Raw genomic sequence first — 71,764 nt, 5'->3', positions numbered from 1 at the left:
GTAGTGAATATGGGGGAGGTATGTATATTTTCTTGTGTTAGTGTTTTTGTTTTCTTCAGATAATACCCAGGAATGGAACTGTTGGATTGTATAGTAGTTCTACTTTTATTTTTTAAGGAACCTCCATGCTGTTTTCTACAGTGGCAGTACCAGTTTACGTTCCCACCAGAAGTGCACAGGGGACCCCTTTTCTCTATACTCTCACCAATACTTGTTATTTGTAGTCTTTTTGATAATAGCCATTCTAACAGGTATGAGTGATACCTCACTGTGCTTTTTTTAAAAGATTTATTTATTTATTTTAGAGAGAGCAAGCAAGCATGGGGAGAGGGGGAGGGAGAGGGGGAGGGAGAGGGAGAGAATCTCAAGCAGATTGCCTTCTGTGTGCAGGGTCTGACAGGGGGCTCAATCCCATGACCTTGAGATCATGACCTGAGCTGAAATCAAGAGTCCCAACACTTAACTGAGCCACCTGGGTGCTCCCCTAATGTGCTTTTAATTTGCATCCCCTAGTGATTAATGATGTTAACATCTCTTCATATACCTATTGGCCTTAGTGTGTGTTTGGGAAAATGTCTAATCTGCTCATTTTTGAATTGGACTGTTTGGGTTTCATTTTTGTTTTGCTGTTCAGTTGTAGGCATTCTTTATATATTTTGTATATTAGCCCTTTATCAGACACATGATTTGCAAATATTTTCTTCCATTCAGTAGGTTGCCTTTTCAATTTGTTGATAGCTCCCTTTGCTGTGTAGAAGCTTTTTAATTTGAGGTAATTCCACTTGTTTATTTTTGCTTTTGTTGTTTTTGCTTTTGATGTCAGATTCAAAAAATCTTTGCCAAGACCTGTATCAAGGAGTTTACTATCTATGTTTTCTTCTAGGAATTTTATGGTTTTAAGTTTTTAATCCATTTTGAGTTTATTTTTGTGTATAGTGTAAGATAATGGTCCAGTTTCATTCTTTTGCATATAGGCTGTCTAGTTTTTCCAGCATCATTTATTGAAGAGACTGTCCTTTCCCCATTTTATATTCTTGGCTCCTTTTTCATAAATTAATTGGCCTTATATGTATGGGTTTATTTCTGGGCCTTCTGTTGATCTTTGTTTCTTTTTATTCCAATACAATACTGTTTTAATTACTGTATCTTTGTAATAAAATTTGAAATCAGGGAGCGTGATGCCTTCAGCTTTGTTCTCTCTCAAGAATCAGTCGGGGCTTTTATGCTTCCATTTAAATTTTAGAATTGTTTGTTCTATTTCCATGAAAAATGCCATTGGGATTATGAGAGGGATTGCATTGAATCTATGTATTGCTTTGGGTAGTATGGACAGTTTAACAGTATTAATTTTTCCAATCCATGAGTGCAGAGTATCTTTCCATTTATTTGTGTCTTCAATTTTTTCATTAATGTCATGGTTTTCAACATACAGGCCTTTTACCTCCTTGATTAAATTTATTCCTAGGTATTTTATTCTTTTTTGATACTTTTGTAAATTGGACTTTTTTTAAAAATTCTTTTTTGAGATTGATTTATTTATTTTAGAGAGCACGAGTTGGGGGGGGGAGAGGGAGAGAGAGTCTCAAGCAGGCTCCACACTGAGCATGGAGTCTGACACGGCACTCGATCCCACAACCCCAAGATGGTTCTTCCTTTTTTTTTTTTTTAATTTTGTAATAGTTCATTCTTCATGTATTCAATAGCTTTTTGTGTATTGATCTTTGTATCCTGCAACTTTTATGGCTTTAGGGTCTTCTATATATATCATAATGCCATCTGTAAATAGTGACAGCTTTACTTCTTCCTTTCCAATTTGGATGCCTTTATTTGTCCTGCCTAATGGCTCTGCTAGGATTTCCAATGCTGTGTTGAGTAAAAGACCAGAGCTACTGGTCTTTTTCCTGGTTTTAGAGGAAGAGCTTTTGGCTTTTCACCCTTGAGTATGTTAGCTGTGGGCTTGTCATATATGGCCTTTACTGTGTTGAGGTATGTTCCCTCTATACCCACACTGTTGAGAGTTTTTATCATAAATGGATGTTGAATTTTGTCATATGCTCTTTCTGCATCTGTTGAGATCATCATCTGATTTTTATCCTTTATTTTGTTAATGTGGTATATCTCATTGACTAATATGCAGCTGTTGAGCCATCTTGCATCCCTGTAATAAATCCCACTTGATCATGGTGTATGATCCATTTAATGTATTGTTGAATTCAGTTTGCTGATATTTTGTTGAGGATTTTTGTATTTATGTTCATAAGGGGTATTGACCTATAATTTTCTTTTCTTGTGGCATCTTTATCTGGTTTTGCTATCAGAGTAATGTTTGCTCTCAGGGTAATGTAAAATGAGTTTGGAAGAGTTTTCTTCTCTTGTGTTTTTGAAAGAGCTTGAGAAAGACTCATATTAATTCTTCTTCGAATGGTTGGTAGAACATAACAACAAGAACCCATCATAAAAGGAAGAAGGCCTATCAGTATGCTGCCTTCTAAAAGACTCATTTTCCAAAATAGATATGTCAGGCCACAGAGCAAGTCTTTAATAAATTTAAGAGGATTGAAATCATATCAAGCATCTTTTCCAACTGTAGTAGTATGAAACTAGAAAATTAATTACACAAAGAAGACTGGAAATTCATGAATATGTGGATATTAACCAGTATGCTGCTGAACACCCAGTGGATCAAAGGAGAAATCAAAAAATACCTTGAAACAAATGAAAGTGGAACTATAACAGACAAATTTATGGGATGCAGCAAGAGCAGTTCAAAGAGGGAAGTTTGTGGCAATAATTGCCTACCTCAAGAAACAAGAGAAGTCTAAAACAACCTAACTTTATACCTGAAGGAACTGAAAAAACAACAAATGAAGCCCAAAGTTAGTACAAGGAAGGAAATAACAAAAGATTAGAGTAGAAATTAATAAAATGGAGACTAAAAAGACAATAGAAAAGATTAAGGAAACTAAGAACTGGTTCTTTGAAAAGATAAAATTGACAGACCTTTATCTAGACTCACCAAGACAAAGGGGGAGAGGAGTCAAATAAAATCAGAAATGAAAGAGGAAATATTACAACTGATAGCACAGAAATACAAAGGATTAGAAGAGATTTTCTTGTTAGGATTGGAAGAGATAGAATAAAGTTACTTGCCAACAAGTTGGACAACTAGAAGAAATGGATAAATTCCTAGAAATACACAACCTACCAAGACTGCATCATGATGAAGCAGAAAATTTGAACAGATGAACTTACTAGTAAGGAGGTTGAATCAGTAATCAAAAAACTCCCAACAAACAAAAGTCCAGGATCAGACTGCTCCACTGGTGAATTCTAAACATTCAAAGCATTAATAGTTGCTCTTTTTCACCAGTTACTCACATCGTGCGTGGCACATTCATTCATTTAGTCTTCATTTATTCAGCAAATATTTGTTGAACATACTTTATGTCAGGCAGTTTATTTTTTAAAGATTAATTTTTTATTAGAGAGCACAAGTGGGGGGGGAGGGGCAGAGGGAAAGAATCTCAAGCAGACTCCGCACTGACCCCACAGAACCTGAAGCAGGGCTCTACTTGGAGCTGGATTTCACTACACTGAGATCATGACCTGGGCCAAAATCAAGAGTTGGACACTTAACCTACCTAACCACCCAGGGACCCCTGTCAGGCAGTTTAGAATGAGTTGGTCTAAATTTTTTCTTCTCAATAAGTTTTTATAATATCAAAGTGGCTTATAAAGATTATAATTTCAAGGGTCAACGTATAAATATATTTTCTTTGACCAATCTTATATAATCCCTATAGTTGATGTTGTGGCTGAGGTTCACAGAAGTGTATGTATGTGTGTAAATAGTAACTGAATACATTAATGGAATTATGTAATACTATCTTGAATAATTATATTTTTTAAAGTTTGTAAGTATATGAATAGAAACACCTGATTATAGCAAGCCATGCTTTTAAAAAGCAGCGTTTTATTATGATTTTATTTCTGAACTCCCTAAAAATATTTAAGAAAAAAATTTAAAATATTTAAGTTAAACATTTAAAATGAATTTTGTCTTCATTTCAGTTTATTCAGTGGATTTTTTTAGTAGTTGGAAAAAGCTGTGGTAGTTCCCAACTGTGTTAGAAACAGTTGTCAAGTGTGGTTCTTTACAACGTGAGACTGGGAGCTGTTTCTAAACACACAGTTACTAGCACAGATTTGCTTAAGTTTCCATTCTGATCTGTGGCTATGGGTAAGTAATGTGGAATATGTATAATATTTGTGGGGGAAAAAAACTACTGTAAGTTAAATTCCATAAACTCTAACTTCAGATTACTGCATAACCTAAAGGACTTTGAACCCCAGCCAAGCAGTAGTATAGTTTTTTGTAAGCCTTTAAGATAGTTAAGTATATAATAATTAAGGTATTCTTTTGGCTTCAGAATGTATGGACTTAAGTCTCTTCTTTTTTTGAGATGAATCCTAATATAAATTTTCAGTCATATTTAATATCAAAGATTATTTTTTAGTTAAAGAAGTATGCTTATTTTCCAGACAGCTTTACTTAAACCTTAGCTCCTATTAATAGCAAATACTCTGGTATATTTGTATAGGGTTTACAGTAAAATCTAAAAATTACAAAATTAAATTTAATGTGTATGTGTATAGCATCCCTTTAAGTTGCATGGTACTAACTTTTTATCTTTTAGAGCACTGAAAAAGGTTTTTGTTGTTGTTGTTTTAAGATTTTATTTTTTAGTAACTCTGCACCCAACATGGGGCTCAGACTCACAACCCTGAGATCAAGAGTTGCATGGTCTACCCACTGAGCCAGCCAGGTGCCCTAGAGCACGATAAGGTCTTAATAAAAGTGTGTGTGTGTCACTGATTTCTTAAAATATAGCTACTAGAATATTAAAAATTAATTTAAAAATTACGTATGTGGGGGTACCTGGCTGGCTCAGTTGGAAGAGCATGTGAGATAGATATAGATATATAGATAGATACAGGTATCTATCTATATATGTGTATTTCAAAGAACATTTCATTTTTTTATTTTTTTCCAAGATTTTATTTTAAGGGCGCCCAGGTGGCTCATTCGTTAGGCGTCTGCCTTCGGCTCAGGTCACGATCCCAGCGTTCTGGGATCGAGCCCCGCATCGGGCTCCCTGCTCCCCTGGAAGCCTGCTTCTCCCTCTGCCACTCCCCCTGCTTGTGTTTCCTCTCTTGCTGGCTGTCTCTCTGTCAAATAAATAAATAAAATCTTTTTTAAAAATTTTTATTTTAAAATCTTTATTTTGATAAAGATTTTAAAAATAAGAGAAAGCAGAAGCAGGGGTAGGGGCAGAGGGAGAAGCAGGCTCTCTGCTCAGCAAGGAGCCTGATGTGGGACAGGTTGCCAGGACCCTGAGATCATGACCTGAGCCAAAGGCAGACACTTAATGGACTGAGCCACCCAGGTGTCCTGAAGAGCATGTGACTCTTGATCTTAGGGTCATGAGTTTGAGCCCTACATTGGGTGGAGAGATTACTAAAAAAATAGGTAACTTTTCAAAATTATGTATATGGATCACATTCTGTTTCTACTTAGACATCGCTGGCTGAGTATTTCCTAACTGAAAATAATGTTTTCTATAAGTTGTGGTTGAAATTGAGCATTTTTGGTATTGAGAATTATTTTTTTATTAGTCTTAGATTACAGCTTGAAATCTAAATACGGGCATTCTAATATTAGGTGTAAAGGTGAAGCTATAAAGTTAAAAAATTTTTTAACAGAATGTTATTTTGAGGGCTTGTTTTTAGACTTTGTTGTTGGAACAAAGCCATAACTAATATTTTATGATTTCTTGATTCTTGGATTGGAGCTTGTTTGGCAGTTACTATTAACCATTCATTTTATTCATTGTCTCATTTGTTTCTTTAACAAAACTTTTTTTGTTTGCTTCATATGTGCCAAATATATCTTGGGAAATGCTTCTCTGTAATTTTAGGAGGGAACAAAAAAAATAGATGTGATTATAAATGAGTTCATGGAGTTGGAGGTAGAAAGAAACAAAGCAGTTCCTGTCCACGTTTTTGTTTTCTGTAAAGTAGTATGTAAGATCATCATAGTTTTACCACTAGTGATGGTTTCTAGGAAAAATTCCTTGAATTGAATAAAACTAGTGTTCTCCGTAGATGTGAATCAGCATTTATTGAGTACTTACTGAACAACAAAGTAGACACTGAGGAAGGATATAAACAAGAGGCCTTGGGGCGCCTGAGTGGCTCAGTCGGTTAAGCTTCCAACTCTTGATTTTGGCTCAGGTCATGATATCAGGGTCCTGGGATTGAGCCCTGTGCCAGACTCCGTGTTCAGTGGGGAGTCTGCTTGAGATTCTCTCCTTCTCCCTCTGCCCCTCCCTTGCTCGCTGTCTCTCTCTCAAATAAATACATCTTTAAAAAAAAGAGAGAGAGGCCTTGCCCTCAAGAGGTTATGTTTTTGTTAGGAAAATATGGCATAAACCAAAAAAGTAAATAACAATAAGGCAGCTATGACATATATGGTACTTATACAATACTACAGATTCTTACACAATTCTACAGGAATTCAAAAAATGAAGAGAACACTAATGATTAGAGTTTGTTTTTTAATCCATTCCCTTTGGTTCTTATTGTAATAGTGGCCAAGTGATCTTTTCAGAATGACCCGTTTTTAAATACCTTCTAGCACTGTAAGTTAGAACAGTCTGTGGTAACTTATTATGAGAACTATATTAGAAATTTAGCACAGATTCTTTACCTCAGCACAAGTAAGAATTTAATACAGTTCTTCTAGAACTGAGCTTTGAATGCTTTAGAACAGGACAGTGTTTACAAGTGGAAGTTGAGGTTAAGATGGCATTACACAATTCAAATTATGTAGCTTCGTGCATTTGTTTGGTGTGAACTTCAGGTTGCAGCTGAGTTAACCAACACCTTTTCTTTCCGTTAGTACCTCTGAATTCCTTACTTTTCAGTCTTTAATATTTGTTGTGTTGATGGTGAGAAGGAAGGGATTCCAGGGTGGGTGGGTGAGGTAGGTATCTGTAATAATAAGATCTATAGATTTTAAATAGGAGTGGGAGTGGGATGAGAGAGAAGGTTGTATAGGATGAAAAGTTTTGAGAATGTACTTTTGAATGTTATAGAAACTGCTATCAGCATTATAAACCAAGCTGATAAAGGCGTCATCCCCACATGCATACACTCTACAAACATACAGAAATGTAACACAAAACAGGAGCAAAGCTGTAAATGCATAGCTAAGCTCTAAAGAAGGGAAGAAGAGAAGGAAACCAGAAATGAGAGAAGTCAAATCAAAGTAGTAAGTGGGAGTTGGTGCTGCTGTATAAAATAGCACAGGGACCTTTTGGTCCTGGGATATATCTCCTAAGGGATCTGGGGTGGAATTTTAGTGCGTATATGGGGATGGGAGATACGTGGCCTTGGACCTTTTCAAAATAGAACTAAGACCCAGGCATACGGCCTAGAACTTTGAAACAGCTTCCCTAATTGTGCAAAAATTTTAAAAAGTGAAAAAAGTGACCAGTGATAATACAAAAAAGAATATAAAGTAAGCATGTGTAAAATTTTAAAAGGATTAAAAAGAGGGAGATGAGGCATGATGATGTAATAGGCATATTTTAAAAAGAAACAATAAGACTTGAAAAGAATCAACTTTCAGAAATTAAAAAAATATAAAAATGGAGGGGCACCTGGCTCGCTCGCTCAGTTGCTAGAGCATGCAGCTCTTGATCTCAGGTGTGAGTTCAAGCCCCAAGTTGGGTGTAGAGATTACTTAAAAATAAAATCTTTTTTAAAAATTGCATATATGTGTGTGTATATATATAAATGTGTGTGTGTATATAAAAATTGGCTTGAGATGGGTTAAATAGCAAATTAGATATCATTGCTTTGGCTGAAAAGGAAAGAAAATCTAGAGGCACCTGGCTGGCTTAGTCAGTGGGTCATGTGACTGTTGATCTCAGGGTTCTAGGTTCGAGCCCCATGTTGGGTGTAGAGATTACTTAGGAATAAAATCTTTTTAATTTTTTTCCTTTTTTTTTTTTTTTTTTAAGATTTTATTTATTTGTCAGAGAGAGCCCAAGGAGGGGGAGTGGCAGGCAGAAGAAGCAGCAGCCTCTCCACTGAACAAGTAGCCCGATGTGGGACTTGGTCCCAGGACCCTGGGATCCTGACCTGAGCCGGAGACAGACACTTAACCAACTGAGCCACCCAGGCGTCCCTAAGATCTTTTATTTTAAAAAAGGAAAGAAAATCTAGCAATAAATGGTTAAGAACTAAATCTAAAACACAATCCAAAAGTAAAAAGTTGAAAGTACAAGGTTGAGAAAATACTAGGCTGACATAAAACACAACAAAAAGCCATTAGGAAAATATTATCAGGCAAAAATAGATTTATTTTATTTTATTTATTTATTTGAGAGATTGAGCAGGAGCAGAGGGGGAGAGAGAATCTCAAGCAGGCTCTACACTGAGTGTGGAGCCCAACTCGGGGCTCAGTTGCACAACTGCTGTATCATGACCTGAGCTGAAACCAAGAGTCAGACACTTAACCAACTGACTGAGCCATCCAGGCGGCCCTCAAGCAAAAATAGGTTTTTAGGCAAAGCATTATTAAGGATAAAGAGAGCCATTGCATAATGATAAAATAATTCACGAGGAGGAAGTAATAATCTTGAACCTGTATGTCCAAATAACATTATCTTAAAGTATACAAAACAAAATTTTACATACTATGAATAAAGGACTGCCTGCAGATACAGTGAGAGATTTTCCCACATTTCATTCAGAAGCTAATAAATCAGATCACCACTACCACCATCCTCAACAAAAGTAGACACATAAATTATGTGAACGACACAGTTAACAAACTTGATATTTTAGATATGTTTAAACTTTAAAAAATAGAACGTAGATGTTCCATTAAAGCACACAGGGAACATTATAGACGTTAACCACATATTAAACTACAAAGGGATGAAACCACAAATAGGCACATCACATTGGCTACAATATGGTTCATAGAAAACTTGCTTGGTTTTCCAAGTTTCATTTGAAAATGATGTTAATAGGGGTGCCTGGGTGGCACAGCGGTTAAGCGCCTGCCTTTGGCTCAGGGCGTGATCCTGGCGTTATGGGATCGAACCCCACATCAGGATCTTCCGCTACGAGCCTGCTTCTTCCTCTCCCATTCCCCCTGCTTGTGTTCCCTCTCTCGCTGGCTGTCTCTATCTCTGTCAAATAAATAAATAAAATCTTTAAAAAAAAAAAAAAAGGAAAGTGATGTTAATAGAATAATATTTAAATGAAATAATAGCGAAAACATTTATTGAACATTCAGATGAGCAAGGCACACTGCTGAATGTTTTGCATGTGTTATTCTATTTAAACCCCTCAGCAGCCTTGTGAATTATTAAGATACTATTATCTTTAATAAATGAGAGGAATTAGGCTTAAAAATGTTAATTTGCCCAAGGTCTGCTATTGGGAAAACCTTTTTTTTTTTAATATTTTACTGCTTTAAAGCCCACCTTTTAAAAAATATCTTTGTTATTGTAAAATACAGCCAGGTAGAGAAACTCATATGAAACAGACATATAGGTTATCAAATTATTCTTAAGGGATTGAGTTATTATTAAAGTTGGTATTTTAATACCAACAGGTCAAGGAATAGAACTTTGCTGGCCACTGCAATATCCTTTTATGTGCCCTGTTCCAGTTATAATCCTTTTCCTTCCCCCACAAAAAGCATTTTTATGATAATTTTTTAACTTTTTCTTTATTAGTTTTAATAACAAAGTGTGCATTCTTAAGCAGTATGCTTTAGATTTGCTTATATCTTCCCCACTGTTTTTCCCATGCAGTATATTTGTTGAGGAAAGTGTTAACAGTTTGACCATTTAGAGTTTCTTACAGATTGATCAGATTCAGATTAGTGTCTTGGCAAAACTTGGTGAGTGCTGTTGTGTTCTTTCAGCAGGAGATCTATTATGTCAGGTTGTTTTTCTTTTTGTGATATTAGGAACTATTGATACTCAGTGGTTAAATCCATTAACTCTTTAGAGATTGTAAATTTTTATTATTTCTTCATTAGTGAAATGTTTCTCTAGAGAAACTTCCTCTCAGCTAATACTTGCTTACCTGGTGGTTCAGTTTATGTAAGAAATGAAGAATAAAAGTTTAATTCCTGTTATTTACCAGTTTTCAAAATGATGACTTGGTTTTCACTAGCATCTTTCAAAATAACTTTTTTTATTTTTATTTTTTTTAAGTGTCATTACTCATGGATTTAAATATATTTTTGTCAGTTCATTCTAGTTATTCTTATGGATGCTCAAGTTGTCCCATCTTTGGCCAGTAGGAGCCTCTTCAAGTTAGCTCCCTGCCATCATGGAGATTACATATTTTAGTAAATATATGTATTTATAAACATACTTATATAGCCTCAAAACACACACATACACTAAACACATTGTTCTGTATGTTTTGGGTTTTTATATTTATTATATATTAGCAATAGTTCTTTATTAGTCTGTATAGAACTGCTTTATATTTTGTAGTGACCACATAATAGTCTATTGTATAGCTGCACCATAGTTTATTTAATAGTTATTGATGAACATTTTGATTGTTACCCTGCAGTGTTACAAACAGTACTACAGTAAATATCTTGGTACATAGTACTTTGCCCACATGTGTGAATATAGTTACAGAATCAATTCCCAGAAATGGAATTGCTAAGTAATAATAGCTGTTGCCAAATTGCTGTCCTTAAAACAATTAGGAACTTTACCCCCCTTATATTATCCTTTGATGATACTAGTATGTGATTGCACTTTCTGATCTTTGATAATCTGCTACAATAAAAAATCTCATTGTAGTTTTTATTACCATTTAAACTTAATTCTGAGTTATCTGTTCATATCCTTGGCCTAATTTTCTATTGAATTGTTCATCTTTTCCATACTGACTTGTAGGCATGCAGATATAGTAAGGAAATTAGCCTTCTGTGACATGTATTGCAAATATTTTTTCCTTATTGTGTTGCTCCTTTCATTATGTTTATCGTGTTCATTTTCTAAGCGGAATTTTAAAACTTGTTATATATTACTCAAATCTATCAGCTCTTTTTTTCTTGACAATTCGTACTTAGAGAAGAGTTAAAAGTATAGTACAAGGAAGGTTTTTTCCCTCTGATTGCCCTACAGAAGTTGCCAGTCTCTTGTCCTGCCACCTTCTAATGCTTTAGTGTGTATTTCCTACAAAGATAGATACTCTCCTAAATCACTGTACTACAGCTGTTAAAATCAGAAAGTTAACACTGACACATTACTGCCTTCTAATCCTTTGACCCCCCCCCATTCAAGTTTCACTAGTTGTCCTAATAGCATCCTTTTAGCAAAAGGATCCAATTCAGGACCATATGTTGCATTTAGTTGCTATATCTTTTTTATGACCTTCATCCTGGGACAATTCCTTAGACTTTGCTTGACTTTCATGACTTTGACAATTTTGAAGATTATTAAATCAAATTAGATTTAGGTTATGTATCTTTATCATAGAAGTGATGCTGGCTTCCATTACTCTATTTAATTATATGATGAATCCCTCTGTTGTATGCAACCAGTCTTCTAGTTCCAACATCCCTTCTTCTGTGTGATGTTCTTCTCTCCCTACTCTTGCTCTGATTCTCCATTTTTAGGCCACCTTCCCACCCACCCACCCTGCAAACTTCCTTCTTACCCTTCTTGAGCTCCAGCACTTTATGCCACAGTTTGAGTCTGTGCACTGTCTGCATAGGTACCCTTTTCATCCTACTTGATATCTGATACTCGACACTGAGCTGTCCCTCTCCATGGACATCCACCTCACCCTGCTTTGATTCTGACATCTCTTGCAAAACTACCCTTCTCACCCCACTTGGACTGTAACCATTGTAGTAGTAAGTCTTCCATTCCCTTCATCAAGTGAACGTGCTCCTCACCTTTTTTTAAATGCTTTCCAAAATTTGTATTATACCTCTTCTCTACTTTAACATTATAAAAAATAATTTTCGTTTTCTTTTAGTGATTTGATTTTTTTGTATTTATAGGTTCTGGAGCACCTGGGTGGTTCAGTCAGTTGAACGGCTGACTTTTGATTTCAGCTCAGGTCATGATCTTGGGGTCCTAGGATCCAGCCGTGGGTCAGGCTCTTTCAGCTAGGAGTCTGCTTCAAGATTCTCTCTTCTCTCCTTCTGCCCCTCCCACTGCTCGCTCGCTCACACTCTCAAATAAATAAATAAATAAATCTTTTAAAATATATGTATGTTCTACTTTGGAATTTATTGTGAAGTAAGAAATGAAGTCCAACATTTCTTTCAGATGTTTATCCGGTTGGCTGGAATTTTATTTATTTGACAGCGAGCGAGCACAAGCAGGGGGAGAAGGAAAGGGAGAAGCAGGCTTGCCCGAGCAGGGAGTGCGATAGACAGCCACGGGGCTTGATCCCAAGACCCTGGGATCATGACCTGAGCTAAAGGTAGCCACTTACCAACTGAGCCACCCAGGCGCCCCCAGTTGGCTAGAATTTTACATAAAAGTTGTATCTAGGGGCATCTAGGTCGTTCATTCAGTTAAGCGTCTGCCTTCGGCTCAGGTCATGATCCCAGGTTCCTAGGATCGAGCCCCGCATCGGGCTCCCAGCAGGGAGCCTGCCTCTCCCTCTGCCTGCCACTCCTCCTGCTCATTCTCTCTCCTATCTCTCCCTCTCTCTCAAGTTAAAAAAAAAAGTTGTATCTACTGCCTCTCCCCCTAAAAAATTTATGAAGAGCTTTTTTTAAAAAATGGGTGTCATTTTTCATGTTGCTTTTGTTTATAACAGATGATGATGTACCTGCAGATATGGTTGCTGAAGAATCAGGTCCTGGTGCACAAAACAGTCCATACCAACTTCGTAGAAAAACACTTTTGCCAAAAAGAACAGCGTGTCCTACAAAGAGCAGTATGGAGGTAAATTAAAAGTAACTGCTTTTCTTTTTGTAACAAAAGAATTGTTTGAAACAGAAAGGGAAATGTCACTATTTTTTTGAAGTAATGATTATGGTTAAAATATTTGCTTAGTTTTCATTTTGTTTTTGAAGGGTGCCTCAACTTCAACTACAGAAAACTTTGGTCATCGTGCAAAACGCGCAAGAGTATCTGGAAAATCACAAGATCTGTCAGGTATTTCCTTTGAGAAAACTAGGATAGAGTTAAATCTTTTTAATTTTTGTTTTATACCAAAAAATTAATAATTAAATATAGTTTAATGGTGCATTTGGGATTGAGAACGTGATATCATAGAATAAGCATGAGAACCCTGACCTCTCTTTTGACTTAAAATGTATTTTTATACAGCAATTAATGTATTTAACCAGTTTCTGAAATGGTGCATAGCAGCTAAAAGAATAGTTAAGTCAGCCAAAAGAAGGTAAATGTGTGTGTCATCTGTCAAAGCAAAATGCTTATAAAATGATGGTCATCAAAAAATCTATTCATTAAATAAAATGAAAATTATGCTCTTTAAATAGTGAGAAACTATCACAACAAATAGATTGTTTATATTCTGTTTGCTAATCTCTTTACAGCAGCACCTGCTGAACAATATCTTCAGGAGAAACTACCAGATGAAGTAGTTCTAAAAATCTTCTCTTACTTGCTGGAACAGGATCTTTGTAGAGCAGCTTGTGTGTGTAAACGCTTCAGTGAGCTTGCTAATGATCCAATTTTGTGGTAAGTTAAAATTTATTTCTTATTATCTTGAGATATATTATTTGCCGCCCCAAATGCTAAAAGATGGTAGGGAAGTTGAAGTGCGAGTTGGTAGTTACAATTAAATAGTTGGAACAAAATTAGAATGCTTATAAATTCCAAATTACCTGTTTATCACAAATGTAGGTTGTTGGTGTGAGCGGTATTTCTAAAATAATAAATGAAGTACTTTCTCTGCTATTTATCAGTTAATAGCAACTGAGTGATTCTGGGAAATGTATTTCATTTAAATTTAAGCTTTTTAGAAACAACTATGTCTAATTTAAAACAGGTAGTTAATTCAATCTGATAGTTTAATGTGAGAGTAGATTTTGATATATCATTTTTGGAAAATAGTTTGACAGTTGTATTCATGAACCTTAAAATATGCATGCCCTTTGACCCATGTAATTCCACTTCTGGAAATTTTGTTTTCTTATGTCCAATTTTTTCATAACAGCACAGTTAATAGTGGGGGGAAATTAGAAATAATCTAAATGTCCAGCAATAAGGTAATCGACGAACAATGTAATGTCTACTTGAAAACTTGGTGATAAAGGCATTTAACAGTGATTTTTACAGAGTTGATAATAACATGGGAAAATGCTATGTTCGCTAAAAAAGTTTTTGAAAAGAGCAGAATACAAAATTTTAGATGCTATATAATCACAACTGTAATAAATGAAACTATCTGTAGATAAAAAGATTGGAAGGAACCCTGCTTTGTACAGGAAGTGATAATAGTTACTATGACTACATTTGTGAGATTTGATGGTTTTTGATAATAGGATGTAAATGATGAACAAGTTAAGTTCGGTGTATTTTATTGAAAGCTATCCTTTTAATAACTATGAGGCTTTTACAGTAAGTGGCCTTTTTTTCCCCTAAACAAATTTTGGAGAATTGACACTTTATATTTTGGGAGGTGGACTGTTTTTTATATGTAGTTACATTGTTTTTAGCCAAAAAGTATTTTACAGTTAAAAATTTTGGTTTTTTTTATATTCTTACATGTTTTTGAAGCATCAGATAATTTTTCTAGTTGTTCAAAGGACTTTTTATGAAGAAATCTTTCATTTCTTTCCTCCTATAGGAAACGATTATACATGGAAGTTTTCGAATATACTCGCCCTATGATGCATCCTGAACCTGGCAAATTCTACCAGATTAATCCAGAAGAATATGAACACCCAAATCCTTGGAAAGAGAGTTTCCAGCAGTTGGTATGAAGTATAAATGGGAAATATTGATTTATATCCATAAATAAAAGTTTCTTTTTAAAAAATTAATTTAAACTCAAGAATAGGTTTCAAACCAATGAATGTATTTATTACTTCACAAAATATTTGTTCAACAATGCTTTTCACTACTGACATATTTATTAATAATTTAAACAGTGGCAGTAAGCATCAGTAGCCTGAGAGCATTATACTTTTTATGGGTCTGTTTGAACCTTTTCTTAAATTGTTAGTGTTCAGTAGTTATTTTAATTTTTATAGGGTTCTTTATGAGTGGTTCTCAACTGGGGGTGATTTTGCTCCACAGGGGACATTTGGCAATGTCTGGAGACATTTTTGGTTGTCACAACTGGAGAAGAGGATTCTACTGGTATCTAGTGGGTAGAGGCCAGGGATGCTGCTAGATATCTTAAAATGATGCACAGGACAGTCCCCCACAACGAAGAATTACTGTCCAAAATATCAGTAGTGCTGAGATTAAACAAGTTTTGTCCTTTCTTACTGGATAATACTGAGTCATAAGCTGTTTCAGATTTTATATTGCACTGTGCAACAGAAAATTAGTTGGAATAATTGATAATTGTTTTCAATATTTAATAAAAATACACGGTATTAATTTAGAATATGTTTACATGAGTAGTCAATGTTTGTTTCTGGTTTTTTGTTTTGTTTTTTGTTGTTTTGTTTTTTGACATTTTAGTATAAAGGTGCACATGTAAAGCCAGGATTTGCTGAACATTTCTACAGTAATCCTGCAAGATATAAAGGAAGAGAAAATATGTTGGTATGTTTGATTTGTATTTTTATAAGACTTAAAATGGTAATCTTTCAGTTCTGTACTGACACTTTTATTTTTTTTCTAGTATTATGATACAATTGAAGATGCCCTTGGTGGGGTACAAGAAGCTCATTTTGATGGACTTATCTTTGTTCATTCTGGAATATACACTGATGAATGGATATATATTGAATCTCCAATCACCATGATTGGTGCAGGTATTCTAAAGGCATTGTCATTAAAAGTTTAATGTATTATTTACATGATGGGTTTTTTAAATGCTAGTGACTTCAAATCCAGGTGAACCTTGATAATAGCTTAACGGTTAAGAAAGAACAGGAATATTGCCTATTGCAATGAAAATGTGAGAGTTCAGAAATTACAGGTGTATCTTTTATTTTATTTTATTTTATTTTTTTTGAGAGAGAGAGAGCGGTGATGGGGGTGGGGGGCAGAGGGGGGAGAGAGAATATGATATAGGGGCTCGATTTCCCAACCCTGAGATCATGACCTGAGCCAAAATCAAGAGTGGGGTGCCTGACTGAGGCACCCAGATGTCCTAATTTCTTTTTTTTTTTTTTTAAGATGTATGTCTTGATGTCCGTACTTTGTCCAACACCTTAGTTATTCATTAAGGAAAAAAAGATATTTGTTACATCTTTTTTTTGAAAGTAAATATGGTTAATGTTTCTGTTGCTGTGCTTTTAATGAAACAGATGTCCTTGGTAAATTTTTTTGTACTATTTCAAAGCTATTTTTATAGTCAAGTTTCTAAGAATAAATGTAATGAAATAGTTGTTGAGCACTGATCAGTCATTTCAAGATTTGTGCTGATTTTTTAAGGACACAGTACATGGACCATTTTAAGATAGCTAAAAATTATTACTTGTTATTGAAATTTGCATTTACTGCCCCTTCTGCTTCCCTCCCCCATTTCCACCACAGAGAAAAGGGGAGGAAGGTATAGAAAATTTTGCCTAGTGATTTGCAGTACCTTTCAAATCAAGGCCAGTATTAGAAATAAGTTTAAATTAGGACATTTCTCACTTTCTCTACCTACTCAACATCCCCTTCTCCTTTCTTCTCCCTGAGCTCTTTTTCTGGTGCTGCTGGAAGTGATTTTTATTCTTGTTTCCATAAGAAACCATTTTTTAATATGTCATTGTATTTGATACTAAATACTATTAGTAGTTAAATATCATTAGCAGTATTGTTATACACTAATTTGAGTACAATGGTACTCAAAGAATATCCACGTTAAATATGACTGCCTATAGTAAAAGCCAGTGAAACATAGTTACCTCATAAAATGAACATTATTCTTACTTAATGCTAATGTTTTTTAAAAGCTCCCTCTGCAGGGGCACCTGGGTGGCACAGCGGTTAAGCGTCTGCCTTCGGCTCAGGGCGTGATCCTGGTGTTATGGGATCGAGCCCCACATCAGGCTCTTCCGTTACGAGCCTGCTTCTTCCTCTCCCACTCCCCCTGCTTGTGTTCCCTCTCTCGTTGGCTGTCTCTATCTCTGTCAAATAAATAAATAAAATCTTTAAAAAAAAAAAAAAAAGCTCCCTCTGCATATTATGCTAAGTGAAATAAGTCAGAGAAAGACAATTACCAAGTGATTTCCACTTATATGTGGAATCTAAAAAACAAAACAATGAAAAAGAAACACTCATAAATACAAAGAACTTATACATGGTTTGCAGAAGGGAGATGGGTAGGCAGGCAAAAAAGGTGAAGGGGATTAAGAAGTGCAGACTTCCAGTTATAAGGTAAATGTCACAAAATGAAAAGTATGGGGAATATAATCAGAAATATTATGATAATGGGGCGCCTGGGTGCTTCAGTCGTTTGGGTGTCTTGACTCCTGACTTTGGTTCAGGTAATGATCCTCACGGTCCTCAGGCACTGTACTCAGCAGGGAGTCTGCTCGAGGATTCTCTCCCCTCTCTGCCCCCCGCCCCCCTGCCCTCGAAGCGCTCTCTCTTTCTCAAGTAAATAAATCTTTAAAAAAAAAAAAAAATCTTTGTGTGCTGACGGAGAATACACTTACCATAGTGAGTATTTTGTAATGTATATAATTGTCAAGTTACTATGTTGTATACCTGAGGCTAATATGTCAACTATACGTCAATTAAAATTTTTCTTGAAAAATGAAAAAAAAATTCCCCTTTAAAAAGGACCCAACCTAAAAACAATAAAGTTTTTTCGTTACTAGTTTTATGGCAGAGTATTTTTACTGATTAAAAAATTGAATTTTATTTGAATTTCCTCTGATAAATAATGTGGTGGTGTTTTTTTTTTTTTTTAATAAAAGTAATATGTTTTAAAATGTCTTCTCCACAGCACCTGGAAAAGTAGCAGACAAAGTTATAATTGAAAACACTAGAGATTCAACCTTCGTCTTTATGGAAGGTTCTGAGGATGCTTATGTTGGATATATGACGATAAGGGTAAGGAATTTTAAGATTTAGAATAAGTATGTTAAAATCTTTAAGGTAGTGGTTCATAGAAAATTTCAAACAAAATTTCTACTTTTCAGTTTAACCCCGATGACAAATCTGCTCAACACCATAATGCACACCACTGCTTAGAGATTACGGTAAACTGTAGCCCTATTATTGATCACTGTATCATCCGAAGTACATGTACAGGTTAGTGTTTCCCTTATGTTTTATTACAAAATAAGTCATTGTGTTGTTGACCAGTAGGTTTTTTAAATAAATAATTTTTCTTACAGTCGGCTCTGCAGTATGTGTTAGTGGTCAAGGAGCATGTCCCACTATCAAGCACTGTAACATCAGCGACTGTGAAAATGTTGGACTTTATATAACAGATCATGCACAGGTATTTCTAACTTTTATGGGTTTTTTTCTTTCTAAAAATTTTAAGTTCTGCTAATACTTATTTCTGATTAATTATTGTAGGGAATATATGAGGATAATGAAATTTCCAATAATGCTTTAGCTGGGATTTGGGTTAAAAATCATGGAAACCCAATCATTAGACGGAATCATATCCATCATGGACGAGATGTTGGTGTGTTCACATTTGATCATGGCATGGTAAGAACATTTATTATTAATAGAAAAACGGACTTCATATCAGTTAAATTTCTTTCTCTCTCTCTTTTTTTTTTTTTTTTTTTTTAAAATTTTTTTTTTTAAGTAATCTCTGAATACCCACTATGGGGCTCAAATTCACAATCCGGAGATCAAGAGTCACATGTTCCACCAACTGAGCCAGCCAGGTGCTCCATATCCGTTAAATTTCAAATAGGTTTCTGCACTTTCTAATCACCAAACTAGGTGAATTGAAGAGTATAGGTTTAAAAGAAATTTCAGCATCATGTTTTAAAATCAATATGCAGTATTCTATAATTCATGAGTCTAATATTATGTGCATGTAGAGAAGATGGAGTCCTTAGGGAATTGATGTAATCTTTGACAGGAGTAAGATCTAATCCAGTAGTTCTCAAATGTAAGTGTGCGTGAAAGTCACCCCGGTTAGGGGTACCTGGGTGGCTCAGTTGGTTAAGCTCAGTTCGGTTCAGGTCATGATCCCGGGGTTTTGGGATTGAGCCCCATGTCAGATTCTCTGCTCATCGGGGAGCCTGTTTCCCCCTCTCCCTGTGCCTGCCGCTGCCCCCGCTTGTGCTCTTTCTCTGTCTCTGTCAAATAAATAAAGGAAATCTTTAGAAGAAGAAAAAAAAAAGCCATCCAGATAGAATAAATATAATGTAATATAATGGGGACCAGGGTATGCATCTTTAATACTCACCGTAAGTGAGTTCAATGCAAGTTATTTGTAGGCTACACTTCGAGAATTAATGGTTTCATTATTAGTTTGACTTCCATTTTATTCCTCTTAATTTTTTTTTTAATTGGCAGAATTTTAATAAGAGATATAATGGTAATAAAATACCAGTTCTAAAACTCTTACACAACAGTTAATTAGGTATCTTTGTAGATGATATTATATTTTAAGTACTGTTGTGTCATTTTACACAAGTTTCTAGTGATGCAACTTTTTGAGATCTTTTAGGCCACTATTTCAAAATAATGCTCTTTGGGGCGCCTGGGTGGCTCAGGCGTTAGGCGTCTGCGTTTGGCTCAGGGTGTGATCCCGGCGTTATGGGATCAAGCCCCACATCAGGCTCCTCGGCTGGGAGCCTTCTTCTTCCTCTCCCACTCCCCCTGCTTGTGTTCCCTCTCTCTGGCTGTCTCTCTCTGTCAAAGAAATAAATAAATAAAATCTTTAAAAATAATAATAATGCTCTTTGATGTCTATTCAGGTGTTCTTCATTTAATGTCTAATTTTCATTGAGGCAATTTTCAAGTCCTGTTACAACATAGGCAACATTTTTTGTTAAGGAGTGAGAGATGGGAGAGGAGGTGATGGCATGGTGGCCAAATGGGATTGTGGTGAAATTGTATTGCTGTTGTATGAATCATGCAACAGAGGATTGTTGGATTCACATATACAAATTGTCAGTGAAGGAAATTTTTTTGTTGTTTGTGCCTAATACCTTAATGTAGAACTCTTTTAAAACTAAACTAGACCACAGGAGGTAATTCTCCTTCTATGAAGTTCTGATTAGACCTAGTTTGAGGCCATCCAGTGCATCATATTCTGGGGTAAGTGCAACCTGAGAAGAACAGTTCATTTAAAGCTTAGGCTTAGGGGTGCCTATGTTTTATTTGGTTAAGCATCCAGCTCTTGGTTTTTGCTTTGGTCATGATCTCAGGGTCATCAAATCGAGCCCCCATCAGGCTCTGCACATAGTACAGAGTCTGGTTAAGATTATCTCTCTTGGGTGGCTCAGTCTGTTAAGCGTCTGTCTTTGGCTCGGGTCATGGTCCTGGGATCCTGGGATCGAGTTCCGCATCAGCCTCCCTGCTCTGCAGGGAGCCTGCTTCTTCCTCTTCCCCTGCCTCTCTCTGTGAATAAATAAATAAAATCTTCAAAAAAAAAAAAAAAAAAAAAAAAAGATTCTCCCTCTCCTTCTGCCACTCCCCACCCCCCACCCCCACTCCTGCGGTCTCTCACTCTAAAAATAAGGAAAACAATGTAGGCTATAGCTTGGACCTATCAATAAGAAAGCACAGTAAGGGGGGAATAATAAATAAATATAATAAAAAGAAAGAGTGGAGATGACCACTTGCCCCTCTCCCGCTGAAGTAAAGAAATTGACATTTCATTGCAGATCGTACTTCTTTTTTCCCAAGGAGTAGGGAAGTGTAGGGAGCATGGGAATTGTAGTCTGGAGGGCAAAGGTATGGAGGATGTCAAAACATAAGAATCTTGAAAATCTCACCTCCCTTAGAGTCCTATATTAGCTGTAGTTCCTAAATGCATCTCTTATTTTGTAATGGCACTATACTATGCTAGTATTTCTTTGCCTGAGTTGCCTTTAGACTTTGCCCCAGAGTTATATGCAATTCCAGTATCATATTTTTGCATGCCTCTGGTCTCACTGACAAGAGACATTTGAGGTACCAAGTTAATTTTAACTTGAGTAAGCTTCCTTATTTTTGAAAGACCTATGCTGATGGTCACTACTAAAGTTCATCATAATAATTTACTCCTCATCATACACTCCTGATACAGTTTATATATACAGATATATATATTTGGGCTTACAAATTTTTTAAGTTGTTTTTAAACAACTCCTAGGCAGTGCTATACATAGATATTCCCATGACAGATTAATAAAGAGATTTGTAAGGTATTACATGTTTGTAAAGGAAGGAAAATTAAAACCTAACATCTTGGGCCTATCCTCTGTTTCAGTATTGAGACACAATCCTTTAAAATCCCTTGATAGAATGTTTTTCCATTTTAGATATTCTTTTGGCTTGTATTTGTCTTCTTTGTGTTGACAGCCCATGATTGATAGGATAACATCACTGAAGATAGTCTTTTTAAAATTCAACTTTGTTTTCTGTAGACCTTCAAAGAACATCAGAATAAACGTTTAAAACTAGTTTCTGTACTGTCCACTTTCTTTAAATATACATGTCTTCTCTGAATTTTTGCTCCTTTTTCTTTGTTGACATACTTTAAATTTCTATATTCATAAGAATGAATCGTAAAAGATGTTGTACTCTTTTTTATTTTAAAGAATTGTTTATGTAAAAATACTACACAAGTATAAAGGACACCTCTAGGATTTCAGGGTATGACTCTAGCATTTGTCATTGTTAGCTTCATGTTTAAATTTTGAAGTACGAACTTCCCCTGTGAAAAATGAGGAAATAAGCACTTTATATTTCAGCCTATCTCCTTCCCATCCTTTATATTCTTGCTTTTCTTATGTAAAGTTTTATAACATTTACATTCCTATAGTTATTGGTCAGTATTTATTCTATATTTGTTTACCTTTAGTCCTTTTATAACAGTTTCTCTGTTGCTGATTTTTTTTTATTTTGATTCATTCTTTGTATGGCTGAATTTTCTTATCTAGCCATTATTTGTTTGTTTTTAAAAGAAGGGTTTACTGGTATTGTAGCTTGAATTCTTGCCACTTGAGAATGCCTATCCCTTACTTTTCAACTTGGCTAAGTATACATGGTTTTGATTACACTTTTTCCCCTCCAAATTTTATAGTCATTTTTATATTTCTAGCGTTAAATGTGGCTGACAAGTCTGAGATCATTTTGGTTTTTGTCTGAGACTATCCTGGGTTTTTTTTTTTCTTGTGATGATTTGCTTTTCTGCTTTCAGTATCCATAATGTAGGTTTTTGTTGTTGATGTGTTGTTTTGCTGGTTTTCTCTTCCATGTGTTCCTTTCTTTAGAAACTTGGCTGTGTATTGCTTTGTTCTTTAAGTTTTATGTGATTTCCTCAAATCTGTGCCCCTTGCTGTGTCTCAATAGTTTTGTTTTTTTAATCTCTAATTTTAATGTGTTTTGTTTTATGGAATTTTTCTAACATCCAGAAAAAAGAGAATAGTAGTATAATGAATGAATCCCTGTGTACCCATTCTCCAACAGCTATCAATTCATGGCCAGTTCTGTTTCATCTATACTTATTCACTCTTTACTGTCTTTTGTACTCGTTAGATTATTTTGAAGCGAATCCTGGACATCATCATCTCATCTGCAAATAGTTCAGCATGCATCGTTAAAAGATGGGGATTCTTTCTTTTTCTTTCTTTCACACAACCACAGTGCCAGTCTCATTCCTAAAAATAATTTTCCTATCAGTGTTCACAGGTTCCCAGTTATCTTTGTTTAATATTAAATCCATTGCAGAGTGTTAATTTTTGTAAAATATAATTAGAATGCCATAGCAATGCCAGACTGCTATAAAATTTTGGAGACATTTATTCTAAATTTATGAATTTAACACATGACAGATTGACAGATGACAGATTATCTGTCATGAAATCTGGCTGTCCTCTCTCTCCTTTCATTTTCCTTTACTTTGGATAGTCTCCCTTAGATAGGAAGCGTAAGTTTTAGATGATAGATATTGCACATTAGTGTGTATTCTTGCTCACAGTTACTTCTTGTGCCTGAGTTATTTCTATGAAAATAATAACATGGGAATATTTCTTTTCCGTATTCTATTCATGCCACTAGATCCGATCACCTTAGAAGATCATTAGCTAGGCTTATGAGAACCTTCAGTTACGGGGGGGAAACTGCCTTGCTGAAGGTTTAAGATAACATTTGTTAGGTTTCAGCACCCTACTCTTCCTATCCAGATTCCACAGTATTTGGCAGGTGTTTCATAGATAATAAGTTTGGGGTTGTGGAAGTTTATTTTAATGAAGATAGCCTTTTTTTCCCTCTATTTTTCATTCTTTTATTTGGAGAGTTTTAAGAGAAACTCTTAAATGCCTTTTACTTTGTCATATTTAATAAAGACTTTTGCACATCCAAAAAAAATTTAAATGAAAAAGTGCTTCGCCTTTTATTTTGATATCAGTGTTGAGTTTTTAACCTTATGGGCGCTTGGGTGGCTCAGTCAGTTAAGCGTCTCCTTTTGCTTGGGTCATGATCTTGGGATCCTGGGACTGAGTCCCGATTGGGGCTCCCTGTTGAGTGGGGGAGCCTGCTTCTCTCACTCCCTCTGCCCCTCCTCCCCACTTGTGCTCTTTCTCCCTCAAATAAATAAATAAAATCTTTTTTAAAAAAGTTTTTAACCTTAAATGATAATTTTCAAAAATTTGAGGTAATGTGTACAGCAAGGATTTAGAAACACTTGTTCTGAGAAGCTAACAAGTGCTTATTTTAAAGATTTATTTATTTGAGGGAGAGCTTGTGTGCGTGTGAAGGAGGGGGGCAGAGGAAGAGAGAATCTTGAAGCAGACTCCCTGCTGAGCACCAAGCCACCTAGGCATCCCAAGCCCTTATTTTAAATATAGAAGAAGCTCTTAACAATTTGGTATCTTTTGATAGGGACACATGATTTTTCTGGGGTCATCCAATAAAATGTCCCTACTTTTGGGGCACCTGGGTGGCTCAGTCAAAGTGTCTGCCTTTGGCTCAGGTCATGATCTCAGGGTCCTGGGATCGAGCCGGGCTTTGGGCTCCCTGCAGAGCAGGGAGCCTGCTTCTCCCTCTCCCTCTGTCCCTCCCCCCACTCTTGTGTGCACTCTTTCTCTCTCTCTCTCTCTCACAAATATATAAAATCTTAAAAAAAAAAAAAAAGCCCCTGCTTTTGGAGTTTTGTTTATATATGTTGGAATTTTCGTGGTTTGCATCTTACAAGGCAAAGTAGAATTCTGTCTGTATATGCTTTTACATTTCTGTATTATTATGACATTTTACACTAAAGGCATCTCTTAAAACAGATGCATCCTATTAAAACATGTTTTAAAGCAAAATTACATTAACTGAACCCCTTTAAGCCCATAACAAGAGATGGCTTTCCTTGTAAAATTATAAAACTGTTCTGTCTGAATGTGGTAAAATGACAGTTGTAGCAGTGTAGAGGCTTCTGGTTGTAAAGGCATGGAGAGTGGGACACCGGCTGGTTCATTCAGTGGAGCATGTGACCCTTGATCTCGTGATCATGAGTTCGAGCCCCATGGTGGGAGTAGAGTTTACTTTTTTTAAAAAAAGAGCATGAAGAAAAAAATGGTTTTTACTGCTTTCTTTTCTTCAATGTTATCTTAAAAGATGCAGGTTACAAACTTTATCTTTGATGGAATTAAGGAACATTTTTAAATTACAACATGGTAACTGACTAGGTGCCAGTGAAGCCAACCATTACAGATTAGAGCAGATTATAAAATCTTGTGTTCATGAAGATAAACTGGTAAACCTAATGTGAGTATAAATATATTGAGGTTTTTAAACAACTGGTAACGAGTTTAGGATAGAATTATCGCTAGAGGCATAAGCAAAGGAGAAAAATAACATAATTACCAACTTTAATAAAAAGTTGTACAGCAAAGAATATGTAGTTATACTTTATGACTCAGCTCTTGAAAAGCGCACTAATCTAACCAAAATTGTGATATCACTGCATTGGAAGGGTATAGTGTGAATGTATGATGGGAGATAGAAAGAGCTAAATTCGTATCTGCCAAAGTAGGAAGTCAGTAGACTACCTTAAACTGCAAACTCAAGATACAGCAATACAAGTCTTTACTTAAAAATAGAGAGCTAGATAAAAAGAATCAATTAAAAGAATTGAAGGCGGGGACCTCTGGATAAGGGAAAATGAGAGGAGGCTGCTGTTTGCCTTAGTAAACTTGTGGATCTTGTTGACTCTCTTAACTGTACAAAATCAAAACCTAAAGAAAATAGAGCATCCCTGCATTTGAATCATGTTTAGTCAGTACATAGCAAAGTATACTTGCAGTACTGTGTGTTTAGTTTAGTCAAGACATGACAGTGGCCTGTTATGAAATCTTTATGGAAACCCAATAAGCAGTGTATCTTTTCTTGCCACATTCTGAACAAATTATGAAATAAAGCCACGAAGTAGCATGAAATAATTTTATTGCCCTTAAAAGGTTAAATTGGAGAATACACCTTCAAACAAGAACCAAATGGGTCTGCTTTGCTGCACCCCAAAATTAAATAAGCTTATGCACTTAGTCACAAGATTTGTTTGTGGAGTAGTAGCAGAAGGTATGCTCCCTTAGGGCAGCTCACTTCCCTGAGGTTAAGGGCGAAGCCTTATTGGTCATACCCAGTTTATTCATTCCCAAGTTTACCAACCAGGTATGTCATGCAGCTCCCAGCAGAGAGAATGTAGGAGCCTAACTGAGCTCCTTTCTCAATAATGAAAACATCAGAAATGTGGAATTTTTCCAGTCTAACATTAAGTTCTTTTAGCCTAAACACTTTTTAAATTTTTGTTTCTTTGATTCTCAGTTTTGCTATAATAGTCTGCATATATACCCAGTGTACATTCATTTTTATTTGGTATAAAATCAAAGAAATTTTATTATATTTAAAGAAGGTATTTTTTTATGTAATGCCCCCAATTAAAAAGTATTTAATCCAAATATGAAGAAGTTATAGATAATTTGTACTTTATTTGTGGAAAATGAAACCTGAAACTACTTCTGAATATTATTCTCAGAGGTCTATTTTCTTAAAAAGTTTAAATATGTAGTAGAGTATTCAGAATTACATCTGTTTTGTTTTTTTTTTTTTAAGATTTATTTATTCGACAGAGATAGCGACAGCAGCAAGAGAGGGAACACAGGCAGGGGGAGTGGGAGAGGAAGAAGCAGGCCCATAGCGGAGGAGCCTGATGTGGGGCTCGATCCCATAACGCCGGGATCACGCCCTGAGCCGAAGGCAGACGCCCAACCACTGTGCCACCCAGGCGCCCCCAGAATTACATCTGTTTTTAACCTCCGCTAGATTTTGCAAAAAGTAGTGAGTTAGTTCCTGCTTGAGTGCTTGCTATATGTGAAGTCCTGTATAAATGCAACAGAAGATAGTATAGTCATTTCTATGCAGGAGCTTATGGTTAGGGAGGAATGGATAAGACTATTTAACAGGAATAGTACAAAGCAGTACATAGAGGTACCATAAGAAAGTACTTAAGGGGAATTTAAAGGAAGGAGAGCATACTTAGTTTTGTTTTGTTTTGTGTTAAAGATTTTATTTATTTATTTGACAGAGAGACAGCCAGTGAGAGAGGGAACACAAGCAGGGGGAGTAGGAGAGGAAGAAGCAGGCTCCCAGCGGAGGAGCCTGACATGGGGCTTGATCCCAGAACGCCAGGATCATTCCCTGAGCCAAAGGCAGACGCTTAACGACTGAACCACCCAGGCGCCCCACATACTTAGTTTTTTGAAGGGAGATAGACCAGGAGTTGAAATGGCTTTTAGGAGTGCCATCTTAGGAATATCTTACTTTTTTCTCTTAATATTTAGTCTTGATTGGAGGTGCCTGAGTGGCTCAGTCGGCTAAGTGTCCGCCTTTGGCTCAGGTCATGATACCAGCGTCCTGGGATTGAGCCCCTCACTGGGCTCCCTACTCCGCGGGGAACCTGCTTCTCCCTCTCCCTCTGTTGGTTGCTCACCCTGCTTGTGCCCCCTCTTGCTAGCTCTCACGCTCTGTCAAATAAATAAATAAAATCTTAAAAAATATTTAGTCTTGATTGAATCTTAGAATTTAGGATATCAGTATTACAGTAACTTGTGTTCTCATTACAAAATAAGTCTGTCCATTACAGAAAATTTTAAGAAATTCGGAGAAATCCTAAGGGTACAAAGGCCATCTATAATATTTCTCAGATAATCACACCCTCATACTTTTGTTTTATTGTTCAAGTTGTATTTTCTTGAAATGAAATTGAAATCATACTTAATGTATACTGTCTTGAAGTATGTACTGTCCTTTTATCTAACATGATAGCATGTAGAGCATGAATGTAAGTTAGCCTGTTCCCCATTATTGAACTAAGATGAACATTATTTTGCATGTCTTTTTCTGTAGTCTCTGATTATGTCCTTAGGTCACCTTTTTAGAATTTGTTTTCTTGGGACATTTTTAAATCTCCAAGGGTTTGTTTTCTTTAATACTCAAGAAATCTTTGTTAAAGGATATGTGTATTTATTGGGTAATAGTATTTATTTGCATTTATTGAATAAGTCTTTCCCTATTTTTCTTTCCTGGCTTTGGGTATACTCAGACTAATCAGAGGATTTGTGGTTCTCTGTTTTACCAAAACATTTAAATCTCTTTTATTCCTTGTTTATCATTTGAAATTTAGTGTGTATGTATGTTTTATGCTTACTCTTGAACATTTCTGATGCTTAATTTTGAGGCATACACTAAAAAGGTCATTTTTTAAATGTTATTTCTTTTTGGAAAGCAGCCTTACCTACAGTTTGATTCTGTATTTTTCAGGGTTACTTTGAAAGTTGCAACATACACAGAAACCGAATAGCAGGCTTTGAAGTAAAAGCCTATGCTAACCCCACAGTGGTTCGATGTGAAATTCATCATGGGCAGACTGGAGGAATATATGTGCATGAAAAAGGAAGAGGACAGTTCATAGAGAATAAAATCTATGCAAACAACTTTGCAGGTGTATGGATTACCTCAAATAGTGACCCAACAATAAGGTATTTATATGTAATTATGGATGGAAATTACTTTTTCACTTCTTGTGTTACAAGAAAAGTCAAGCTTTAACTCTTACTTTCTAGTCACCTGACTACTGCAAAATAGATTTTCCTAATAAATGTCTATGCATCTGAGTGAACATAGCTACTGCATTTATTTTTAGGTGTTCTGTTTGTTATCTGAGTCATGCATAAAATTATTTTGTGAACAGTTGCAAATGCCATGATTTTTATTTTAAATTCATCAAACTGCATTATAAATGAGTATGTAGGGCCATGTTCTTCTCTTTGAACCTGAATGACCTTGTCTTCTCTTTTTTTTTTTTTTTTGTCTGAGAGTCTGCAGATAGCATAACTCAGGAAAGTAATTATCTCAAAGATTCTTGGACAGAGAGACCAAAAATAACAAAAAGTCAAAACTTCAAGCCATCACTTTTAATAGTTCCTACCATTCCCTCTGGCTTCAGTAAGGAAACAAACAGATCCAGTCTGAAAGGCGTTGGCTAATAAGACTGTAGAACAGAACTATTATAATGTAATCAGTAACGATGAATTATTTTTAATTGCCAAGTTTTATTTTCCACTGGCTTTATGAAAGTAGATTATGGGATTTCCATCTTGCTTAATATTTAGCAAATGTGTCTAGATCAGCTAAAAAAAAAAAGTTCCAAGTGAGGTGGCTCTTTCAGCTTTAGGTCTTAGAAGGAAAACAAGGGAATTTAGAAATTAGCTAGTCTGAGTTCCTCATTTTACAGATTAGGAAACTATGGCTCCTAGAAGATAAGTAATTTTTAAGGTACCATGAGTATGAGTAGCTCTGCAGTTGATTGTGTTAAACAAAGAAGCTCTTGCTGAATAGATGTTTATTTATTATTTCTCATAATTATAGGGGGAATTCTATATTTAATGGAAATCAAGGGGGAGTTTACATCTTTGGTGATGGACGAGGCCTTATTGAAGGAAATGACATTTATGGTAAGCATGTTTTGTTCTATAAAATTTTGGAGCTTGGCCTATCTTCCTGACATTAGCAAAATGGGCCACTTTGAAACCAAGTAGGAGAACTGATCCAGTTTCTTTAAATTCTCAATAAAGATTATTTGTGATATTTATTTGCTTAACAATCATTGCTCACTTAACATTTACTGAGTACCCACTGTGTACCAAGAACTATACTAGATACCAGTGATGAAAATATAAATAAGACCTTAGTCTCAAGGAGTATCTACAGTTTCCTTAGGTTCACTCCTTTCAGTTTGGTACAGACTATAAAGGGAGGAGTGCCTTGGTGGCTCAGTCGGTTAAGTGTCCACCTTTGGCTCAGGTCATGATCCTGGAGTCCCAGGATCAAGCCTCACAGTGAGCTCCCTGCTCAATGGGGAGTCTGCTTCTCCCTCTTCCTCTGCTTTCCTCCCCCTGCTTGTGCTCTCTCTCGCTCACTGTCAAATAAATAAATAAATAAAATCTTTTAAAAAAAAAAAAAACTATAAAGGGAATGGGGCACCTGGGTGGTGCAGTCTTTAGGCGTCTGCCTTCGGCTCAGGGCGTGATCCCGGCATTCTGGGATCGAGCCCCACATCAGGCTTCTCCGCTGGGAGCCTGCTTCTTCCTCTCCCACTCCCCCTGCTTGTGTTCCCTCTCTCGCTGGCTGTCGCTGTCAAATAAATAAATAAAATCTTTAAAAAAAAAAAAACTATAAAGGGAAAATACTTACTCCTCATTAAAACTTTTTGAGATATTAATTCAGTGGACCATTATTAGATGTGTGTGTGCTAGACACTGTTAAGTTCCTGGGCTTTCTCTTTTGCTAGTACTTACCTGGATAATACTTATATAAACAGAAAGCTTACTTAATTCCAGGTATTATTCTGAACATCTTACCTGAATTGAGTCATATAATATTTACATCAACCTGTGAAGTAGACACTGTTAAATATCCCCACTTACTGATCAGGATACAAAGGTACAATGAGTTTAAATAACTTAAAGTCATACAGGAAGGGAGAATTCCTGGGATTCAAAACTTGGTACCCTGGCTTCAGAGTCTCTGCTCATAACTATTATGCCCATACTGCCTACAGTTTTTCTTTTTATACTCCTAGTTCCCTTAGTTTTGTTTTTTAATGCTCTTAGACCATAAATATCTTTCTGAATATGACATATTTCACAAAATCGTGCTTTTCCTAAAATTCTAAAAATTTTAACTACTATGTAATGTAAAACTCTTGCTGTGTTCCAATGAGGCTCCATATGTTGACATTGTAACTTTTATTTTTAAATAGGCAATGCATTAGCAGGAATTCAGATTAGGACAAACAGTTGTCCAATTGTTCGACATAACAAAATTCATGATGGCCAGCATGGTGGGATTTATGTGGTAAGTTAATGAATATAGTTCTAGAATGTCATGCATCAAAACCAGGGGAGAAAGGGTGGAAGAGGACAGAATTATGTCTAGCCTTAGGTAGGCCATATTCAGCTTACAGAGTATGAATTTATGACTCTTTTTAATATTTATACAATAAGTAAGACTCTTGTTCTCCCTGCCAGTATATGGATGACTTTTATAGTATGTGTGGTGTTCTGTAAAATTCAGTCAACTGACTGAATTTAGGCATAGAGAATATACCTTTTTATTAAAGTCTTTAATCATAATTGGCATTATGGGCTGAATTCAAAACAACGACTGATTGGCTGACTTAGATTTTTACACTGGAGTTTTGCTGGTGTGACTGCACTTAGGAGTCTGAAATTTTCCAAAAGTAGTAAGTAAATCCATAATATCTCTGAAAGTACTAATAATACTAGAATATTTTTGAATATTTTTTGGAAAGTCAATTTTTCATTTGAATTTATATTGAAACATAATTGAGCACCTTACGAAATTTTAAAACCATGTATTGGTCCTATAGCTTCTGTTCCATGGTATAACCAAAACTGTTACACACTGATTCAAGTGAGAAAATGTAGGAAATTTCAGAAAGGTCCTTGTGTAATGCCAGGTGTGACTACAATTTTTATTTTCAGTTCTAGAAATGTCTGTCTTAAATCTTCTGCTCAAACTAAAAATAAATATTTTAGTAACCTGAGACCTTATTTTGAATGATTTCGCCAGTAATTTGAAATAGCTGTTAGCTTACTAACTGAGAGATCTTTAGTTTGTTATATATTTTAGAATGAAGTAAGAAGCTTAGAAGTACAAAACCACATAAAGAACAGTATAAATACTTCTGGAGCTTAAACGCAGGTAGAGGCTACACAAAAACAATGTTACTACCATCTCATCCAGATTAAAAAATAAAAATTTAGGTGTTTTTTTTTTTTTATAACTGTCTTTAAAGGGGGAAACACACTATAAACTACTTGTTTGTAAAATATATATTGTATCAATGTAACTTTTATTTAGCATGAAAAAGGACAAGGCGTAATAGAAGAGAATGAAGTTTATAGTAATACTCTGGCTGGGGTCTGGGTGACAACTGGCAGCACTCCAGTACTGAGAAGAAACAGGATACATAGTGGAAAGCAGGTAAAATTATTTTGGACTCCTATATGGGAAATACATTGTTTTATGAACTTTTTTTTGTCATTTGAAAGCAATTTTTTTTTAATTTTAGGTTGGCGTTTATTTTTATGACAATGGACATGGAGTGCTAGAAGACAATGATATCTATAATCATATGTATTCGGGGGTTCAGATAAGGTAAACATTTTTCACATTTGGCTTTCTTTTGGGAGGGAGTTGGGTGGGAGTATGGTGGGGTATGTAGAACTTTCCTTGTTATTTAATGCTCAATAAAATTTCCTCCTTTTGTGTATATATATATTCATACTCTTAGCACATGCTTGGCTTAAATTGTCAGAAAATAGCTTTTCTTGAACCAGCTGAGGATAGCAGCCAGTGGCACATACGCCTGCCTCAGGAGCATGTTTCCAGTCTTCTGTCATCCACTGTAATAGTCATAGTTGCCAATGTACCCCATCGTACTTGGAAAGTAGAAGGCTATATAAAAACACTTGTGAGCTATACCTGGCATGTTATAGGCACTCAGTATATGGGAGCTTCTGTTTTTACACTATTTCTGTAAAAGTATTAGTTTTTTACATCCCTCTTTCCTGTATTTTAAGTTTTAGAAACTGTAGTAGTACTTATAATTCAGCCCTTCATTTTATATATGAGTATACAATAATAGTAGTCACTTAATCTAACCTCCTCAGTTTAATTTATATATTAGGAGACTCTATAGTAATAATATAATCTATAGCTAAGTGTATTCTGTGGGAATTAGAATTAAGCAAAATTAAACCAGTGTCTTTACCGACAAACAGAGCATCTGGAAAGACTTATTCTTACTGTGATTAATGAATTTTTTTTCCACTATTACCTCATATAACATGGGATATGGGAGTAGAAGCAGTTAAGATGGCATTATTTTCTATTGTATCCATAGGACTGGAAGCAACCCCAAAATTAGACGAAACAAAATCTGGGGAGGACAAAATGGTGGAATTCTTGTTTATAATTCTGGTATGTTTAACCTTTCATCTTTTTCTTATTGCTAATTGCCTTTAGAAATACACTTTCCCAAATAACATAACCTAAATTTTTATACCTGTAGGTCTAGGCTGTATAGAAGACAATGAAATATTTGACAATGCAATGGCTGGAGTCTGGATTAAGACAGATAGTAATCCTACACTAAGAAGAAATAAAATCCATGATGGAAGAGATGGTGGCATCTGTATATTTAATGGGGGTCGAGGTATTGTTGTTAATTTTGCATTAGTAAAAAATCCAGTTTTTCATTATTCTTCCTCCATATCCTTAATGATCAGTGACATTGCCAATTAATATAAGCTTTAAATTAGTGAATCTCAGTCTTTTTCCTTATCAGGTCTTGAGATGGTTTAGGTTAGTGCCTAGAGGTAAAGGAGATAGATGTTCACACAATTTTTCTTTTCTTTTTGTGGCCATCTTCAGTGTGCTAATTGTTAGGCATTGTTAAGGTAGAATTTGTTTACATTTTCTCTCTGGACTTTCTATTATTTAGAATAGTGATATGATTATACTAAATATCAAGGTCCAGTTATAGAACTAGGTTAGAAATTAACTGGCCTGTAAATATATGAAAATGTCTGTAGTAAATAAGTATTGCTTTGTACCTGTTTACAGCTGTGTTTGTTGGAGAGTGGACTTAACGAAGCCAAGGTGTGCCTGGTTTTGTATACATAAAGGTCAACTCATTTTGCATTGAGGCAAAAGTTCCACAGTCCCTGCCCCTTGCAAATGTATGTTGTTCAAAAAGACTAGGGGAGAATGTCAGATGCAAATTTATCACCATTCCTGAAATGTCAGTAACCCAGCACTGTACATATTTTATGTGAAAGGAATAGCTAGTTTTTACTACAACATAATCAACGAAATTTACTACAGCCAAGCAGTGATGCTTCCATTACTGACAGACTCTGAAAGAGCTCATAATCTAGTAATTCAGTAAGGTGACATATCTGATAGGAGTCTTTACAAGATTTAATGAGGAAACACAATACAGTGGATCGTCTTATTTGTAAAGTGTTGAGAAAAGGTTCATGGACTAAAATCACTCGAGCTGCGTCTTGAAAAATGAGTATTCACGGGTAAATGTGGGGTGGGGAGGCCATTCCTGGTGTAGAAAGCATAATTCACACTTTCATTTGTTTTGTACATATTTATTAATCGAACACCTCTGTACCAACAACTGATACAGATGCTAAAGATACAATGATGAATAAAACAGTACTACATCCAGAAAGTTTATAGTCTAATGGCATATTGTAAACAAAAGTCTAAAAGAAACAGTAAGGCACAAAGAGGTACTGAAAGTTGGGGCTAGAGAAGGGGCAAGCCCAGATTCTAAGAGACTTTGTATTCGGAATTCATACTGGATCTTTGCAAAAACAAAGATTAGAGATAGGGACTTGGAGTAGTCTCTTCCAGGGGAAAAGCAATTTAGAGGTCAAAACTGAAATGACACAGGCGGGTCAAATGTCTACAGAAATAATAAACTTTTTGTGTCTTCAGAGAGCAGAGAAATGCTAGTACACAACTAGTAATTCACTATACGTAAGTAGGTTTTATAGGAGTAATACTAGCTAATTCTTTAGTGCAGTGTATGTTTACATGTATTAATTCATTTAATCCTCATTATAACCTTATATGTAGGTGCCATTATGCCCAGTTTAGATAAAGAAACTGAGACAAAGAGTAGGTAAGTAATTTGCTTACTCAGAACTAGGTGGTGGTGGTGGAATCCGTATTTGAAGACCTGAAATCTGATTCCTCAGCTCATTTTTTAATCATGTTTACTCAGAAGAGAGAATAAATTTGATGGAGGGAAACTGAAATCTTCTAGAGGAAGTGACTTAAGGAAGAAAGAAGGCAGGACATTCCAGGATGAGGAAATACAAACCAAAGGCATTAGAGATAAAAATGTATAGCATATTCAGAACATAGGTGATGTAGTTAAGACAATGGACTAGGTTAGGGGAATATCTTAAAAGAAATAGTTTTTAAGCAGAGAAGGGACATGATAGAGTTGTAGGAAACTGGGAAGAATAGCAGGAGAGTAAAGGAAATTATCAAGTAATGATTATAGTGAGAAATAGGTACCAGTCACTGGGAATGCAATGGTGAGTGAACTTGACATGGTTCCTGATAACCATGGAATTTCAAGTTATTGGTTAGAATGGTTACATGCCATTTTAAGCAGTTTCTGGTTAAGTCTTCCCTTAAACTCTGAATTTCAGCTGAAAAATTAGTCCTTTGAGTTTTATACAGTGCAGTTAATAAGAAACTAAAAGAAAACCTAAATAACACCAAAAAGGCTAGTAAAATTTGTTATGTGCATTAGCCTTAATCTGAGGAAATATTTTATTATAGGTCTCCTTGAAGAAAATGATATTTTCAGGAATGCTCAAGCAGGTGTTCTCATCAGCACTAATAGTCATCCAGTCTTAAGGAAAAACAGAATATTTGATGGATTTGCTGCAGGTTTGTATTTTCTTTTGTTACCTGTAGCTTGTTTTCTATAAAGTGTTTGATCTTTAGTATATTAATTCTTTTTGCTTAATAACTGAAGGTGTGCAAAGTGTGTTGCAAGAGTGGCTGAACGCCTGTCAATTACCAATGGCTTATAAGAGCACCTAATCCAAGTTTTGAATTCTTCTAAGCCAAACTACATCTCTCTCTTGCTATTTACTAGTAATTATGAAACCTTAATTGGGGTAGAATGCAGGCTTGTACTACCATTTGGAAAACAAATTCAAGCCCTCTGGCTTCAACCTTTTTTTTTTTCTTCAAGATCTTGGTAAGTGAAATCCAAGTATCGTGCATATGTTTCAACTTTTTGCCAGGGAAGACGACACTTTTTTCTTCATACGTACAACTAGTGGCTACCTAAACATACTTCTGGGCAGGCGTTATCCTCTTTTTCTCGCCAAGAAAATAAGTAGTAAGTTATGAACCATCTGTAGTAGCATTCCTTCTTTTAAAGGATAGTGGACTATTAACAGTGAAAAATGTTATTCTCAGTGACTCAAACGTGTGCATAACGTACAAGTTAAGAAACTGTAACGTGATGATGTATCTACTGTTTGTAAATTTTACTTCAGGTATTGAAATTACAAATCATGCAACTGCAACACTAGAAGGCAATCAGATTTTTAACAACCGGTTTGGAGGCTTATTTTTAGCATCTGGTGTTAATGTGACAATGAAAGGTATGTTGGAGTTTGTTCTGCCTATAAATACACAAGATATGCCATGATAAGATAATGGTATCAGAAGCCATTGCTGTCACTCTATCAAGTTAACTACAACTCAGGGAACTATTTTGAAAGCTTCCACTGCTCTAAACAGTTGGCAGCATCTTACACAAGGAAAATCCATTTCTATTTTAAGCTGATTTTTTTTACTTAATTGGTTAGCCTCCTTTAAATGCCTTAAAAAGGGGACTCTTCTATTAGAATAATCCTATAACCTATATCTTTTATCTGAAGTCTTTGTCCTCTAGAATTTTACTTATTTTTTTCTTTTATTACAGATAACAAAATAATGAACAATCAAGACGCCATAGAAAAGGCTGTTAGTAGAGGCCAATGTTTATATAAAATATCAAGTTATACCAGCTATCCCATGCATGATTTCTACAGGTATATTTCTAAATTACTTGTGAGTCTTGAAAAGGGGGAGATAGTGATTTTCTTTTCTAAACCGGCAAGACATTTTTAGATGTTTCTCTTAAATGTAAGCTAAAGGTAGAGAAAATTGGGTATTTGCCAATGGAAAGAGAATATAATTGAGAATTTTGTATTTGTCCATATTAAGTTCTGTGATCAGTCTACTTGAGGGTTCTGTTTGGGACCATAAATACGGGAAAGTATACTGCGACAACTGCTGCTATCACTGCAAAGGTGGAACATAATGCTTTTGCTTAGGAGTTTCAAAGTAAAGTTCTAATTAAGTGTCCCATATACCCCAGTCACTGAGTGGTTTTTGGCTCCCTTCCCACCCCACCCCCAGGTTAAATTTTTTTTAATTGAAGTTTCAGCTGCCTTTCTACAATTTGCAGATCAGTGGTTTTCCTCAGAAGAGACAGGAGATTGACTTACTACATTAAAGTCCTTTTGCAGAAATTAATCTGGGCTAGAGCCACAAAAATTTTGGTTTTGGTCCTCTTTTAAGCCATAGGTCATAGGGTAAAATGCAGTATTTTGAGGAAATAACATTTCAAGAAAAATAACGTAAGCTTTTGCTTTTTAGATGTCACACTTGTAACACCACAGATCGAAATGCCATATGTGTGAACTGCATTAAGAAGTGCCATCAGGGACATGATGTAGAATTTATTAGACATGATAGGTATGTAGCACACTTGCTTGCTCTATTACCCACTTATTTTCCCCCCTCACTTTCCTAATTTTTGGGTTTTCATTTTGCTTTAGGTTTTTCTGTGACTGTGGTGCTGGAACACTGTCTAATCCTTGTACATTAGCTGGTGAGCCTACACATGATACAGATACACTATATGACTCTGCTCCACCTATAGAATCTAATACATTGCAGCACAACTGAATTCCTTCCCTAAAGAAAAAGTCCTGCCATTCTAACATCATAACTTAAAACATTTTTTTTGGAAGAAGATTTAAAATATTTGCCCATGCTACAGGAAGAGACTGTATTAAAAATGGATACACGAGGTCAGTTGACACTATGAAGCTCAAGCTACCAAAAAGAAAGTGGCAATATATTGACTCAGGATCTCAAAGCTGGGTGTTTTAGCATTACTGTGTAAAGAACTTTTGAAGGGACAGAAGTGAAGAAATAAGCTGCAATTTTGTACAGATACCAACTTCTGAAAAAAAGCTGGTGTTTTTACAACTAGCATTGAATGCAGTCCAATTTGCAGTAGTACTCTTCAATAGACAAGCAGCTTTGTTGCTGCCTTTATGGACATGGGTACCAATTGCTTTTGTAATATGGTAAAAATGTGAGCTAGCACTTCTGCGTTTCTTTTGATTTTTTTTAACATGTATTCAGATTGAGAAATATGATTTTAATGCTTTAATCTCATGTAGTTTGTTTTTAATTTCAAGCAAATCTTCTTGTACTTGAATGTGCCCTGTTTTGTTAGCACACCTAGACTTGCTGTAACTGTACTCATGTCCCAGTATGTACGTTCTTTCTATGAAAGAGAAAACACTAATCTTAAATTATATCCAGCAATGTTTCTGGTATCCTTTAAGAAAAGTTAAGACTTATTATTTCCTTCCCTTCCCTGTGCAGCATTCAAAATCACCCCTAGAAAAAGTGAGTGTTTTAATGAGACTTCCTAGGAAGGGATGCACTGTAAAACAAAAGTATTCTTGTAACTCAGTTTTGTGAAAGGTAAAAACTACTATGTTTTAAAGTACACTTTAGAAAGTCTCTTCAAAACAGTCCTGTATTTGAACTCTGTTCATAGTTTTTTTTTGAACAGTTTAGACAAACTGCTGGAAATTAAAAACAATTTCCTGCATTAAGCTGAGACAAGTATATATACAGCCCTATACAGTTTCATAGCTCCCCCCCCATTTATGTGTATTGGTGACAGTGGGTATAAACAGCCTGAAAGTGTATGCATGTACCATAACATCTAGACTTAATATATTGTGGAGTATTCAATAACCATTATGTAGAAGGTAGATAAGAATTAAAAGGGTTTAATTTCCTAGAAAGAAAATGGAAAAATGGTCATTTTTAAAAAATAAAGTTTATTAGATCATAATGTTGTCTGAATTTACCACCTTTGTCAAAGCCAACTCTCAGAGCTTCCAATGTAGTCTATAATTCCTTAATCAAAGTCAGCAACTTAGGGACAGCTTCAGCATCTAGAGTCGACCTTTCACTAGCCAGGCAAACTTCCCTTAAAATTAAAGAAAAAAAAAGTTTTAGTTCACGTTTTTCCATAGTGTATCAACCATCCCCCTTTACGGTTTTAATAAGGTCAGCTGCATGGCAAAATTATATCCAAGTATAATTACCGAAATAATCGCAGTGATTGAGTCATCTTTTCAAATTCTCTTGCTTTTCTATGTCCCTTTTGAATAACCTCCTCTGGAAGATTGGCAAGCCTTGCTGCATTAAAGCCATAGCTTTTAGGACAAGCTCCCTTAATGAATTTATAGAGGAAGGTAATAGTCTCCTGGCTGGGATCCTCACATTCATTTTCTACCATGCATGCCTAAAAAAGGAAGATACTTTATTATGTTCTGTTCAAGTGCTAGTAGTTGAAGTACCTGACTTGATTCCCTCAAAAATCTAAACTTCTGAATAAGCAATTTATACATACCATGTGGCCCAGGCGAACTGCAACATTTTGAGAATAATCTTCTACTAATGAATGGTAGTGGGTAGAAAACAGTGTACGACACTTTATGTTCTCAGCAAGTTCTTTAACAACCGCATTTGCTATTGCTGTTCCATCAAATGTTGCAGTACCTCTTCCTATATGAAAGTAAAATATGCCTAAGTTATTGACCTACCTTATACCAAAAAGGATATACCTCACAAAGGAATGACAAAAGGAGGAGGATAAAACAGTAACATCAATTAGCACAACCTAATAATAGGCCCTGTTTAGCTAAATAGATCCACTTATCAGCCCTGGGGAGTAGGGTGCATTTCTATTTTTAAAGATTTTATTTTTAATCTCTAGACCCAACATGGGGCTCAAACTTAAAACCCTGAGATCAAGAGTCACACGTTCTACTGGACTGAGCCAGCCAGACGCCCCTGCATTTCTCTTTTTAGAGTACTTTTCAGGTACCAATGATCTTCAGAAATGTCCTATTAGTTTCTCATTGAAGTTTATAACAACTGTATATTAATAGGAAGAAATTTAGAGCCCTGATAATTAACCAAACACCTTTTATCTCCAATTATGAGTCTATGGCACAAAGGTGAGTACATTCAAATTTTAAGAAAGGTCTGACCATCTTCAAGAAAAATTAAAGTTTTAAAAATAACCTTCAAATGGAAATTGTAATGTCTTACCTAATTCATCCACAAGCACCAGAGAATGTGCTGTTGCATGCGTAAGTATACTGGCAGTTTCACTCAACTCCACAAAAAATGTACTTTCACCTAAAAAAAAAAAAACACACACACACACACAGGAGATCTTTTTAAAAATCCTAAAATAGTGCACGTTCATCTTTTTGGTTCGTATCATGAGCTACCCAGTACTAAAGGTTACATCTCACGAAGAGATTATGCAATTCTTAATATTTTCAAATGCCTGAAAGCACTCCACTTCACCTAACACAGGAAAAATCAAACATCTAATTTAAATGGCTCATACAAATTTCAAGGCAGATGTATTTATACAAAATGTAGAAATGAACTGTCCAATAATAAAGCCTTAGGTGAAAAAGAAAACTCACCTGACATTATTCTGTCTGAGGCACCAAGTCTAGTAAATACTCTATCAATTGGTGTGAGCCTACACACTTCAGCAGGTATGTAACAACCTGTCTGAGCCATTACAGCTAACAGGCCAGCCTGTGAAGGAAGGAGGAAAAGGTCTTTACTAACTGGTATCAAAGAAAAACATACAGATAGATATAGATAAGAACAATTATGTAGGAGTCAGGCACTCTTTAAAAAAAAAAAAAAAAAATCATTCACAATCCAAAGTGAAGCCCAGAAAAGCAAGAGGCTTAGGGCCTAACTGGCCTTAAAACCTCAGAGCCTATGAGGTTTTAACCCACTGCATTAGTGATTCTCAACCCTGGCTGACTACCAAGAAGTCCCTTGGGAGCTCTTTAAAATTATGGATGCCTAGAACAAATTCCAGACCAAATGCATCCATTTGGGATGATGGAACCCCCTCTGTACTTTTTTGGTCAAGCTCCCCCAAGTGGTATTAAAAAACAAAAATGGGATTGAAAACCACTGGACTTGACTTTACTGCCTCTAGCTAGTTAGCAAAGTTGATGTACCTAAGTATGAGATCATACAGGAGGAGAGCAGGGGGTCAGCAAACTTTTAGTCAAGGGCCCAATATCTGTCAGGTTTCCTTTCTACAGCCCTTTAAAAAATGTAAATCATGTTTAGCTCAGTGGCTGGCCAACCCGTCATGTATAAAGAGAAAACAGATATATTTATTGTCTTTCCTAAAAGCAGTTTCCAACAGTTTAATTAGAGGTCATGAATTTTATTTGCTCTCCTACCTGAACAAGTCTTTCATGGTTCTTTTACAAGGATTCCCACAAATGAGTCGTGAGTAACAAACCTCCAACATTTTTTCATTATAAATACATCTACCTTCAGAGGAAATCAATCAAGTTGAAGAGTTTGTAAAGAAATAACCTGAAATCTCTCTTGAATTTTTAATGTATGCTCCCCATAACATGAAGCATATATTTGATAAATACAATTCTCAATTTTACAATACAAAGCATTTTCCCTTTGCTTCCTAGTCTGCTGGTGACTGAATTCTATGTAATCTATGTGCTATTTGGAAAAGGGTGGCCTAAATATGTAATATATTCCTGAAGTAGACAAATGACTTTGTGTACCTGTGTACCAAGACCTTAAGGTTCAGTTTACCTGTCTCATGAGCGTAGACTTGCCCCCCATGTTAGGTCCAGTAACAAGCACACAGTAAGCTTTGCCATTTTCCTCTTCCTCTTCCTCACAGCCTATCAGAATGTCATTTGGTATAAAGTCATCTCCAAAAAAAGTCTTCGTAATGCAGGGATGACGTGATCCTCTAAGGTCTAAGAAGGGAGGAGTGCCTTCTTCTGGCAACAGAATTACTGGACGACACATAGGGCCATCACCCCCTCGACTGTAGTTAGCCAGGCACAATAACACATCTGTTAAAGAGAAGGTAAAAGTGAGGCTTCATCATTTTTGAGGCTGCTTGAGAAGCACAAAGATCCAACTAATATAAAAAGTCTTTCAAAAACACTTCAGTGGAGGGTGATATGTTCTGGTTGCTTTTCATACATTTTTTTTCCTAACAGTAGGCACTCTAGAATTACTAAAATGCTTTGTTAATGCATTCATTAACAGAAAATGAGTCACCAGCCTAAATGTTTCATGTGTCTTCATTGTAGCACTTGTAGTGAAATGAGAGATAACTCATTTTCATCTCAACATCTCTCCCTTCAAAGTAAGACTTATTAGTCCCCTAACACCTGGACCAGAGGAATACCAAGGGGAAGCTAAGAGATCCAACAGGGAAATGCTATACTGACCTCTTTTACTTGACCTGGAGCTAACAATTCTTAGAAATGGAATGTTAACACAACACAATGTTAGCACACTGATACAAAAGAATCTTAAGAGGAAAATAAATTCACCAATTTTGAACACCTGTGCTGAGGGAAGATTTAAATTACCCACCAAACCATTCGAAGCTGTATTGGTCTAAGGAATAAATGTGGCACAAACCGAAGGATGCTATTCAATTCTGGACAGCTGTATTCAGATCAAAACAGTTCTGTTACAAATTTGGGTAAACTACAGTTACTGTATTTTTAAAACACGGGGGAAAAAAACAAACAGCAAAGGCTCCAAATAAGTCAGGAATTCAAAGAAAAGGTTAAACTGAAAAGGTTGCCAAATTACAAATATATAAATCAGGGCTCTTAGAAATCAACTATAAGAAAGTGTGGTAATATGGGCTAAGAGAAAAAAGGTTAAAATCCTGAAATATATGCATGTAAAGAGATCAACTGAAAATACAAAAAGAAGTGATGGACCAAAATAGTTTTAATTCAGTCTAACAAAAAAGCTTAAGAAAACAGTATTTAAAAAAAAAAAAAAAAAAAAAAAGGGNCGGGTGCCTGGGTGGCACAGCAGTTAAGCGTCTGCCTTCGGCTCAGGGCATGATCCCGGCGTTATAGGATCGAGCCCCATCAGGCTCTTCCGCTATGAGCCTGCTTCTTCCTCTCCCACTCCCCCTGCTTGTGTTCCCTCTCTCGCTGGCTGTATCTCTATCAAATAAATAAAATCTTTAAAAAAAAAAAAAAACCAGTATCAGATACTAAAGGTACTAAAAATCTGGGATGCCTAGGTGGCTCAGTCAGTTGAGCATCTGGAACATAAGACTTTTGATCTCAGCTCAGGTCTTAATCTCAGGGTTGTGAGTTCAAGGCCCTATTAAAAACAAAACAAAAGCCCCTGCTTTAAAAAAAATAAATAAATAAACTAAAAACCTATCAATCTTTCATTCAATTATTCCAGACTGATTAAGGCCAAAAAGTGAACTTAAATTGCTACAGGGAAACTAGTCATTTTGTCTAGAGAGGAGGCAAGTATACAGTATACACACAACAAAATACCTTGTTACCTGTGTTTAGACATATACCTCAATGGCAGATGTCCAATGGATTAAATCTTAATGCATAACTGGGACACAAGGCATGACTAACCAAAGCCCTAGGAACAAGCTTTTCAAAGTCTTACCCAATACTGCGATGCACTCAACAGCAGACTGCCAGTCCTTGTAATTTTTATCAAAGTTATAGAACAGTCGCCGCATGCAGTCCTTCAATGATGTGTCTCTCCGTTCTTCAGCATTTATCAGATTAGCCAACTTCTTCTCAATAGTTTTGGTCCAGTACCGCTTACAGCCCTTCTTGGTAGATTTCAACTCATATTCTTCGGGCAAATTACGAGTGATAAAATTCTCTGGAATTTCCAACTGATAACGGTTCCTACCGATCCCCCAGTAGACAATGGTCCTACAGCCTATTCGACTACGCTGTTTCTCCAAGTATTCCAGGAGGCTCTGTTCATTTTCTTTTATGTCAGCAAGAGCTTGGTCATAATCAGAGTCAAATCCTGCTTTGGGAGTAATTAGTCCAGTCTTTCGAGCCTTTTCATGATCAAAGGCTGTATCCCATCGGTTCAGCTCTAGAGTCAAATCTGGAAAACGGCCCTCAGGAGTTTTTGTCTGTAGAGTAACAACCTGCTTAAGGATTTTAGACTTAAAGTTGTCAACGACTTCTTCCATAATCTCTATAATTTTACATATTACTTTGAATCCTTCTAGAGCAGAAAGAAAATCAATAATCTTTTTTTTGCTGTATGTAGTTTCTTCATACATGATAGCCCTGCTATCTGGGTGGTTTTGGCTCTTGAGGGGAGACCCAACATTATGAATTTTACTCAGCAGCCTCTCAAGGTCTGGAAGCTTCTTTAGAAGGTCTACCACATCAGAGATTTTGTCAGGCACAACCATTAGATCTTCTATAGCATCTAGACGATCATTGATAGCATAAGGGCTACAGAGTGGGGCACAAAGCCACTGCTTTAGAAGCCGTTTACCAAAGGGAGTATGGCAAGTATCAATCTTTTCTAGCAGGGTCCCTTCAGTAGAACCATTTGTTCCATTCATGAAAATCTCCAAGTTGCTTAATGTCACAGCATCTAGCACCATTCGTTGATTGGCTTTAGCAAAAAAAGCACCAGGTCCTGCAGCACTGACCATGTCAGAATCCAAGGGAATGTATTCTTCAAAATTAGCCATTGATAAAAGCTCTTGATCAATAAGACATTTTTTGAGGTAGAAGACACAACCACCTAGAGCAGACAGGGCCAATTCACTCTTCTCTCCTGGTGTCAACCCAAGAGAATCAGACTCTGAGGTCATACCTTTAAGCACCTGGGGTAACATCACCCCACTGTCCTCATTTAACTTTTCCTTAAAATATCCTTCTTCAAGGAGAGTTCTCAAAGTTTTGGCTGCATCCCAAAACTGGGAGCCTGGTATCAGACCTTCCTGAAGAGAGGAGGATAATGAACCCTTCAGAATCATCTTCGTTTCTGTTGAGAGATTTCCTTTCTCAAATAAGACTTGTACTGGAGGATAGTGTGCCACCAGAGTCCTAAATCTGGAACAATGGCGATCATCTGAAAACTGACCTATGAGAAACTTTCCCAGTGAGGTATCAACAAAGCATACTCCATACACCCGAGTGTGGCCAGAAGAATCCTCCTCTTTTTCTTTGAGGCTAAGGAGATACTTACTGTAGTTCTCAGAGGGGTCACCTTCCAAAACACTGTAGGTCTGTGTACCCTTGGTAATAACTCTACAGATCTCCCTCCTCACCACTCTGTCATACTTAGATATATGTGCCATCTTCCGGCATCGTGCCTCCATCATTTCAGGGGTCTCAGTCTGTTCCACTCGTGCTACTTTATAACCTTTCTGAACCAGAGAATCGGAATATCGGCCAAATGCAATTTCAGGGAAACCAGAATGAGCCCAGTTGCCTTTCATGAATACCAGACCTAGTTTGTTGACTCCAATAAGAGCATCCATGTGGTACAGCTCATAAAACTTCCCCACCTTATAAAATATAACAAGATCAAAGTTCTGAGACTTAATCTGCCACCACTTCCTCATGCCAGGAGTACAGGAGTTAAGGAAATCCTCAGGAACATAGAGTGTGGATGCATCAAAATCAGGGTGATCAGGTCGCCTCCTGTGTAGATCTCTTCTCTTTTCCTCCTTGAGCCACTCTAAAGTTTCATGATACCAGACAGTGGGGCGACTACTATCATCGCATCCTCCACTAATGTGGGCTTGAGATTCAGAATTTTGAGGGGCAGAGAAAGCATTCAAAGCACTCTTGGTTTCTGATGAAATGCCAGTTGATCGTTTGGTGGCCAAGGGCATTTCCTTCCTTGAACTTTTCCTTTTGAGAGAGCCATTTCCAGTCACCATTTTCTTCCGCTTTGAAGCAACTTTGACAGGACTCTCCAGGCCTTCACTGTCACTATCCCCCACCCCACTGCTTAGTTCATCACTACTTCCTTCCTCCTTAGCATCTGGCTTGAATTCCACATCAGAGCCACCAATGTCACTCTCAGAGTCTGATATGACCCTTCGTTTTTTTATTTGGCGGCTACTTCGCCTAGATCCTTGGACCTTAGGCTGTACTTCCTCTTCACTTTCAATTTCATTATCTTCTTCACTCTTATCTGATGAGTAAGTTGCACCTACCTGGCAGGCAAAGAAAGAGTTATTTAAATACAAAACAAAATCTGGAAAGTTACAGTACTACTGTGGAGTTCTCTCTCAATAATGCTGTAATATCCTGTATCAAGAGAAAAATCCAGCTCCAGGAATGAAAAACAGAAAAATATCAATTTCAGTAGCATCACACTATTAAATGATTCTCCCTGATAGTTTTATCCTATACAATAGCGAGGAAGCCATTAGCATGACCACACATCCCAAATACCTACAGGTAATACCCTCATGAACAGTCATCTGTGGAAATAACTTTAAATCTCTGTCATCTTTCTTCCAGGGTCATCTCCCCTCTTCCAGAGGGACACATTATGAAGTTTGCCATTTTATAAATTCTTTAGTTAAGAAAGCAGTGCAGTCTATACGGGTTTCTCGTCCTTGCTCTTCCACAAACCAGCTGGGGCTTCTTGAGCAAGGTACAATTCACTTACCATGGATCTCCCACACATGTGCAGTTATATGAGGCTAAATTATCTCTGTATTACCATCCAATTCTAAACCTTTCATTAATGTTACAACCCCTGGCCCCAACCTCAAAAATAAGATTAAAAACTTTCTTTCATTTCTCTTAAAATACGCATTAGATTAGTTTGCTTATTCCCTATCTGTAATAGAATAAAACATAATATCAGGCTTAGTCATAAATGAATCTCTTAATCACACAGTTAATTTGTTAAATCAGAGAAGAATGATTTAATTCACTTTTCAAATACTGACCATTAACATTTGAAACCCAGGCTGTATTTCAAGGATATTTAACCTTCTTACCTACCCGAAATACAGAAAAAAAAAACAAAAAACAAAAAGTACTGAGAGCATTTGGTAATTAATTTCCAGGGGTTGACCACACACTCATACAGAGGCTTACTGCCAGACATCATGACCAATTTTATCACCATGTCCTTACTGTCCTGTTACTTGTTACCAAAATGGTACTACCTCTTAGCATGTGTCTTCCACCAGGCTTGAAGCTTGAGAACTCAAGCACAATGGCTGCTGAGATTCTAATCTAACTTAGCCTACAGTCCTACAGAAGTGTAAAAGTATGTGTATGAGTATTTGGGGTACCTGGGTGCTTGGTCGGTTAAGCATCCAGACTCTCGATTTGATTTTGGCTCAGATGATGATCTTGGGTTGTGAGATCAAATCCCTCATCAGGCTCCACGCTGAGTGTGGAGCCTGCTTAAGTTTCTCTCTCCCCCCTCTCCTCCTGCCCCCCTCCTCGTGCTCTCTCTCACAAATAAAAAATAAAAGATGTGTATGAGTATTAAAGTGTGTGTATATAATATGCAAATACATATAAATAAAAAAAAGAGAATATCACTTTAATACCCCCCCTTTCCCATCACTTTCCCAAAAGAATTAACAATGGACTGTTTAACAATATCTCACCTCCATCTCTTCTTCTTCCTCTGGTTCTGAGGGCTCATCACACACCGCCAATTTTAGCCTCTCAATCTTGTCTTTTTTCAAGGCTTCATCTGCACGTTGCATTGCTCTGAGTATTTCAGGCTTTGAACTGTAAAAATGACCTCCTTTTTGCACTTCCTTCGATTGTGAACCTAAAAAATTTAGATTTATATTTCTTATTAAGCAATCTTATTCATTTATAAATAAAAACCGTTAGCTAGGTAATGGGCTCAATGTGCAACACCTGTCCTAATGAACAAGAATCAAGGATAGTTTTTAATGTCCTATTACTTCTGACTGATAATAGATCAATAAAGCCTACAAAGAAGGAATTACCAGGGGAAAACTACCAGTGAAACTTAAATTACCTAATTTTACCTCCTTGAAATTGCCTTAACTATTGGGTCACCGAGGACTACTTCATCTCTCTTCTAATGACCTGGGGCTGTGGCCCTAAATAGATAAGGCACATCTCTTCAGGTGAAGCATGAGATGTAAAAGGGGTTTGTTTTGTGACCCTCTGTACAAAAAAATTACTTCAGGAAGGCAGAAACTACGCTGTCAGTTAAATGAAGCTATGACACTAAGTATATCCCCAAGGTTTAAAATAGGGTATATTAAAAACAAACAAAACCCTACCAGTAAGGATACTAACATTTTGCAAGGGTAAAAAAAACCCAGTTCACTTTGAATGGTTGTTTTTTTTAGGTTGAATCAAATTGTTTTGTTTTCAAGTAAAACTCTTCCTTTATTCCTTTCATTTAAATTATTTTTAAAAAGATTTTGAGAGAGAGCATGCCTGCAAGTGGGGGAAGGGGCAGAGGGTGAGGAGAGAGAATCTCAAGCAGACTCCCCACTGAGTGGGATGCGGGGCTCCATCTCAGGACCCCAAGATCATGACCTGAGCCAAAACCAATAGTCAGACGCTCAACCAACTGAGCCACCCAGGTGCCCCAAGAGCTGTAATTTTAAATGACACTCCTGTCCTCTGAGCAAAAGATTAGATGCAGATGATCGCAAGTCTAATGGCAAAAAACTGTTTAGTTTTTTTTCTAAGAGGACTAAGTAGGAATACCTTTGTTTTCTTCTGACCAAATATAATTAGAAAACAAACCTGAACTTGCCTAAATTTAACAGATCCAAACATTACATTATTTCCTTCTTTCTACTGGATACTAAAACTGATGGGACACCCTAAAGTGCCGTTACATTAGCAACCTCATGGGCTGCCTAAAATAAAGGTGCAGTTTCCCATTTTTCTACAGAGCTGCGCCAAAACTACAACCTGCAACAATCAGAATCCACGGAGGGTGGCTCGTAACTTCCTCCAGTGCTGTTCGCAGCGCACTCACCCCCACACCCATGTAAGGGCATCCTCACTCTCCAAAAAACCCCTGATGCAAACTACTTTACAATTTTAAGGACCCCCCAAAAAAAGAGAACATTTAAAAACCTACTTTTTCTCATCCATGTTACTGCAACAATTTGGAAATTTAAAGAGCAAAGGCAGTACACAACAGGGATGCCTTTACAAAATAATGACGACATAAATGTAAACTTTTTTGGGTATTCTTAAAGTCACGTTGCCAAAGCTTTGTTTAGAATCTCAATCTCAAAATTGTTTAGAATCTCAAAAACGTCAGGTGGCTCAATCAGTTAAGCATCCAACTGCTGATTTCAGCTCAGGACAAGATCTCCGGGTCGGGAGATCAAGCCCTGGGCTTAAGATTCTCCCACCCTCCCACCCACACCCGCTGGCGTATTCTCTCTCTCTCTCTCAAAAATAATGGTGGTAATAATCTCAAAATTAGTTCCAGAAAAAGACCTTGTTACCTGGTTCAACGCTCTCACTTTATAGATGAGTAAACAGTATCTGAGTTACTTTGTTGGCCAAGATTATACAGCAAATTAGTGCAGAAAACAGAACCACATTTCCAGATTCTCTTTCCATCCTGCAGGTCAGATTTCCGTGCAACTTAACTTTCCTCAGTGTGCTCTCCTCGCCTTACAGGATGAGTGCTGTGACCAAAAGGCAGGAGTCCCAGAGATTCCTGGGAAATTGACCCTTATTCCGATTCCAAAACAGAGTTCAACAGCACCCTATCCTGGAGAATCTGAGGATACGGATAAGGCCTTACTCGGGCTCAAGTGCATACAAGCGCCGAACCCTGCACACGCACGGTGCACCGTGTAACTCCGGCAACTGACAGGGTGCACCCGGCCCAGCTGAAGCTCCACAGGCAGGACTGCTGCCTAGGACATAAAAAAAGCTGGGCATGGAAAAAGAACGTTATGGTTCCAGGAGTCTGATGTGAAACTCCACTCAGATGTGCTCCTAAGTGAGGACTCTGAAGGCCAGATAAACATGCATCTCCACGTGCCCTAGACAATTGTCGCCGACCCATCTGCTACCCATCCTCACTGCACTGCCTTCCTCAGGTCTCTGAAGATGGGGCACTGTTCATTCACCCTTTTCGTGACTGAATTTGGTATTCTGGTCCCAATGAGATCTAATCATGAAAACATTTTTCCCTTAAGGGCATGATACTGCCATAAGTCAACTCAAAAGGCCGCAATTCCACTCCACAACAAGCCAGCTGAAGACCAGCTGCCTCTTATCTCTGTCCCATGCTGGAAGCGTTCACCCTAACACTCCTGAAACTGACATAATACACTTAAGTTCACTGCATGGGAGTTGCAGACACTTGTGCTCATGTGTTGCGTGCTCGCTCTGTTACACACACTTGCTCACACACACTCCTCAAGAGTGGAGACTCTTACCTGTATATGGCTTTAATAGCCTTCTGCTAACCCAGCCCCTTGTTGGGCTGTCATCAAAAAACTGTACATGAACTCGAACAGACTTCCCTTTCTCACGGATGAATGTTCCATCAAAAGGGTGGTTGTAAACCAGGCAAGGCCACCAGGGGTAACCCTCCATCTTGGCCCAAACCAAATCACCTGGTGAGAAGTCACAAGAACTGTTGCCAAAAGGAAATATATAACTTGGTTAATATTTGGTTAAGTTGCATTAAATTGCAATTACCTACAAATAAGCAATTCCAAGGAAGGCATCATTAACACTCTTTTGAAGTCTTATGGCATTAATACTCAAGCAGAGAAATTCTAGAGTTGTTTTTAAGTCAGATGTTCAAAAAAAATAAAAAGTAAAATTTTAAAAAATCAGATGTTCAAGTCATTTTTTAAAACATAAGCAAATATCACAATGCTTATTTAACATATTAAGACAGATGCGAATATAATGAATTCTGATATTAAGGTGAGAAACTATTTCTCAGAATAATCAAAGTTTATAAACTATGGCCAAATTCTGGTAGAATACTGATGCAAAGAAAAAAAGGCAGACTCATTTGTACATGCTTTCCAAATTATGCATCACACCGATATACCACAATGTGGTATGTACTGGGAACAGGACCTGACCCACGGTATTAATAAAATACCAAACATACTATGCAGTTTGCTAGTGATATTAAATATTACCTCATTAGACTCTGCTTGGAATCTGTTTCCAAGGTACCTAGCACACTACTAACCTCCACCCCTAAAAATCTAGTTTTAATGGAAAATCAAGTAAACAGAGAAGCACCTAACATGCCCAAAAATAACAAGTATATATGCCTGCAAAATCAAAAACAAAATTAATTTGGTCCTGAAGTTCTCCTGAAAAGGGAAAGGGGAGGGGAAAGGGAGAGAAAGAGGAAGAATCTAGCCAAAAAAGCTACAGCGGATGTATAGCTGAAACTAATAAAACACTGTATGTTAACCGGAATTAAAACTTAATAGGGGCGCCTGGGTGGCTCTGTCGGTTAAGCATCTGGCTGTTTATTTCAGCTCGGGTCATGATTTCAGGTTCAGGAGATTAGGCCCTGCATTGGGTGCTGCACTGGGTGTGGGGAGCCTGCTCGAGATTCTCTCTCCCCCTCTTCCTCCACCCCTCCCCGCCTGCACACGTGTTCTCTCTTAAAAAATAAATAAAACATGAGGCGCCTGGGTAGCACAGTTGTTAGGCGTCTGCCTTCAGCTCAGGGCGTGATCCTGGCGTTATGGGATCGAGCCCCACATCAGGCTTCTCCTCTAGGAGCCTGCTTCTTCCTCTCCCACTCCCCCTGCTTGTGTTCCCTCTCTCGCTGGCTGGCTATCTCTGTCAAATAAATAAATAAAAAATCTTAAAAAAAAAACATAAATAAAACTTAATAAAAAAGTAAAAATTAAAGACTACAGCAAAGTCCCCTAGTGATGGAGATTCCACAAGAGCTAATAAATTCTGCTCAAGTACTATATACCAAGATTTTCTAAACTTGCTTAAAGGTTTTCACTGAATAACTGCAAAAATAAAATAAGTACATTACAAACAAGAACATTTTAGATCAGCTTGCATTAGTACACTGGGACGACCTTATTCAGACCCAATCACGATGCTGAAGTATTCCTTTCTTCAAATATGTGAATATGAAAACCCCTAGCCTAGACAATTAGCAAAGAAACAAAAACAACAGCATGACTTCAGCTGGGGCTCTTCTCAAGGGCCTTTATGGTATGTGCACTCTTCCAGAAACCTACAGCAACTTCCACAAGCACAAATCCATCAAAACTGTCATCAAGCTCACCACGGAGGTCATCTTCAAACAGGAAGCTCTGTCTACACAATTCAAATTTCTACCATAAGCCCTTCCTCCTTACTAACATATCCACCAACAGGAGACAAAGACCCTCATGGCTGTGTGGAATGGTTTACAGGCCTCCCTATTGTCGGTCTTTCCCTTAACTCTTGGACAGGCAGCCACTGAACCACAAAAAGCCTATCACCAGTATCAGAAAACCACAAGCTTTCTTTGTTCGAAGTACCTGAAACCAGTACTTTTTCCACTGCTAACAGAGGGAAATAACTGTCTCCCTAAAGACACTATCAGATTTGAGTCTGAACGCTGCCTGTAATTTTTAGCTAGAAGACTGGCCAAACTAATAGGCATGTTATTTCAATGAACATGCCCCCTTGTCAGGGACGAATTTCTGGCTATATAGTCTTGAGACATTAGGCTTCAAATTACATGATCCAAGCAGATTTTTCTATCAGTAGGGATACTATCTGTCAACCTGGCTGCCTTTTTTGTTTTTTTTAAGATTTTATTTATGAGAGAGAGTGCACACTGAGTGGGGCCAGAAGCAGACTCGGGGCTCAATCCCCGGGGATCATGACGTGAGCCAACTGCAGACACTTAACCGAAGCCAACCAGGTGCCCCCTGGCTGCCCTTCTTAAAGGCAACTAAATCCCTTAAAAGATAGAGACTCAGGTAACATTTTGATATGTACGTAGCAAAGCCTAAACCCCGTCTGGCTAGTTTGAGGCAGTCCCTGCCCTACGTATTGAATTTATTAAATATATGTGGATCAGCCCTGAGCCTGACCAGTATGGGGTGAGGTTTACAAAGTGTTCTTGGTTTGTAAAATTAAAGATGACTATTTTTCTTCCCTTTGTGAACAGAGTTGCAGAGGGTAAGGACTAAGTGCTGAACTGTACATCAGCTGTTTTTTACATACATGTCTTATAAAAGTTACAAATTCTCAAGAATGGAGTCAGTGCCTAAGAGACTGACAAGAATGTACATCTTAGTGGTACGTTTGAAGTTCAGGGGAGCAGGATGCCTCAAATCCAGTGGAATTCTATTTTGCCTGGTATGAGGCAACAGTGCACTTGCAGGAATCTCAGTTGTCTTGGGGGCTCCCAGAGAAACTACGTGACTAGATCAAAAAAAATTTTTTTTTCAAGATTTTACTTATTTGAGAGAGAGAGAGAATGAACATGAGCCGGGGAGAGACAGAGGGTGAAGCAGACTCCCCGCTGAGCAGGGAGCACCACACAGGGCTTGATCCCAGGACCCTGGGATCATGAGTTGAGCTGAAGGCAGACACTTAACGGACGGAGCCACCCAGGCGCCCCTAGATCAGAATTTTTTTTTTTTATTTCTTTGATTTTCATTTATTTATCTGACAGAAAGAGAGACAGCGAGAGAGGGAACACAAGCAGGGGGAGTGGGAGAAGCAGGCTTCCGCTGAGCAGGGAGCCCGATGGAGGGCTCCCAGCCCAAGGCAGCCGCCCAACAACTGAGCCACCCACGCACCCTAAGATCAGAATTCTTGAGCAAAAAATGAGATGGCCACACCTGCCTCCTGAAAGTTCCTTTCTATCCTCAATTAAGAGTACTAAGGTTTGAGGGGCACCTGGGTGGATCAGTCGTTAGGCGTCTGCCTTCAGCTCAGGGCGTGATCCCGGTGTTATGGGATCGAGCCCCGCATCAGGCTCCTCTGCTGGGAGCCTGCTTCTTCCTCTCCCACTCCCCCTGCTTGTGGTTCCCTCTCTCACTGGCTGTCTCTCTCTGTCAAATAAATAAATGAAATCTTTAAAAAATTTTTAAAAAAAAAAAAGAGTACTCAGGTTTGAGACCCAGAAGACATGGGGAAAATTTTTTTTAGCTTTATACTGAAACTTACTATGTAATAAAATGTTACATGTTTTAACATGAATAAGTTCATTCTAGTTTCATCCCAAAGGAAATAACTTGAGCTAAGACTACAGTTACGTTAAAACTCCCACTTGTACAAATGTAGTTCAAATTGCAAAACAAACTATACAGTGGTGGTCAAAGGTCTCAAAAATGATTAGAAGATTCTTTTCCAGGGGCGCCTGGGTGGCACAGCGGTTAAGCGTCTGCCTTCGGCTCAGGGCGTGATCCGGCGTTATGGGATCGAGCCCCACGTCAGGCTCCTCTGCTATGAGCCTGCTTCTTCCTCTCCCACTCCCCCGGCTTGTTCCCTCTCTCGCTGGCTGTCTCTATCTCTGTCGAATAAATAAATTAAAAAATCTTTAAAAAAAAAAAAGATTCTTTTCCAAGCAACCAATTTAAAAATTTAATATCTTTACATTTATTTTGCAAGACAAATGTACATACTCGCTAGAGGGAAAAAAATGTGTAAAGGCTAATTACAATGTTTTGTTTCGTTTTTTAATTTTTTTTTTCAAAGATTTTCATTTATTTGACAGAGATAGACAGCCAGCGAGAGAGGGAACACAGGCAGGGGGAGTGGGAGAGGAAGAAGCAGGCTCCCAGCTGAGGAGCCCGATGTGGGACTCGATCCCCGAGCGCCGGGATCAAGCCCTGAGCCGAAGGCAGACGCCTAACAACTGCGCTACCCAGGCACCCTTACAATCATGTTTTGAAGTAAATTCCTTATCTGTAAAGTTAAAAAGAACTATTCAAATTGTTTTTCAACATCACCTTACCCTAAATGTAATCTTATACTTACAGAATCTTACACACAACCTAACTTTCCTGATGTTAGCAATTGGCAGTACAGTATAAAATGCAAAGACTAAAAAATTTAGTAATAAGCACTGTTCCTCTACTGCTAAAAATTGACACTTTAAAAATTCTGGTCCAAAATGAGAATTAAGCAGGTAATAAAATATACTGTGTAAGGGCGCCTGGGTGGCTCAGTGGGTTAAGCGTCTGCCTTCAGCTCAGCTCATAACCCCGGGTTCCTGGGATCGAGTCCCACACTCGGCTCCCTGCTCAGGGAGCGCTCTCTCAAATAAATACATAAAATCTTTAAAAATAAAATAAAATTTTCCTTCATTTAATGCTAACAAAGTTTTTAAATCTATTAATTATGTGGGCAAACTTAAGTTCTTTATAGGTAATTTTAAAATTTTAATTTCTAGTAGTTGTATAGTTTCCAAAGAATGCCGAAGTAAAAGAAACACCTATTTTAATCCATGCAAATACTCAAGTTTTCCTACCGACACTAAGCACTAAGTACTGTATTTTAAAATATAGAAGGGATGCCTAGGTGGTGTAGTCAGTTAAGCATCCGACTCTCGATTTTGGCTCAGGTCATGATCTCATGGGTTTGGAGACTGAGGCCAGAGCTGGGCTCTGCACTTAGCATAGAATCTGCTTGAGGTTCTCTCTCTCCATCTGCCCCTCTCCCTGCTCCCTGCTCGTACTCACTTTCTCGCTCTCTCTTGCTCTCTCAAATACATCTTTTAAAAAAATAAAGTATGGAAATATAATGCAAGCCTGAGGTTCACAGCTGGAATGTGCTATAATCTGTCATACACTGGTCCTTTTAAGAGCCTAATAATTCTATAAAAATCACATCCACCTGTTCCACCGGCTCTACTTACAGCTTTACACAACGCTTATATATTAACTTCACTGTATTGTAATATTTGGCTATATATTCTGAGAACCTTAACATCTTTCTCTTTTCATATAACTGTATTAACAAGGATCATTAACCCTATGTAAATCCAATTTGAAAATATGTAGGCTGAAAACTCACCTCACATCTAAGGATTTTATCACAATGTAAAACGCACTGGCTCTTCCTAAAGCCCAAGCTAAAATGCCAAAGTGAATATTGCAATTATCTTACAATGTACTTACAAAGAAGATCCAGTTCTGACTTTGTGTTTTTAAAATGTTAATGTATCTATTTTAAATTTTTTGTTACGTTTATTTAGGTAATATCTAGAGTTCAAACTCACAACCCTGAAATCAAGAGCCGCCCACTCTTCCGATTGAGCCAGCAAGGAGCCCCAAAACTGTTAATATATCTTAAATGTTTGCTATTCTTGGGATTCCAAGACAGTTAAAAAAAAAAAAAAAAAGGAAAAGGAAAAGATGACAGCTCAGAAAAACAAATGTAAAAGCCTTTGTACAACTAGGGCACCTGGCTGGCTCGGGTAGAGCATGTGACTCGATCTCAGAGTCCTGAACCCCACGCTGGGCGTAGAGCTTACTTTAAAAATAACAAGAACAATAAAGCCTTCCTACAACTAAAAATAAGACTCAGTAAAGCCAAACATACATTGAACAGATTTTTTAAATTTTCCTTTAAAATCACATTATTTTGCTTTCTCTTTAGTCCATAATCTTGTTGTCAATTACTGGTTGTGCCCCAAATTCATAATCAACTTTTTAGGCTATCTACTTAAGGGGGGAAAAAAAATTCAGTAAATACCAAAGCTCTACTAGAATTTGGTTCTCTAAGCAATAAAAGATAAACTGGGCTTGTCTAACAAAAACTTGTGCATATAAACATTTAGTCGTATCATGAAAACACTCTCAAACCAACTTCAGAAATCAGCTATCAGGGGCGCCTGGGTGGCACAGCGGTTGGGCGGCTGCCTTCGGCTCAGGGCGTGATCCCGGCGTTATGGGATCGAGCCCCACGTCAGGCTCTTCCGCTGTGAGCCTGCTTCTTCCTCTCCCACTCCCCCTGCTTGTGTTCCCTCTCTCGCTGGCTGTCTCTCTCTCTCTGTCGAATAAATAAATAAAATCTTTAAAAAAAAAAAAAAAAAGAAATCAGCTATCAGTGTTTGCACCTGACTTTCAAGGTGGACATTAGAGGAGACTTCCCCTACCCTCAAATAACTAAATGCAGTACCATCATAGCAATTAATTCCAAGGCCCCCACCATACCTACCCACCTACCAGTACACTTCTGCCCATATACCTTTTCCTTCTCTTCTTCAGCTCAACTATGGCCCATCATTTACGCACTAGGGTCTAGGGTGACCATATAAACTATCATCCAAACTAGCGTCTAATACTATTTTGTAAATAGCACTGGAAAAGAAACCTAAAAGTTAAAAGAAACCAGGTTCTTTAAAAAAATTTTTTTAAAGATTTTATATATTTCTTGAGAGAGAGAGCCAGCGAGAGAGCGAGAGCACCAGCTGGGTAAGGGGCAGAGGGAGAAGCAGACTCCTCGCTGAGGAGGGAGCCAGATGTGGGCTCAACCCCAGGACCCTGAGATCATGACCTGGCCCCCCAGGCGCCCAGAAACCAGGTTCTTTGTGGAGCAGCTTAATTTCCTGCCTTAGAGCAGGGAAAACTGTCATTACAATGAAGGTTTTCAAAAGCCCTGAGGTAATGTTAAGCCACAAAAGCAGTTCAAAAGAGGCTCCCACAGACCAAATTATAACACGTTGGGCGTCTTTTTTTTTTTTTTTTAAAGATTTTGTGTATTTATTTGAGAGAGAGAGAGAGAGCACAACGCAAGAAAGCACAAATTGGGGGGAGGGGCAGAGGGAGAAGCAGGATCCCCGCTGAGCAGGGAGTCCTGAACGGGGCACCATCCCAGGACCCTGGTATCATGACCTGAGCCTAAGGCAGATGCTTAACTGACTGAGCCACCCAGGCGTCCCAAGTTGAGTATCTTTAATATCTGTTTTAATTATGTCAATTAAAACCAGTTAGGTCTGTGACAGAGTCCACAGTATACTTTTGAAAGAGCTTGAATTTAATTCTTTTCTCTTACAATAACTAATATTAGATGTGATATTAGTTAGAAAACATTGCTATAAATGTTTAACTGTATGAAAGTTCTTAGGAAAGCACCTACAACCAGTGCAGATAGTTACCTTTAAATAAAGGTGCTGAAAAAAGATTTGCCAGGTCTAACCACTCCTCGTCTGTGAATGGGAACAGGGCATACGAGAAACCATTATCACTGAAGTGAGATTGTAAGAAATAAACTAGCCAAGATCTGTAGTAATAATAGTAATAATAAACCAGATTTAAGTGGTCAGAAGCCTTACAGCTCTCTCAATTATGATCTTAATAAACTACAGAAAAAATAAAGTATGAGAAGCAGGCCCAGGGCGTACATTATATCTTTTTTTTTTTTTTTTAAGGTTTATGTATTTTGAGAGCATGGGAGGGCAGGGGTGGAGGAGTGAGAGACTCCTCGGGCTCCACGCTGAACGTGGAGTCCAATGCGGGGGCTCAGTCCCAGGACCCAGAGATCATGACCTGAGCCAAAATCAAGAGCCGGATGCTTAACCAACTTGAGTCACCCCAGCGCCCTTCCTTCTCCTCTTTTTATACCCGTTTACTTCAAACTGGTGGCATCTTGCCTCTCTCCTTGCTCCTATGTCCCTTTACCTACATCATCACCAACACCGGCCTATTCTAGCTCTTTGGTCTCTCAACTCCTCTTCTAAATCCTACCTCCACTGCCACTACCCACACGCTCTCTCCATTATCAATAGGTCTCCCCACCAAACACACTTAAGTCAGAGTGAGATTTTTTTTTTTTAAGATTTTATTTTTAAAGTAATCTCTACACCCAACGTGGGACTCAAACTCACTGCCCGAGATCAAGTCACCTGTTCTAGGGGCTGAGTCAGCCAGGCACCCACAGAGTGAGCTTTCTAAAACCTCAATCTCCCCTATGGATTTCTTAAATAAAACCGATAGAAGTATTAGCTATAAAGAAAAAGACTGACAAATCTGACATTACAATTAGGTAACTTCTGTTGAAAAGATGCCATAAGCTGGCAAAAAGGACGACCTAGGGTGGAAAAAGACTTTGCATCACACACCACCGGCAAAGAACTAGGAAAAAAACCAAAAAGAGGCAAAACACTTGGAACACTTAAACACAAGAGGAAATGTACATGGCCAACATTAGAAGATGTCCAACTCCTTTTTAAAGCTTTCAACTGACCCTCAGGAAAAATCCAAATGTCTTTGTGGCCCATCAGTCTGTTCATGACTGGATCCTTACATACTCTCTCCGAGGCTTCCGTCACTTCTCTTCCTTCTAACCACAGTCTGCAGGACCTTCTTCCTGAACCAGCTTCCCAACACCCCTACTCCCCCTGTAGCCTGGCTAACTCCTGCCGCTCTCTTGGGTCTCATCCTTAAGAGCCAAAAGCCTACCCCTGACACACATATCCCCCCTTCCCCTGACCAAAGCTCACACAGCTCACACACACTGCTTCCGCTCCAAGACCTGCCTTTTTGCCTGTCCTATTCAAGGGTGTATCCAGGATCCACAATGCCTAATTCTGTGCCTGGCGGAGTAGGTACATGGACATTTATTAGCATGGATGCAGGAATAATCAATTCACATTCAAGTAAACGTTGTAACACATCTTGCAGGTCTCATGATGAAAAATTTATGAAAAAGTGTTATGGAGGATGCAAATGCACGAAGGGGAGGAAAAATGTTTTCCCCTCCATCCTTCTGAGCTCTTGGCTAAGACCCCCTTAGTAGTAAAAGGTTAATGGGAGAAAACCAAAGTTTAACATGTATACCCCCTGTATACATCGGACATACTAAGGAAAACTGAGTAACTCACAGAGATAGCCCAAGTCACCACCTTAAATACCATCTGCAGCTAAAAGACAAAAGAAAAATGGGGGGGGGGGACAGACAGGTATGGGAGGCTACCAGGGAAAGAATAGCGAACAAGGATTATGGTTGTTATGCAGATTTAAGCCAGAACCCGCTCCATTAGTTAAGAGTTTCTCCTGATTTCATCCTCCTTTTCCTGGATCAGAACAAGAGACATCCTTACAAAAAATGCCCCTCACAGAGCGTAACATTCAGTTACTTCTCATGTCTACTGTTTCTCAAAAAGATGGACTCAGGGGCGCCAGGGCGGCTCAGTCGGCTACCCGGCTGCCTTCCCCTCGGGTCATGATCCCAGACCGACTCCCTGCTCAGTGGGGAGCCTGCTCCTCCCTCTCCCTGCCTCTCCCCCTGGCTTGTGCTCTTTCTGTCAAATAAATAAAATCTTAAAAAAAGAAAAAGAGCTCCCAATAATCCGTAAGCCAGAGGCATATCCTACTGCTCTTCACACAACTACATAAACTCACTGCCTGAAAGGGTCGCTTAAAGGAAAGTAATACTGTAATGACATTTAGGACTTTGCAAAATGTGTAGGACACCTAGAACTCAAGACATTTCAAACAGCCTACTCAGAACCACTAACCAACTTTCTGATCTTGAAGGGAGTTCTTCACTTTTTCTAAACCTCTATTTCTTCATCCTTTCAAAGGGCTACCATTACCCTTTGTGCCTAATACAATGCCTGGGATACAGCAAATGCGAGCTTTTCAAAATGTCGCCCGCTGCTCCGACAAAAGGCCGGCCAAGCCGTGGAACAGCACCGAACTGCTCAGAGAGCGAGACGCCTCCCGGCAGGCTTCCCCACAGTCGCGTCCGTATATCCTTCCCCAGGGCCAGATCACGGCCTTTAGATACAGCCTTCTCGACTCGGAAAAGAACTGCAGGGCCCCATCCTCCCGTGCAATTGTCAACAAAAGAGACACTATATCATAAAATAGCACCTTTTTCAACTCCACACAATACTTTCACGTGTATCAAAATTAATATAGCCTCTAAATTCATTTGTTTTGGTCCATGTTCGGCCTACCTATGGGATGACCCAGCCGATCCCAGGACTTTCTGCTCCCCCCACCTGCCCCGCCCCGCCCCTGCAACCCTCACTCCGACCAATCGACTCCTCGGTCTGCAGCGCGACACACCCCCGGTGCACGCAGCTCGCGACCCACCCCCACCTCCTGCACAGCCCACACAAGCAGGCCAAGGGCCCACCGCTCCGTGTCTAGGCGCCCCAGAATCAAAGCCAACGATACAAGGGTGCTCCCCAAACGTCTGCTGGACCTCAATTCACTATCCCAGATCTGAACGAGGAACCTCCTCCTCGAATCCCACTCACTGCACGCCGCACCCCCACAGCCTCTGGACTACCAGCGTTCATCCTCCCCGCAGACATTCCTTTCCCGCCACCCCTCCCCCGATGCAGGCAGGCACCACCCCCTCCCCCCGGCCTGGGTGCGCACCCCGCACGGAGTGTGCAAAGCTCCTTTCTCTTCCTGCCCCACCCCCAACGCTCCCAGCTCCCCCTTCTCCTCGCTACCCGGAGCCGTTTGCACTCGCTCTCTAACCCGGCCTCCCACCAGGTGGAACCCTTCTCTTCCTCCAAAGTCTCCGCGTCTCCTCCCCCGCTTTCTTCCTGCAGGCCATTTCCTCCTACCCTGTTTACAATCTACGCCCCCTAACGCCAAGGCTACAAACTCAGGCCCTGCACGCTTTCAAGCCAAGTATGCAGCCCCACCTCCTCCGAGCCTAAGGCCTGGCTGCGAACCCCCCCAAGTCCTCCAAAGCGAGCCTCCCTTCCCCAGGCTCCCTGTGCCCTACCGCTGTGCTACCCCCAATACTCCCCCCTACCTGGCGGGGACCGCAGGGGCGGCAGATCTCCGCAGCCCTCCGTTGATGTTCCTCGACTCCGGCGGCGACGCGGAGCCTGCCAAGGGCCCAGGCCCAGGCTCGGCCTCGCTCCAGGCCGCATCCCCGCCGGGAGAACGGGAGGCCCCGGTGGCAGCAGCGGCGCCGCCGCCTCCACCTGGCGCCCTGACCGAGGCCTTATTAGCATTAGTCAGCGCTGGAGACTTGGGGAAGAAGCTGTACAGCGTGCTCTGTCGCGACATAGCGAAGGCCGGCGAGGCCCAACCGCTCTGTCGGACCGAGCGATTAGAGACACGGAATAAACCGCGCGGCGACTGCTGGCGGGAAATCTGGGGGGAGGTGCGCTGCGCCGGAGGAACACTGGCCCCAGCGGCCAATCGGCAGGCGCCGGGGCGTGCGCGGGCGGCGTCGCGGGCGGTGCGCGCCCGGCCCCGCCCCCTCGGGGTGCCCGGCAACGTGAGGAGGGGAGGGGGCGCCAGGCCGCGCGGGGCTCTAGCCCCTGGCGGCCGGAGCGGCGGTGAGTGGGCCTGGCGCGCTCGCTCCGTGGCGCTGATCCGGGCAGGTCAGAGCTAGAACGCCCGCGCTGGAAGCCGGGCGCGGCCGCGGACCTCGCTCTCGGGAAGCCGGCCCTCTCGAAGGGAGGCTGGCTGTGGTGGGACTGCGAGCGGGGCCCGTGCGGTACGGACATCAGGCACCGCGTGGGCATGAGTGGCCCGGTTGCAGGAGGCGGACCCAAGGGCCGCGAAATGAGGCCCTTGCGGAGAAACGCCTTCCCGCGCCTGCAAGAAAAATCCTGTGGTTAGAGCACTTCCGGGGGTGGGGGGATTCAGACTTAACTGAGCTGCGGATCAAGTCCCCTTGTTCAGGGGCGCCTGGGTGGCACAGCGGTTAAGCATCTGCCTTCGGCTCAGGGCGTGATCCCAGCGTTATGGGATCGAGCCCCACGTCAGGCTCCTCTGCTATGAGCCTGCTTCTTCCTCTCCCGCTCCCCCTGCTTGTGTTCCCTCTCTCGCTTGGCTGTCTCTATCTCTGCCAAATAAATAAATAAATAAAATCTTTAAAAAAAAAAAAAGTCCCCTTGTTCATCTTGTATTCTCAGAGCCTTGCCCTTAGTAGGCACTTCACACACGTGCTAAACGGATACTAAGTGGCAAGCACTTTACGTGTTTTTCATAAAATCTGCCAGCTACACAGAGCTTTCCAATTTTACATAGATTAATTAAATCTGCTCAGTAGCTGTCACTGAGCGAAGTACGTCAGGGCCACAGTTTTCATATGAACCTTTCCGACCAGGTGTGTCTCAGGATGCAGGGGTTTTCAGATTTCGAAAGGGAACAGGGTGTGACTAAAGTTCCCGTTCTCCAAATTCAAAAAAGAAATAGGAAAACTTACAGTTCTTTGGCCTTGATCCCAAACTGTGAATAAGTAATTGGAATCTAGAATCCTGGAAACCAGCCCCAATCAGCACTAGCTGTGCTTTAGTAAAAATCTACGTAAGATCAGCTCTTTGCTTTGTTGAGGGAGGCAGTGTTGTGCCACAAGTTTTCCTTTGCTAGGCAAGAAAAAAAACTCAGCATTGTTTCAAATATATTTGAGAGGTGCTCTCTTCCCTTCATGGGTACAATATGTGACACCCCCAGAGATTGTGGGTCAACACCCTGCAATCAGTATTTCTGCAGCAAAACCTATTTATTCACAGTAAGCGGAATAAATATGGACTATCAATAGCCTCATGTAAACTCAGGTGAAAATTTGCTACCAAATGAGCTTGCCACAGAACTTTCGATTTTCAGAGATTTTTCCATTTCAGAGTTGCAGGTAAGGGATTATTGACCTTACATATATATCTCTGTAGCTGTAAAGACTAAGGTACACATGGGTCAGGTACTGTTCCCAAATCAAACAGCTAGAAAGTGGTGGAGTAGGAATTTTAATCCTGGGAAGCTGTTCCTGGAGTTTTGTGTTATCAACAGAAATGTTACACTGCCTTCAATTTAACATTTTATTTCACTTAATCCTCACGAACTTGGATTAGGTTGAACTGTTTGAAATTGCCAATATTGAACCCTTTTTGAAGTATGAAAATGCTATTTCATTTGGTTCAACCTATCATTATTATTGCTTTACCAAAAGGAAATAGAGGCTCAGAGGGAATGAGCCAGTGATGGGACAGAACTTAAGTGCCAGGGCTCTTAGATCAAGAGCTGGGCTCCATCCCAGCCCACCAGCCAGGTAACTGAACAACTTTACTTCTCTGGACTTGTTTCTTCATTGTTATTGAGCACGATACTAACTTTGGGCCGAATTTTGGAGGCTACAGTTAGACGTCTCCCACAAACTCCATTAAGACTTTAAAAAGTAAGAAATCACACAGCTTAGAATCATCAAACAATTTTTTAGTAGGTGAGATCCCCCAGCCATCTCCAGAAGGCACACACTCTGTAAATATAAATGAAGAACACCCAAATAGGAACAAAGAGAACGAGCTACTTACGCAGAGCTTGCTAGAGCCAGGGAGTCAGCAGCCATCATTGGGCAGCGATTCCAGGACAGGCTAAGGCATAGGAGGGCAGCGATTCCAGGACAGGCTAAGGCGTAGGAAAGCTTCACAGTGAACAAAGGGAAGGCTTCAGGTGTGCTCTGATTGGAAGGAGCTGGCATGGGGAAGCTAGAGATGGGCTCCCTAGGAGTGGTACATCCTTTGGGATTGATTTGGGGGCATATTTAGTTTTCTCTGATTGGTCCTGAGTTGGAAGAGGCGACAAAAAAAAAAAAAGAGAGAGAGAAGCTGACCAAGCCTGACGGTTCTGAGCCAATTGCTGCAGAGATCATTGGCTCCTGCGGAGGCTGGGGTTGGGCTTCAATCTGCAGCAACCAGTCCAGGGAGCCACACAACATCCCCTATAGCCTTTTAGTAGCCTTTGAGTCTCTGCCGAAGGTACAAGGTGGTGGCTGACTGCCTTGCTGTAGCAAACCGAATAAATAGTGTTTACTTGTTCTCATTTGGGTGGTCCTAACTATTTCCACATGTCTGACAGAAGAACCTTCCAGGCCAAGGGAAGAGCTCCTAAGTGAAGAGTAAACACTCTGAGTTTGGGAATAGCAAGGAGGCCGGACTGGCTAGATAATAAGCTGGGAGGAGCAGCCAGACGTGAAGTCAGGGAAGAAAGGCAAAGGCAGATCACCTGAGCCCTTATGGGACTTTGGCTTTGACTCTGCGCTGGGGAGCCATTGGAGATTTAGAGCAGACCGGTGAACTCATGTGATACAGACTGCTATGTTGATGATACAGTGCAGTCCGATGAACAGTAACCTAATCCAGCTCTATTGTTCTCAACAGAAGAAAGTGTGGAAATAGGGTGTGGTCTGCATAAAGTTTAAGAAAAAAGAGCCAGGAGAGCAGGAGAAATTAGTGGTACTTACATCCAAAATTGTGGATGTATTTACTGTGGGATAACTCATGAGTGGGGGAGGGTGGGATGTCCCTCCAGAGTTAATCATGTGTGCTCTGCACCTGTGCTCCCCAAGCTCATGCGACCCCTCTTCCAGCTGAGTCCTTAGTGTGTGCCAGGCTAGTGATGCTGGCACAAGGAGTACAGTCAGGACCCCGAAGGCCATGTCCGGAGGAGGTGGAGACCACCGGGAAAGCAAGCCTGGTCCCAGCGGACTTGGAGGTGATGTTACATCCCCTTCGGTAGGGATTTAGGCTGGGACCATGGTTCCCAAACTGCGCGGCAAGGCAGAGGCAAGAGCAGATTCACAGGGACACGGGTATTTTACACTTCCACGGGAAACTCAGCAATATCTGTCAGATGCCATGCAAAACTACTGACTTCAGGGAGTTCACAGTTTGAACATTAAATCCGGTTAGATTGCTTGTGGCAATACTCCTGGGGAGGAAAAACAACATTTCTCTACCCTCTCAGGTTCACTACTTGGGAGTCTGTGAATTTAACTGACAAAAGGCAGATTAGCAAGAGAAAAGAAACCAAACGTTTATTTTTTGCGTGCAGGGGGAATTCATGGGGGAGTACTCAGTGATTAGTAACAGAGAGGTGGTTAGCGTTTTGGGTTTATATATCTACCTTAGTGGAGGAAAAGAGAGGAGGAAAAACAAATGGTTTCTTTAGGGAAGACAAATGGAGAGGAAGGGGTGCCTGGCTGGCTCGGTTGGTAGAGCATGTGATTCATGGGCTCGGGGTTGTAGGTTCAAGCCCCATGTTGGGTGTAGAGATTACTTAAAAAAAAAAAAAAAGGAAAGATAAATGGGTTTTCACAAAAACAAAGAGGATACAAAAAAAGTCTGTGGTAATTACTTATGCAGGTACAAGTGTCCTTTTTCACGGCCTTGAAACTCCCGGGGAGCAGGACTATGAGAGTTTCATTTTGCAGAAGTTGCTTTTTTTTTTTTTTTTTTTAGATTTTATTTATTTATTTGAGGCGCGGGCAGAGGGAGAGGGCGAAGCACTCTGCGCAGGGAGCCCAACAGGCTGCTCCACAGGGACCTCCACATGGGGCTCCATCCCAGGACCCCAAGACCATGACCTGAGCAGAAGTAAGATGTTTAACCAGCTGAGTCCCCCAGGCGCCCCAGAAGTTGCTGGTTTTAGTCAGATACAGGAAACCCCAAGACGAGTACTCTCTGCATCTATTGAATCTCAAATGTCTTCAGCTTAAAATATTTATACAAATTTTGGGGTTTTGAGTGGGTCCCCACACATCATATCTTTGTGAAGCTGAGTTTTTGGTGTTTTCTGTGATATAAAAGCAAACACCATGTGTTATAAAAAGAAATAACAGGCCGAAAATGGTGTTACTTGGGCCAGGCCAAGTTACCAAACCAGGGCTTAAGACTTAACCTAATTGCAGTTCCAACCTTCTCCAGAAATTTTCAACTTATCAATCAGGAGCTTTCTTTCTTTTCTTTTCTTTTCTTTTTTTTAAATTTTAATTTTATTTAAGTAAACTCTACACCCAGCTTGGGGCTCAAACTCATAACCCGAGACCAAGAGTCACAGGCTCCTCCAAAACAGCCAACCAGAACCCCAGGAGTTTTCTAATAAGCACCAATGAGGTCATCTGCCTCATGGGCCCTCTCCACCCCCACCCACTCAAAGGAAAAAGTAATCTGCACAAAAAGGCCCACTGCCTTTCCCCCTAAGGAAAGGTGGTCTTGCCTGAAGCAATCCTTCCTTTTGCTGGTAACTTTCTTGTCCCACCTCCTTCCTACAAAACCTTTCCATTTTGTCCAACTCCTCAGAGCACCCCTCTACTTGCTAGACAGGGTGCTGCACATTTCACGAATCATTTAATAAAGCCAACTAGATCTTCAAATTCACTTGCTTGAATTTTTTTAAAAATTAATTTAATTTTAAGTAAACTCTGTGCCCAACATGGGGCTTGAACTCACAACCCTGAGATCAAGAGTTGCACATTCTACAGACTGAGCCAGTCAGGCGCCCCTGAATTTCTTTTTTTTAACACAGGAGAAAAATTAATGTGGAATGAGGATGATGGTGTCCAAATCTGATCCCAAAGTTTGAGAAGTTGTATAGTGCCCAAGCAGCACACATTTCCCATCACTAGGTATAGGTTATTTAAGAATGAAATACAGGGGACGCCTGGGTGGCTCAGTCAGTTAAGCATCTGCCTTTGGCTCAGGTCATGATCCCACGTTCTAGGTTCTAGTTCTAGGTTCTAGTCCCGCCAGATCCCTTGCTCAGTGGGGATCCTGCTTATCCCTCTGCCTGCCACTTCCCCTGCTTGTGCGTGCTCGCTCTCTCTCTCACTCCCCCTCCCATAAATACATTTTTTAAAATTTATATTATATATTTATTATTATTTTCAAATAGCTATAAAACTATTAGGACATAAGTCATTACGGCGTATGGACGTAATAAATGGAACTGTTATTATTTCTTTTGGACAGGGAGGGGAGCGGGCAGAGGGAGAGGGCGAAGCACTCTGCGCAGGGAGCCCAACAGGCTGCTCCACAGGGACCTCCACATGGGGCTCCATCCCAGGACCCCAAGACCATGACCTGAGCAGAAGTAAGATGTTTAACCAGCTGAGCCCCCCAGGCGCCCCAGAAGTTGCTGGTTTTAGTCAGATACAGGAAACCTCAAGACGAGTACTCTCTGCATCTATTGAATCTCAAATGTCTTCAGCTTAAAATATTTATACAAATTTTGGGGAAGACAGTGCTGAGATGCTAAGAGCACTAGGGGTTTAGGACCTAGTGGGTAAGGGCTCTGCACTCAAACTTGATGCTTCAGATTCCAACTAAGACACTTACTAACTGCAGGCCGTTGTTGGGCAAGCCATATAATCTCTCCCTGGGCCTCCGTTTCTTCACCTATTAAATGGGAATGATGACAAGGGGACGTCCTTTATGGGGTGTGATGAGGATTGAGTGATATGACACTGTGAAGCCCTCAGCCCAGCACAGCAGAACACTGGATAAAGGAGACCCTTATAAAGAGAAAGCTCTAAGGATTTTCCAGAAGAATGGGATGCTCTGTCTGTGTTCCCTCTTCGCTCATGCCCATCCCAGAAGCAGACTGACTCAACAATCCTTGCCTTTGTCTTGGGCTTCGGGAGATGAGGTCAAGTCCTAACGCAGTCAGCCCATGATCTTGGGCTTTGGGAGGTAAAGTCAACTTCTCACCCAATAGCCCGTGCCTATAGTCTGACAATGTCAGGTTTCTTTGGCCAGTGGCAAGGAAGGAGAGTCCTAGCACAACAGGGACCGTGGGGGTGGGGCGGCTGGTCCCACAAAGGAGAAGCTACAGTTGTTATGGGGGAGGGGGGAGGGCGGAGGTTAGGAGACATTTCCCTGAAGTGGTATTTGGACGGGCTCAAAGCAAAGTCAAAATCTAGACTGCAAAATAGGCCCAAGGCCACGTTTCCTTGGAAACCACTAAGTTAAGAAAGATGGAGAACGGTGTGTCCAAAAAGCCCTTATCTAATGCTGTCCACCTGGGTTGTAAATTAAAGTTGCTTCTCTGGGTCAAAGTGAATTAGACAGTCCAGGCAAGAGGGAGCTGTTTCATTCCCACTGGTACAATTTCAAAGAGCAGAGTTTCTGCTGGTCTATATGAATCTAGAGAACAAGATCTGTCTGTGAGGAAGTGAGTGCTAGGCCCACACCACCGTGCAGGGGCAGCTTGGCCTTCAGACAAATAGTGTTTCCTCTTGAACTTTGTAGCTGGCTTCATCTCTGTTATCCCTGCCCTGTGAACGGCAGGGCACATTGTTCACTTCTCGTTCCTTGCTCGTTTTTACTTTCTCAACCCCCAGAAATAAGGAGGGGAGGAACTTTGTGGCAGCCAGATGGGAGACAGGGGCTCTGGTCTGCCTTTCTGGCAGCAAGGGGTTTGATATCAAAGGCACCTGAGCATTCCTCCAAGTGCCCAAGGTGTGTAAAGGCACCGAGTGACTTGCTGGGGACGGCAGGGCTGAGGCCCCCCCTGGGAGAGACCGCAGCAGCTCCCGGTTCTTCCCCGCCCCAGCATTCTTCTCACACCTGGAACAGCAGTGTGGGGAGCGCTGGCACAGGCCTTTCCCTGGCCCCCAGAGCCATCTGGCTGGATGGCTTTTCTAGTAACTAGAGAGGCCCTTGCACGTTTCAGAGGGCCTCAACCTCTGATCTCCAAAGTCTGGGCCCAGCCTCCCTTCCCAGCGGACGGGAATCCTGTCCTCCGCCTTCACTGCTCACTGTTCAACCCTGGGGACCCCACATACGAGTCGTGGGAGCGTCTTGAGCTTGGTCTCCAGATCTAATCAGTGGGGATAGACTCATTCCTACCTCATAGGATTATTGGGAAAATGGAATGAGATAAGATCAACAGACTACTCAGCACAAAAATACCACTCCCTCCCTCCCGCACACCTTCTCAGCCCCTGCCAAGGTCTTGCCCACTTCTCTTCACCAGTCGCAATCCAGGAGCTTTTGTCAGCTCACCTGAAGTCCTCACCCTCCTCTGAACACACTGCCCCCAGATCAGGAGAGCTGCAGTTTCAAAGAATGGCTTCTTCAGGTCGAAGCCCCCATGCGGTGGTCTGTGAGCTGTGGGCCCAACAGCCGTGGCGTGCATTTGATCTTTGTGACACACCACAGCTTGTGGTTTGCCATTTCATGGGGTGCCACAGAATGATGGAACTCGATGAGCCCTGTGGGGACCCGCTCGAGCCCCCGGAGTTGGTATAAAGAGTATTTTAAGCTGAAGACATTTGAGATTCAGCAGATATAGAAAAAAAATGCCTTCCAGAACTTCTCTTATCTGACTAAAAGCAGAAACTCCTGAGAATTGAGGACCGCCATAAATCACCTCTTTGGTGTGGGTCTGCTCCCAGGAGACAGACAGACAGCAAACACGGCCTCAGTCCCCTCCCCGGGGAAGTTTTATGGTTCTGAAGACAGGAAGACCACTGACATAAACAAACACCATCACAGACTTTCTTATCTCAGGTTTGTTCTCCTGAAAACCCATTTGTCTTTCCTAAAGAGATGTGTTTGCTCTTCCCATAGGAGCCTTTTCTCCCCCTCCCTTTTTCCTACTAAATTAGATATGAAAGCCCCAAATTCTAACCACCCCTTTGAGTTACTCACGGAGCACTCCCACGTGTGTGCGTGTGTGCGTGACGCACGCGGAGACAAGCTCTGTCTGCTCTCTTGCTCATCTGTCTCTTGTCAGTTTAATTGCAGGCTCCATTCACTTAAGAGACAGAGAGGAAAAGTTTTCCCTCCTCACAGAGATTCTCTCCTTGGCCAAATTTAGACAGGCTCCTCTGCACTCCCTCCTCAAACTCCGAGACCCCGACTTCTTAGACTTCGCACTCATCTCTGCATTGTCCAGTGTTAGCAAGAATCCTGCTGGATAGGTTTAGCGAAAATCCCCTACTGTTGGTCTGACCACCCTTAATATCTGTTCACTCTGCCTGCTTTCAGCAAAAATCCTGGGGGGTCAGTTTAGCCAAGAATTACTCTTTTTTTTTTTTTTTGAAGATTTTATTTATTTATTTGACAGAGATAGAGACAGCCAGCGAGAGAGAGAACACAAGCAGGGGAGTGGGAGAGGAAGACAGGCTCATAGAGGAGGAGCCTGACGTGGGGCTCGATCCCATAACGCCGGGATCACGCCCTGAGCTGAAGGCAGACGCTTAACCGCTGTGCCCCCAGGCGCCCCAAGAATTACCCTATCTTTAGTAAATTTCTATCCACTGACCACCCCCTGCTCCTTGGCAATAAACCCCTACTTCATTGCATTCAGAACTGAGCATGGTCTCTCTTCCTACTACAAAACCCCGCTTTAGTAGCCCCTCTTGAGTAAAGTCTGCCTTGCCATCTTTAATAATTGTCCTGAATGATTCTTTAACACTCCCGCCCCCCACCCAAAGCCCTTATCTTCTGGGCCAACCCCTCACTATATATAAGGAGAAACCAAGAAGTTAGGCAATTAAACAAGAGAGGGAATAGGAGGGGTATCTGGGTGGCTCAGGTGATTAAGTGTCTGCCTTCCGCTCAGGTCATGACCTCAGGGTTCTGGGATTGAGCCCCATGTCCAGCCCTGCATCAAGCCCTGGGGCCGACTTACCACTAACCAGCCTTGTGACCTCAGACAGGTTACTTAAACTTGTCTGTGTTTGAAACAAGAGGCACATCGATAACATGGGCCAATAATGATGCCCATCTCACAATATCCGTCTTTCATGTTGTGACAATCTAATGAGTTACAACTGTCCGGCAGAGTAAGCATTGTATAGTAATTGTTGTTGTTGTTGTTGTTTTTTTAAGGTGGTTGCTTGAGGTAACTAACTCAGTTAGTTAATGGTGAGAACTGAAATGAATGTACTTTTCTGTCCCTGTGTTAAATACCGGGACCAAGCAAAAATAATTTGGCTGTTTGCTCCAGGAAATATCTGCTACTAAAAGATAAGATTGTAAACTAACTAAGCAGTTGACTGATCAAGATTACTGATGGCAGCCAGGCCGGGTCTGAGAGGGGATCCTAGCCAAGACGACTCCTGGCTTCTCGAAGGAGGGAAATCAGACATGAGCCAGCAGAAGGTGAAAGCAGGGTTTACTGAAGATCGATCGATCTATCGATCGATCTATTATCGATCGATCTATCTATCTATCTATGGAGAGAGATGGAGATGGATAGAAGGAGCATCCAGGAATCTGGTCTTTGTTTAGGGTCTGGAGTTTTTATTGGCTACTGTGGTCTGGTGCAGAACAAGGACAGGGTCCAGGTGTCCTTCGTAAGTCATTCATTGCTTGAAGCCCAAGGTCTTGGCATCAAGGTGTTGGGAGTCAGTGGT

The 71,764-nt window shown here is 39.4% G+C and overlaps 2 protein-coding genes across 4 annotated transcripts; one reads left to right on the top strand and one right to left on the bottom strand.

The window, feature by feature from the left end:
• The first annotated feature begins 12,871 nt into the window (after window positions 1-12,871).
• On the top strand, window positions 12,872-38,673 carry FBXO11 (F-box protein 11). 2 transcript variants are annotated; one of them, XM_002912424.4, is made up of 22 exons: window positions 12,872-13,022; window positions 13,154-13,235; window positions 13,640-13,784; window positions 14,896-15,025; window positions 15,741-15,824; window positions 15,904-16,036; window positions 18,166-18,272; window positions 18,362-18,473; window positions 18,560-18,666; window positions 18,747-18,884; window positions 28,152-28,369; window positions 29,259-29,344; window positions 30,652-30,746; window positions 31,776-31,898; window positions 31,987-32,072; window positions 32,821-32,897; window positions 32,989-33,132; window positions 35,289-35,399; window positions 36,020-36,127; window positions 36,451-36,559; window positions 37,170-37,268; window positions 37,352-38,673. In XM_002912424.4, the coding sequence occupies exons 1-22, from the start codon at window positions 12,873-12,875 to the stop codon at window positions 37,479-37,481; spliced, it is 2,574 nt and encodes an 857-aa protein (XP_002912470.4). In that variant the 5' UTR covers window position 12,872; the 3' UTR covers window positions 37,482-38,673. The 2 variants fall into 2 exon arrangements, with proteins under 2 accessions (XP_002912470.4, XP_034514984.1); XM_034659093.1 differs by lacking the exon at window positions 15,741-15,824.
• Window positions 38,640-61,794, bottom strand: MSH6 (mutS homolog 6). 2 transcript variants are annotated; one of them, XM_002912423.4, is made up of 10 exons: window positions 61,424-61,794; window positions 50,131-50,330; window positions 47,332-47,501; window positions 43,365-45,909; window positions 41,499-41,767; window positions 40,331-40,448; window positions 39,942-40,031; window positions 39,238-39,392; window positions 38,930-39,129; window positions 38,640-38,811 (listed from the first exon to the last, which is right to left on the bottom strand). In XM_002912423.4, the coding sequence occupies exons 1-10, from the start codon at window positions 61,681-61,683 to the stop codon at window positions 38,730-38,732; spliced, it is 4,089 nt and encodes a 1,362-aa protein (XP_002912469.1). In that variant the 5' UTR covers window positions 61,684-61,794; the 3' UTR covers window positions 38,640-38,729. The 2 variants fall into 2 exon arrangements, with proteins under 2 accessions (XP_002912469.1, XP_034514983.1); XM_034659092.1 differs by lacking the exon at window positions 50,131-50,330 and having other exon boundaries at window positions 61,424-61,790.
• Between the last annotated feature and the right edge of the window lie 9,970 nt (window positions 61,795-71,764).

The sequence above is a fragment of the Ailuropoda melanoleuca genome, chromosome 4 (assembly GCF_002007445.2).
Source record: "Ailuropoda melanoleuca isolate Jingjing chromosome 4, ASM200744v2, whole genome shotgun sequence".
In the NCBI taxonomy this organism is placed as follows: domain Eukaryota; kingdom Metazoa; phylum Chordata; class Mammalia; order Carnivora; family Ursidae; genus Ailuropoda; species Ailuropoda melanoleuca.
Note: the sequence above shows the minus strand (reverse complement) of the source record. Positions and strands in the feature narration are given on the sequence as shown.

Bases quoted from the DNA above. Each gene is read 5' to 3' on its own strand.
- FBXO11 (XM_002912424.4), top strand. From the start codon at position 12,873: ATGTTGCTTTTGTTTATAACAGATGATGATGTACCTGCAGATATGGTT. The intron at 13,236-13,639 runs GTATTTCCTTTG...ATCTCTTTACAG, and splicing joins AAAATCACAAGATCTGTCAG to CAGCACCTGCTGAACAATAT. The intron at 31,899-31,986 runs GTAAAATTATTT...TTTTAATTTTAG, and splicing joins GGATACATAGTGGAAAGCAG to GTTGGCGTTTATTTTTATGA.
- MSH6 (XM_002912423.4), bottom strand. From the start codon at position 61,683: ATGTCGCGACAGAGCACGCTGTACAGCTTCTTCCCCAAGTCTCCAGCG. The intron at 40,449-41,498 runs GTAAACTGAACC...CTTCCTTCACAG, and splicing joins AGTCTACGCTCATGAGACAG to GCTGGCCTGTTAGCTGTAAT. The intron at 39,393-39,941 runs GTAAGACATTAC...ACTTTCATATAG, and splicing joins GGTGCTTGTGGATGAATTAG to GAAGAGGTACTGCAACATTT.